At 43.7% G+C, this 64053-nt stretch overlaps 1 protein-coding gene across 1 annotated transcript; it reads right to left on the bottom strand.

Annotated features, from left to right (window-relative positions):
- Positions 1 to 24394: 24394 nt before the first annotated feature.
- On the bottom strand, positions 24395 to 47333 carry MFSD4B (major facilitator superfamily domain containing 4B). The gene is made up of 4 exons (XM_044289444.1): positions 46898 to 47333; positions 29865 to 30033; positions 29516 to 29632; positions 24395 to 27482 (listed from the first exon to the last, which is right to left on the bottom strand). Exons 1-4 carry the CDS (start codon positions 47168 to 47170, stop codon positions 26278 to 26280), a joined length of 1764 nt encoding a protein of 587 aa, XP_044145379.1. The 5' UTR covers positions 47171 to 47333; the 3' UTR covers positions 24395 to 26277.
- Between the last annotated feature and the right edge of the window lie 16720 nt (positions 47334 to 64053).

Here is a 64053-nt window from a genome sequence, read left to right as displayed (position 1 = left end):
TGCCGGCTGAAAAGCCAGATCGCACAAGTGAGATAGACGCTCTACATATGGTTAAAATTGAAACAGGGGGATATGTTTATATCAATGATACTTATGCCTGCTTCGGACTCCATCCAGTACAGATAATGTTATCCACATCCTATATGGGGCAGGAAACCATTATAAACCACGGTCAATTTCAGTGTTTGAACATCTAGATGTATATGAAATCACTGGTAAGTGCAGACTTACGATTCAGTAGATAGGGTGGACCAGTTAGTTAATTCTCTGTTATTCCCCTGCCATGATTACTTGACAGAACCCACACTGAAAATAAGGTACATCATCAGCTTTGAGCATTGATACTAGCACTCAGTAGACACAGAAAGATCAAAGACCTCTGGTTGAAAAGATGCCATACTCACATGGTGGAGTCTCTCCTATGCTCTATATCCCCCTGGTAGGCGATTTACTCACTGGTGCGCAGGCTGTATTTAAAAGAACCGCCGCATCACGTCACTGGTAATTAATTCAATTCCACCTTAGCCCCATTTCCTGCTGTTGGAACGCATATGCGTTCCAACCACCGGAAATACTAGTTCCGAAGGGCAGGGCTATGCGATCGCTGCCCTTCTGAGTGCTGGAACGCATGTGCGTTCCAAAGAGCGACTTCCGGTCTTCCGGCCTCCCTCCAGTTCCTGTGTGTGCATTCATGTGAGGTGCGGTGCGGTGATCTCCTCCCTGACAACTATATCGATACCAGGCAGAGCCCAAATCCTGTCCAAACATAGAAACCTTTAGTTTAATCAGGGTTAGGGTCCATTCACACGTCCTGTTTTTTTTTTCATCCTGAAAAACGGTCCGTTTTTTGCGGATCCGTTGTTCCTGAAAATGTTTCCGTATGTCATCCGTATGTCATCCGTTTTTTGCGGATCCGCAAAAAACGGGAACATGTATACATTTCAATAATCAAATAAAGTTGTTTGGATTTCTTTGAAAAAAAATAGAAAAAAAAAATAAATATATATAATTTGTTATGTGTTTCCAGGAACGGAATCCGCAAAAAACGGATGACATACGGAATGACATCCGAATGTCATCCGTTTTTTGCGGATCCATTGACTTTGTATTGTACCAGGATCCGATTTTTCAGGACAAGAATAGGACATGTTTTATATTTAAACGGACATGCGGAACGGAACAACGGAAACGGACAGCACACATTGTGCTGTCCGATTTTTTCCAGGACCCATTGAAAATGAATGGGTCCAGATCTGGTCCTGATCTGTTCCTGAAAAAACGGAACAGATCAGGAAAGAAAAAACGGACGTGTGAATGGACCCTTATGATGTAGTTTGGCAAGCCTGGGATCCTCTATTATGCTGTAATGAATTAATGTATAGTTGTGGCTATAATGCATTTTAGCAAGTTTATGATCTTATGATGTACCATAATACTTGTCATACTGACTCCTCCATATTTATGGAGGTATGTCTTATATGCATATATATTTATATATTGCCCACATCATTACCAGCATATATAAGAGGGCAGAGTGGAGCATACACTGGGCACCAGGCTCATACAATGCCTTACATTTACTACAGCGGAATACATATGTATATGAATATGATGTTCTCATGATGCGAAGGCTTAAAAATACACATACCGGCATGCTTCACAATTAATTTTGATGTATACATCCTTAGGGAGGATAACCAAGGTGCATGGTTACCTCAGGACAGTAATCCGATAATGAATCACTAGTGTCCAATCCGATACAACATTATATTTCATGCTTTACGCATGTGGTCTAATCTTCAGTACATTTCTTAAGTCACATGATGCTCGGCTTATAAAAACGGAATAGGGATATCACGGACAGAGTCGCCTCTCATAAAAAACTGGTGAATGTCAGCCTTTCATTGATACCTGTGGGTGCCTGAGATCGAAATCTGTGTATCCACACACATTCCTTCTGCAGGATTTTATTGTCCCAGTTCCCACCTCTGGGTGAGGGTGGTATGAGCTCCAAAACTGAGAATTTTAGACAAAGAGGATCCCGTCCATGTACATCATTGATATGAGAAGCTACTGGAGTGACTTTTTTTATTGATGACATCATTGACATGTTCGCAAATTCTTCTACGTAGCTCCCTTATCGTCTTCCCTATATAATCTTTGGGGCAGGGACATTGGCAGATATAGATAGCCCCTTTACTGCGACAACTGCAGAAGTCCCTGATATCAAATACCTGTCCGGTGGCTGTGCATGTTATGGTTTTGGCCGTAGAGATATATTTGCATGCTTTACAGGTCCCGCATTTGAACATCCCTAGGGGTTTGCGGTCCAACCATGTGCCCTCCCTGGTAGGGGGAGCGTAGTGGCTATGGACCAAACGGTCTTTGAGGCTTTTGCCCCGTCTGTAACAGACACATGGTTTTTCCGTTAAAATATCTGATAGATCGTGGTCCATCCGCAATATGGGCCAGTATCTATTGAGCACCTTCATCACCTCTTGATTGGCCGAATCATAGGTAGAAACAATACTAGGTAGTTGCATTATATCTGCATCTCTCAGTTTCGGGACCAATAGTTTAGTGTGATCCTGTGCCACTGCATGTTTAAATGCTAGGTTCAGGGGTTTCTGTGGGTAACCTCTTTCTTTGAACCTTGATTGTAATTTCCTTGCTTCGCTAAAAAAAGCTTGATTGTCCGAGCAGTTCCTCCATGCACGGAGATATTGCCCCCTCGGTATCCCTCGTTTGAGGGGAGCCGGATGGTGACAATCCCAGTGCAGGAGGGAGTTGGTAGCGGTCGTCTTTCTAAACATGTTGGCAGTTAGCCTGTCACCATCAATCGTAATACGCACATCCAGGAAGGCAATTGTTTTCGGGTCAATCTCTGATGTAAACCGAAGGCCCACGTTGTTCACATTAATTTCAGTGATGAACCTACTGAACTCATCTGACCCGCCCTTCCAGACCAGAAACACGTTGTCGATGTACCGTGTCCAGACCAGTACTTTGTCTGTCCACCACATGTTCTGGTCTGGAAAGATATGGGTGTCCTCCTACCAGCCCAGGAAGAGATTGGCATAAGAGGGGGCACAGGGGCTCCCCATTGCCGTCCCCCTGAGCTGGTGGAAGAACCGCCCATTAAATAAAAAATAATTATGGGTCAAAACGAATTCAAGAAGCCTGAGTACAAAGGCACTATGTTCCCTGCAGAATATCCCCCTGGTTGCCAGGAAGTATTCAACAGCATGGAGCCCTTTGTCAAGAGGTATAGAGCTGTAAAGGGACTCCACGTCAATGCTAGCAAGGAGGCATCCCGGGTCCAAGTTGATGGTGTCAATTTTATTGAGAAAGTCCATCGTGTCCCTAGTATATGCAGGTAGGGACACGACGAACTGACTCAGGACACGGTCTATATAGATACCACTATTTTGAATGAGCGAGTCGACCCCTGAAATAATTGGTCTACCCTTTAGTGGATTAGTGCCCTTGTGGACTTTGGGGAGCCCATAGAAGGTAGCTGTACACGGAAACATCAGGAGGAGGAAGTCATATTCCGCAGGTGATATTACTTTTTTGCGGATACCCTCATCTAGTATATTTTTTAGTTCAGCCTTAAAGTGGATGATAGGGTTAGATGGTAAAGTTCCATACCCCCCCCCCCCCCCCCCCCCCCCGTCTTTGAGCAGATCCATACACATCTGCACATACAGGGGCTGGTCCAGGATCACCAAGTTTCCCCCTTTATCGGAGGGCTTTATAATGATGGACTTGTCCCGTTCCAGTGACTGCAGTGCAGACATTTCCACCCGTGATAGATTATATTTTGTGGGCCGCATGTTCTCGAGTTTCTCTAGATCCGATATTACCATCTGCAGGAAAATCTCTATACATTCATAATTAGGCGGGGGCGGCATCCTTTTGCTTTTTTGCTTGAGGTCCGTATATGGACCATGTCCCGGGTTCCTTCTACTGTCCTCCTCAAGGTCCATCAATATCTGAAAGTCAGCATAGTCGGATACATCAAGTCCTAGACTGTCACAGGTTTGTTTATTAGATTGTTTGAAAAACTTCTGCCACTTCAGACGCCTACTGAATAGATGTAGGTCCTTGGTCCAACTGTAGAGGCAGAAGTTCATGGTCGGTACAAATGACAAACCTTTTCTCAATACCTCAGTTTCGACATTAGTTAATTCACGGGGGGTAAGATTGATAATTTGTAGACCGTCCGCTATGTTTTGTCTGTACGGGTCCGCTCCCGTAGTTGATAGGGAGCCTGGGCCTTCTCTAAAAAAGAGGGTACAGATTGAGAAAGAGATGGCAAACTGGAAGAGGGAGATAAGGGTAGAGGCGGAGGCACGGCTGGGTATTGAGACCCTCGCGGTGCCCCTCGTCTCCCACCCCCTCCACGTGGCCATCTCTTACCGCGTCTCTTTTATTACCAAAGAATTTTCCTCTACCGTAGTTACGGTATTGAGGTTCAGTGTCTGATGACTCAATGTCAGAGGAAGAAATATCGGAGACTGTAGGGAGATTATTGGAAGTGGGTTGTTTATATGCCCTATTCTCCCTAAACTCTGTGAGGTCACGGACAAATTGTCTATGTTTCCTGTCCTTCAGTAGATGTTGGAATCTCTCCACCAGGGTCTGTAGAGATGACTCGCGTCTACCAAAGTCAGGGTCCCCTTTTAATTTGAGGGCGAGTTCAATTTGTTCCTGTAATTTAACGGAGGTACGCTCAAATAATAGCTTCTTTTCCTCTAAGAGGATATTCATCAAGCTAAGCGAACTCCGAGTTAGTTCTTCCTCCCATTTGACTAACAGATCCGCTGATGTGATACGGTCAGCTGGTTTAACCTGGTGACGAAGGCCCCGAGGAACTATTTTGTGTTCCAAGTAGCTCTCGATAGATTTGATTTCCCACCAGGATTTGATGTTGTTCTTGTATCTAGTGTAAAGTTCATGGAACACCTGTTTACATGATGTAGATGCAGCCAGGCCCGGGACGTCCCTATCCGAGAAAATTTATTTCGCCTCACTGATAAGAGCTTCAGTAAGCTTCAGCATATGCGTTCCAACAGCAGGAAATGGGGCTAAGGTGGAATCAAATTAATTACCAGTGGCGTGATGCGACGGTTCTTTTAAATACAGCCTGCGCACCAGTGAGTAAATCGCCTACCAGGGGGATATAGAGCATAGAAGAGACTCCACCATGTGAGTATGGCATCTTTTCAACCAGAGGTCTTTGATTTTTCTGTGTCTACTGAGCGCTAGTATCAATGCTCAAAGCTGATGATGTACCTTATTTTCAGTGTGGGTTCTGTCAAGTAATCATGGCAGGGGAATAACAGAGAATTAACTAACTTTGGTCCACCCTATCTACTGAATCGTAAGTCTGCACTTACCAGTGATTTCATATACATCTAGATGTTCAAACACTGAAATTGACCGTGGTTTATAATTGTTTCCTGCCCCATATAGGATGTGGATAACATTATCTGTACTGGATGGAGTCCGAAGCAGGCATAAGTATCATTGATATAAACATATCCCCCCGTTTCAATTTTAACCATATGTAGAGCGTCTATCTCACTTGTGCGATCTGGCTTTTCAGCCGGCACATATCTTGGAGCACCTTTCCTATGTGACCCGGTCTTGCACCGGCACCTATTTAGTCACATATAAAATATTGTATAGATTAACTGTCTAACTACACCTCCTGATGATCCCACAGTATTTACGTGGGTGAAACGCGTTGAGGTAACTGAGGCGTATGACTATAAATGTCAACCCTGACTAAGTGTATTTTTGTGTTTGTCTGTACCATGTTCTGTGTTTCTTTTCCTTTTCTTTTCCCATCCAGTTTACTCATATAGTTGGTAATTTATTATCCACATCTCACACCTGGGATAACTGTCTACCATTTCTGCGACACCCCCATAGGGAACAGGAAGGGTTAGCAGTATAGGTACGCGGACAGGGGGCCTCCACCATTAGGAGCCCTCCCTGGGCTGAGGTTTTAGGATAGGGGTAGATTTAGGGACAAACTCTCCCATACCCCAGGCTAATTTTCATTCTGGATGTGGTTATCGGTCACTTAATTAATTTTTGTTTGTACACCAAATAGTTTGGATCTAGCGGACCCTTTTGGGATCTTTTTAACGCATACCAATAAAGTAACTTTTAGGGGTTTAATTGTTCAATGCTGGAAATTATGTGATATATTTACCCCCACTATATCAATGTTTATTGATTCTGCTGGAAATAGATTCTCAGATATCACATGCAAATGAAGCAATCCATGCGTATACCTAATGGCAACTGATACCATTGGCAAGGTACAATAGTTCTGCTATAAGAACAGCAACGGTGGTGGCTAGTGTTGAGAGAACTTCTGTTTTCAATTTCAATTTACAAGGTTCAGTTACGGGATAGCTAAGAATTCTGTTAGGGATTCCGCTACCATGGACTGTAAGTTATGGTCCGTGGTAGCGGAATTCTTAGATAACCCAAAACTTGTACGCCGAACTTGAAGACAGAAGTTTGCTCATCTCTAGGGATGGATGCATTCTTGTTCCACTGAAAATATACTCCGATCAGCCATAATATTAAAAGCACCTGCCTAAGGGTACTTTCACACTTGCGTTAAACTTTTACGGTATTGAGTTTTATCCTAATGCATTCTGAATGGAGAGCAATCCGTTCAGTAGGCATCAGGATGTCTTCAGTTCAGTCACTGTACGTTTTTTTGACAGAGTAATACAGCAGAATGCTGCAGTATTTTCTCAGTCCAAAATTCCAGAACACTTGCTGGCATTATTTTCCATTGAAATGCATTAATGCCGGATACTGCCCCAAGTGTTCTGGCAAAACTGATCCGGTTTTGCGTTCTGCGCACGTGCAGACCTTTACAAATGTGAAAAAGATAAATACCGGATCTGTTTTTCTGGATGACAACCGGAGAGACGGATCCGGTATTGCAATGCATTTGTGAGACGGATCCACATCCGGATCAGTCTACAAATGGTATCTGTTTGCATACAGACGGAACTGCCTGCCGGAATCCAACAACACAAGTGTGAAAGTACTCTAATATTGTGTAGGTCCTCCTCTTACCACCAAAATGGCTCCTACCTGTTGAGGCATTGCTCCCAACAAGAACTCTGAAGACGTACTGTGGTACCAAAACGAGACGTGGCAAATGAGAGACACTGGGGGCTGATGGAGAGGCTGCTGGGGGCTGATGAGAGGCAATTGGGGATTGATTGAGAGGCAATGGGGGCAGATGAGAGGCTGCTGGGGGAATAAGAGGCATGGGGCTCTTATCTGAGGTCTGATTGGGGGTAATTTATATTGGGGTCTGAGCTGAGGTCTTATTAACATTGGGGATCTTATTTGGGCTGTTAGCTGAGGTCTGATTAACATTGGGGGTCTGACCCGAGGTATAATGAAATTTTTTTATTTTTTATTATTGTCCCCCTCTAAAACCTAGGTACGTCTTATAGGGCGAAAAATACGTTACTTGCTCCTCCTTCCGATCTCCCCTGCCCCTTGTGTACGCCACGCTCCGTGACGTCACACGGAGGCACTGAAACGCTAGGGTGAGCCCCGGTCTCCTTCCTGAACTGCAGAATGGTGCCCACTTCCAGCCCAACCACTTCACATCCAGGCCATTTGCACCCTTCCTGACCAGTCACTTTATGTGGTAATAGCTTTGGAACGCTTTTACTTATCCAAGCCATTCAGAGATTGTTTTCTTGTGACACATTGTACTTCAATATAGTCAATATATTTCACCTTTATTTATGAAAAAAATTCAAAATTAACCTAAAATTTTGAACAATTTGCAATTTTCTAAATTTCTCTGCTTTTAAAACAGAAAGTGATACCTCAAAGTATTTATTACTTAACATTCCCCATATGTCTACTTTATGTTGGCATAATCTTGCAAATGTCATTTTATTTTTTTAGGACTTTAGAAGGCTTAGAATTTTAGAAGCAATTCTTAAAAGTTTTAAGAAAATTGCCAAAACTCACTTTTTAAGGACCAGCTCAGATCTGAAGTCACTTTGTGGGACTTACATAGTGAATACCCCCATAAATGACGCCATTATAGAAACTACACCCCTCAAGTAACTTAAAACTGATTTTACAAACTCTGGAGATCAAAGTTAAAAATTTCACTTTTTTGGCAGATTTTCCATTTTAATCCATTTTTTCTTTAACAAATCGAGGGTTAACAGCCAAACAAAACTCAATATGTATTACCCTGATTCTGCAGTTTACAGAAACACCCCATATGTGGTCATAAAATGTAGGGCACACGGCAGGGCGCAGAAAAAAAGGAGCGCCACGGTTTTTCGAGGGCAGTTTTTGCTGAACTGGTTTTTAGATGCCATGTCCCATTTGAAGCCCCCCCGATGCACCCTTACAGTAGAAATTCCCCCATTTTGGAAACTAGGGGATAAGGTGCCAGTTTTATTGGTAATATTTTTGGGTACATATGATTTTTTGATTATTCATTATAACACTTTACGGGGCAAGGTGAACAAAAAATTGGTTGTTTCAGCGCAGTTTTTATTTATTTATTTTTACAGCTTTCACCTGAGGGGTTAGGTCATGTTATATTTTTATAGAGCAGATAGTTACGGATGTGGCGATACCTAATGTATACTTTTTCTTATTTAATCACCTCAGCTCCCCTAGCTTAAACATCCTTAATGACCAGACCACTTTTTACAATTCTGCACTACACTACTTTCACTGTTTATTGCTCGGTCATGCAACTTACCACCCAAATGAATTTTACTTCCTTTTCTTCTCACTAATAGAGCTTTCATTTGGTGGTATTTCATTGCTGGTGACATTTTTACTTTTTTAGTTATTAATTGAAATTTAACGTTTTTTTTTTTTTTTAAATGACATTTTTCACTTTCAGTTGTAATATTTTGCAAACAAAACGACATCCATATATAAAATTTTTGCTAAATTTATTGTTCTACATGTCTTTGATAAAAAAAATGTTTGGGTAAAAAAAAATGGTTTGGGTAAAAGTTAGAGCGTTTACAAACTATGGTACAAAAATGTGAATTTCCACTTTTTGAAGCAGCTCTGACTTTCTGAGCAGCTGCCATGTTTCCTGAGGTTCTACAATGCCCAGACAGTAGAAAAACACCATAAATGACCCCATTTCGGAAAGTAGACACTCTAAGGTATTCACTGATGGGCATAGTGAGTTCATAGAACTTTTTTTTTTTGTCACAAGTTAGCGGAAAATGATGATTTTTTTTTTTTTTTTCTTACAAAGTCTCATATTTCACTAACTTGTGACAAAAAATAAAAACTTCCATGAACTCACTATGCCCATCACGAAATACCTTGGGGTGTCTTCTTTCCAAAATGGGGTCACTTGTGGGGTAGTTATACTGCCCTGGCATTTTAGGGGCCCAGATGCGTAAGAAGTAGTTTGAAATCAAAATCTGTAAAAAATGACCGGTAATATCCGAAAGGTGCTCTTTGGAATATGTGCCCCTTTGCCCACCTTGGCTGCAAAAAAGTGTCACACATCTGGTATCACCGTACTCAGGAGAAGTTGGGGAATGTGTTTTGGGGTGTCATTTTACATATACCCATGCTGGGTGAGAGAAATATCTTGGCAAAAGACAACTTTTCCCATTTTTTTATACAAAGTTGGCATTTGACCAAGATATTTATTTCACCCAGCATGGGTATATGTAAAATGACACCCCAAAACACATTCCCCAACTTCTCCTGAGTACAGCAATACCAGATGTGTGACACTTTTTTGTCGCCTAGGTGGGCAAAGGGGCCCACATTCCAAAGAGCACCTTTAGGATTTCACCGGCCATTTTTTACAGATTTTGATTTCAATCTACTTCGCACACATTAGGGCCCCTAAATTGCCAGGGCAGTATAACTACCCCACAAGTGACCCCATTTTGGAAAGAAGACACCCCAAGGTATTCTGTGAGGGGCATGGCGAGTTCCTGGAATTTTTTATTTTTTGTCACAAGTTAGTGGAATATGAGACTTTGTAAGAAAAAAATAAATAAATAAAATCATCATTTTCCGCTAACTTGTGACAAAAAATAAAAAATTCTAAGAACTCGCCATCCCCCTCACGGAATACCTTGGGGTGTCTTCTTTCAAAAATGGGGTCACTTGTGGGGTAGTTATACTGCCCTGGCATTCTAGGGGCCCAAATGTGTGGTAAGTAGTTTGAAATCAAAATGTGTAAAAAAATGACCTGTGAAATCCGAAAGGTGCTCTTTGGAATGTGTGCCCCTTTGCCCACCTAGGCGGCAAAAAAGTGTCACACATCTGGTATCGCCGTACTCAGGAGAAGTTGGGGAATGTGTTTTGGGGTGTCATTTTACATATACCCATGCTGGGTGAGATAAATATCTTGGCAAAAGACAACTTTTCCCATTTTTTTATACAAAGTTGGCATTTGACCAAGATATTTATCTCACCCAGCATGGGTATATGTAAAATGACACCCCAAAACACATTCCCCAACTTCTCCTGAGTACGGCCATACCAGATGTGTGACACTTTTTTGCAGCCTAGATGCGCAAAGCGGCCCAAATTCCTTTTAGGAGGGCATTTTTAGACATTTGGATCCCAGACTTCTTCTCACGCTTTCGGGCCCCTAAAATGCCAGGGCAGTATAAATACCCCACATGTGACCCCATTTTGGAAAGAAGACACCCCAAGGTATTCAATGAGGGGCATGGCGAGTTCATAGAAACTTTTTTTTTTTTTGCACCAGTTAGCGGAAATTGATTTTTTTTTTTGTATTTTCTCACAAAGTCTCCCTTTCCGCTAACTTGGGACAAAAATTTAAATCTTTCATGGACTCAATATGCCCCTCACGGAATACCTTGGGGTGTCTTCTTTCCGAAATGGGGTCACATGTGGGGTATTTATACTGCCCTGGCATTTTAGGGGCCCGAAAGCGTGAGAAGAAGTCTGGGATCCAAATGTCTAAAAATGCCCTCCTAAAAGGAATTTGGGCCGCTTTGCGCATCTAGGCGGCAAAAAAGTGTCACACATCTGGTATGGCCGTACTCAGGAGAAGTTGGGGAATGTGTTTTGGGGTGTCATTTTACATATACCCATGCTGGGTGAGATAAACATCTTGGTCAAATGCCAACTTTGTATAAAAAAATGGGAAAAGTTGTCTTTTGCCAAGATATTTATCTCACCCAGCATGGGTATATGTAAAATGACACCCCAAAACACATTCCCCAACTTCTCCTGAGTACGGCGATACCAGATGTGTGACACTTTTTTGCCGCCTAGGTGGGCAAAGGGGCACACATTCCAAAGAGTATATAAATGTCTAAAAAATTTTACGCATTTGGATTCCGTCAGTGGTATGGTGAGTTCATGTGAGATTTTATTTTTTGACACAAGTTAGTGGAATATAAGACTTTGTAAGAAAAAAAAAAAAATTCCGCTAACTTGGGCCAAAAAATGTCTGAATGGAGCCTTACAGGGGGGTGATCAATGACAGGGGGGTGATCACCCACATAGACTCCCTGATCACCCCCCTGTCATTGATCACCCCCCCTGTAAGGCTCCATTCAGACGTCCGTATGATTTTTACGGATCCACGGATACATGGATCGGATCCGCAAAACACATACGGACGTCTGAATGGAGCCTTACAGGGGGGTGATCAATGACAGGGGGTGATCAGGGAGTGTATATGAGGTGATCACCCCCCTGTCATTGATCACCCCCCTGTAAGGCTCCATTCAGACGTCCGTATGTGTTTTGCGGATCCGATCCATGTATCCGTGGATCCGTAAAAATCATACGGACGTCTGTATGGAGCCTTACAGGGGGGTGATCAATGACAGGGGGTGATCAGGGAGTGTATATGAGGTGATCACCCCCCTGTCATTGATCACCCCCCTGTAAGGCTCCATTCAGACGTCTGTATGTGTTTTGCGGATCCGATCCATATATCCGTGGATCCGTAAAAATCATACGGACGTCTGAATGGAGCCTTACAGGGGGGTGATCAGGGAGTGTATATGAGGTGATCACCCCCCTGTAAGGCTCCATTCAGACGTCCGTATGTGTTTTGCGGATCCGATCCATGTATCCGTGGATCCGTAAAAATCATACGGACGTCTGAATGGAGCCTTACAGGGGGGTGATCAATGACAGGGGGGTGATCAGGGAGTCTATATGGGGTGATCAGGGGTTAATAAGTGACGGGGGGGGGGGTGTAGTGTAGTGTAGTGGTGTTTGGTGCTACTTTACTGAGCTACCTGTGTCCTCTGGTGGTCGATCCAAACAAAAGGGACCACCAGAGGACCAGGTAGCAGGTATATTAGACGCTGTTATCAAAACAGCGTCTAATATACCTGTTAGGGGTTAAAAAAAATCGTATCTCCAGCCTGCCAGCGAACGATCGCCACTGGCAGGCTGGAGATCCACTCGCTTACTTGCAGTTCCTGTGAACGCGCGCGCCTGTGTGTGCGTGTTCACAGGAAGTCTCACGTCTCGCGATATGACGTGTAGATGCGTGAATCTGCCTGCGACAACCGCGATCCTGCGTTAGGCGGTCCGGAGGCGGTTAAGTTTTACACAATAATAGCATTTTTTAAACAAAAAATTATGTTTTAATGTGTCCATGTTCTGAGAGCTATATTTTTTTTTATTTAAGCGATTTTCTTATGTAGATGCTCATTTTTTTGCGGGATGAGGTGATGATTTTATTGGTACTATTTTGTGGGACATACGCCTTTTTGATCACTTGGTATTGCACTTTTTGTGATGTAAGGTGACAAAAATTGCTTTTTTGACACAGGTTTTTTTTTTTGTTTTTTTATGGTGTTTATCGGACTGGGTGGATCATGTGATATATTTATAGAGCCAACCATCATGGACGTGGCAATACCAAATATGTCTATTTTATTTTTTTATATTTTTTACTTTTTTTTATTCCTTACTTACGTGAAACTTTTTAACTTTTTTTTTTACACTTTATGGGGGACGCAATATCATACAAGATCTCTGGGCGACATTTAACTTCACTTTTTATTTTTTTCACTATTGATTTTTCTTGTAAACGGGGATGACATTGTAGCCCCAGTTACAGGGAAATAAACTCCCCAGAGAGGCTGGCTACAGCACTACACTGTACAGCCTCAGTACAGGGATGATCGATGTCTGTGAAAGACCCAACAGCTCCTGCACTCACCCGGCTTTGGCGGTCACATGACCGCCGGGCTGGAACAGGAAGCGCATAGCTTTGCTTTTATCCTTGCAGTTTCTTTGAATTTACATTATGTTGGACAGACATGTGACAGGCCCTTTGAGGGAAATGGGCAGTGGCCAAAATGTTTCTGGAGCAGGCCGAGATGGCAGCAGCAATCGCAGCGACAGGCCTGAGCTCCCAGTGTCATCTAGCGGTCGTGTCTTGACCAGCAACCCAGCGGTCTTTGAATGTTTGACGCTGTCTTCTACTTTGTCTCAAGTGACATCAGGAGGGGAGAACATTATGTTGGCGCTGCGTCAAGGAGGGCTGAGCTATGCGCCCTGCATGGTGCACAAGATTAATATGGTTGTAAAGTGGTTCCTGTAGTATTACACCCATCTGCAAGACATTCTTAAAATGTCCAGGACACTTCAGCCACTCTTACACTGCAAAACACACCCTTCTTGAGCTGCAAAGGCAGAATGGCACTCCACAACATCGCCCCATATGCGACGTTTCCATCCTCCACATTTGGACCGATTATATGAGCAGAGGAAGGCCCTAAACAATTTCTTGATGCAGGCGGACAGGAGCACTCCCCTGTGTAAATTTTACGTTAGCCAGTGGCAGCTCATGCATGACACCTGACGTTTGCTCAGGCCCTTTGAGGAGGCCACTTTGTCAGTCGCAAGGACTATGGGATGAACCATGTCACTCCAGTTTCATGTCCTGGAACAGATGCTGCTCAATCTGTCTGGCCAGGGGACAGGAGACATGGCACCTACATCTCACGGCCACCTGCGCCCTGTGGGGGCTGAACCGGAGGCGGACATTCACGCACAAGCAATGCATACAGAAATGGGTGTTTTTTCTACACAAGTGACAGATGGAGCAGGAGGAGGTAGAGGGCAATGAGGAAAACCAGGCAGATGACCCCGAAACAAATTGGCAGTATGCAATGGAGATAGGGAGTCCCTCGCGCAGTGATAGCTGAATTGTCACAGTTCGGCAGAGGGATGACTACTGGCTCTCCACCATGTTAGACCATTGCTACCGGTCCAAAATAGGAGCCTTTTTTCCACCCGCTGAGGGAGGATAAATGGAACTATTATTGAGACATCCTATGTAGTCAGTTGGCCGTTGCCTGTGTCATCGCTGATCCCCATGAAGGTCTGACTGGGGGGCCCTCTGCGCTCACATTCCACTGCCATGGCTGCTGGAGGGGGCGGGGGGAGCCGCAGCAGTACCAGCTCCATCAGCAGCAACTTAAGTCTAGAGTCTCTGATTAGCAGTTTTCTTCACCCGCCTAGTGAAGAAACCACCCACCAGCAGCAAAACATGGAGTAGAAACTGAACCAGCAGGTGGTGGCATACTTGGACTGCTACCTGCCATCCCACATGGAAGATCCCCTGGACTACTGGGAAGCCAAACTTGATTTGTGGCCGCAACTGGCCGAGTTTGCCCTGGACAAGATTTCCTGCCCAGCCAGTAGTGTGGCATCAGAGCAGGTGTTTAGTGCAGATGGGGGCATAGTTACCCAAGGAGAATTCACCTTTCCACCCAAAATGTGGAGAGACCGACCTTTGTGAAGATGAAGCAGACGTGGATCAGCCAGGATTTACACACGCCAGTGCCTGATGCATCAGACTAGATCTTTCTGGGTGCCACACCCAAACTTTGTGAAGAGACCCGTTTCTTCTGGCCAGCTGCTTCAGCCGCTTTTTGGATGTTGCCACCCGCCTGATGCCACATGCTCCTACTGCCACCCACCATCCTGTGCTGTTACTGCCACTGCTTTTGCCCCCCACCTCACCACTCTGTTGACACTTCACCAATTTGTGACTGGACCACTGTGTTTACTCCTCATGCTGTTGCCACCTCACCACAATGTCACTGGGCCATTGTGTTGACTGCTCATGCTGTTGCAACTTCACCACTCTGTTGACTCCTCCTGCTGTTGCCACCTCACCACTCTGTGACTGGACCACTGTATTGACTCTTCATGCTGTTGCCACCTCACCACTCTGTGACTGGGTCGCTATTGTGCCTGTCTGGCCTTGTCGACATCACCATTTATTTTACCTTTCTTATGATCTGTCAGAAGGACGTAAAAATGAGACACACAACAGAGCCTGTCTTTGGAGCAGCCATAAGGCCTGTATCACACATTCCATATTTTGCATCAGTATTGGATAATGATTTAGAAGCCAAAAGCAGGAGTGGGTACAAAACACAGAAGACATGCAAATATTCTATTCATGTGTCATCTCTGTTTTGGATCCACTCCTGTTTTTTTTGGCCTTAGTAATACTGATGGATTACTGAGCAAATGGTGACCGTGTGAAGGGGGATGCTCAAAAGACAGAATCAGTTTTTTTGGGGTAGTTCTGATGACGATTGAGAAAGGCTAAATAAATAGTCACGTCAACACAAACTTACTCCTGGCACCCTCTCCACTCTGTCAGGGGGACACTACTTGTATCCGTGTGTAACAGAACAGGTTCTGTAGAAATGTATGTGGAATCAGCTGAAGACTATGGGCCACTGACCAGTTCTTTATACCTGACGCTAACATTGACCTGTAAGGCTGAGTTGACACTTAAGTTATTTGGTCAGTTTTGGCCCCGTAACTGACCAAATAAGTGAAGTGTGAACTGATTCTAAGAGTGACGCATGTTATCTGCGTGTCATACTGACTCACAGTACTGTTTCACTATCATAGCGGACTCCCTATGCATGTTTATGCAATGCACAGTTTTCTACACCAAAATGCAGGTCTCACCAGCTAGGATATAGCTGTATTTAACGCGATTTGTCACTAATAAATTCGGATTTTTGAGAAATTCGCTCATCTCTAGTGACAATGCCCAAACAACTCGACAACTACTGGAGCCAGATGCTGCTCAATCTGTCTGGCCAGGGGACAGGAGACATGGCACCTACATCTCACGGCCACCTGCGCCCTGTGGGGGCTGAACCGGAGGAGGACATTCACGCACAAGCAATGCATACAGAAATGGGTGTTTTTTCTACACAAGTGACAGATGGAGCAGGAGGAGGTAGAGGGCAATGAGGAAAACCAGGCAGATGACCCCGAAACAAATTGGCAGTATGCAATGGAGATAGGGAGTCCCTCTGAGTCCCTTGCGCAGTGATAGCTGAATTGTCACAGTTCGGCAGAGGGATGACTACTGGCTCTCCACCATGTTAGACCATTGCTACCGGTCCAAAATAGGAGCCTTTTTTTTCCACCCGCTGAGGGAGGATAAATGGAACTATTATTGAGACATCCTATGTAGTCAGTTGGCCGTTGCCTGTGTCATCGCTGATCCCCACGAAGGTCTGACTGGGGGGCCCTCTGCGCTTACATTCCACTGCCATGGCTTCTGGAGGGGGTGGGGGGAGCCGCAGCAGTACTTTATACCTGACGCCAACATTGACCTGTAAGGCTGAGTTCACACTTAAGTTATTTGGTCAGTTTTGGCCCCGTAACTGACCAAATAAGTGAAGTGTGAACTGATTCTAAGAGTGACGCATGTTATCTGCGTGTCATACTGACTCACAGTACTGTTTCACTATCATAGCGGACTCCCTATGTATGTTTATGCAATGCACAGTGTTCTACACCAAAATGCAGGTCTCACCAGCTAGGATATAGCTGTATTTAACGCGATTTGTCACTAATAAATTCGGATTTCTGAGAAATTCGCTCATCTCTAGTGACAATGCCCAAACAACTCGACAACTACTGGAGCCACATAAATTTTATCATATTAAGCCCTCATTATGTTTCTCAGTATTAGAAGCTGGCTACATCACGTCAGACCTTTCAAACTATAGTGCGTCTGTGTTCTTGTCTCTGTTAGCTGATGTAATTTAGTGCAATAATCAGAATCTTTGGAGTGAATGGAGTTGAAGCGGATTTCCTGCTCAGTCTAAATTCTCCACTCTTAGGCCTCTTGCACACGAACGTTGTGCATCTGTCCTGTGCATGGGGGACCACATTATGGCGACAGGGACGGATCGAAATCCATTCAACTTGAATGGGTCAGTGATCCGTCCGCACCACTCCGTAGTGCTTCTGTGCGGTTCCGATCCATGCTTCCGTTCTACATCTCCGTGATTGCAGACCCATTCAAGTGAATGGGTCCGCATCCTTTATTTCTTTATGCGGCGTGCACACGGGCCGGTGCCAATGTAATGCGGACCCCCCCCCCCCCCATATGTGGGCCGCATAAATTAAACAATTCCTCCGGCAGCACAGCGGCTGTCAAAGACCAACGTAAGGGTACCTGGAAACCATATGGTTTACATGTGGATTTTCATTCGGAAAAAAACACAGTGTAATACAGTACAAGGAAAGTGTAAGTGATTACACAAATCTCATGTACACTTATTTTCCATGCAGAAACTGACCTGACATGCAAATTTAGAAATCGGCAGGATGTCAATTATGTTTGTGATTTTTGTTGTGGATCCACGGTAAATCCACAAATTATATATGCAGTTTCGGTGGGGAAACGCACAGAAATCCACATTGAAATCTGTGCAGAAAGCAGGTCTTTGATAAATTACTTTATAATTCATTTTAACCCTTTACAGAGCAGGCAAATTTTCATTTTTTTCCTCCCCAACCTGGCTTATTTTTTGGCTGGAAAAGCTGTATTTTTATTGGCACCATTTCTTAACAAAACTTATTTTTCATAACAAAAATTATTAGTAAAAAAAAATAATGCAATTCCACCATTCATTTTGAGTACTCCTCAGGAATTTTATCATTTGATCACTTATACTATAGAATGTAGAATGCAGTAGTTTGTTATTGCAGTCTATGGTATATCTGCTGGCTTCCTATTATACCCTCAAGCCCTGCTGCAGAGACAGAGACAACTCCAATCACAGACATTTAAATCTTCGGATGCCACAGTCAATAGTGAAGTGGGTGCCATGTTTAAAGCCCTGACTTCTCCTTTACATGTATAGTGGAAGTGGCTAACAGATTAACTGTTGGGCTACAGAAGTAGTTCAAAGCAGTGAATTGACTGGTATGCAACTGTGTGCACTAAAGCTGTTTTTCTAGCAGCCATCTCATTTGGGTGATGTGCTTATGAAATTCAAGTTTGGACAATTAAACTTGCAAATATGGTTCCTTACAGCAGTGGTGGTACATGAAGCCCAAATGGTACAAGCCACATGATGAGGGGGAACACAAAACAATGTCTACCGCCTTGCTGTTCATTGTCATAGGCACACGCAGCTCCAGGCACTGGCCAGAAGAAACCTGTGTCCTGCACCACATCAGAGAGCATATGGTATGGAACAGGAGTGAAATATTTAATTTTGCTAATTCTTTTTGCCACTTTTGGGAAGCATACTACTAAGGGGGGGGGGGGGGGTGGGCGACTATTGGGGGCATTAGTACTACTGGGGCAATATAAGGGGCTTTATTACTATGGGTGCTACAGGGGGTCATTAGTACTACTTTGTTTATTACAAATACTCAGGGGAAGCATTATTAATATTGGAGGCATCATAGAAGGCCCTACTACTAGTGAGGGCACTTTGGGAGAGAATTATTACTGTAGGTGGGTCTTTTGGGAGCACTCGAACCCTATCAGCTTGGTACAATTAGGGCCTTACTAGTGAGGGCACTTTGTGAAAGAATTATTACTATAGGTGGGCTTTTTGGGAGCACTATTACTCGCCTATGTCCTCCAAATCTCCTCCTTTTGCCTTAATCCCACGATGCGCGAGCTCGCGCATGCACAGTTCCTTCCCCGAGGCTGATGCCAGCACATGGAAGGAACACTATACCGGCACTGCGCATGTGCGAAGCTCACGCATCGCGAGATTACGGCAATCTAACTGTGGTGAAAGGCGATTCGGAGGACATAGGCGGTGCTGGGCTCCTTCACAGGGGGTCGTGGCTGAGCACCTTACAAGACTCATTTACATATCTCTAAAATCATTTTTTAAACAAAATAAAAGCACACAGCCCTATGGGACAGGTATATTGCGGACATACTAGCGGCGATCGAGCTGGCTTGCATTATACCCGGCTTTTGGCATATAGCCTGTGTGTTTATTTGTTCTGTGAGTTAAAAATAATGTTTTAAAATAAATAAAACTTTTTTAACGTATATAATAAAAAATTATATATAACTATTAAAAAATCTTTAAGATATAATTTAATGTGTTAAAACAAAGTAGATGTAATTTAGTTAAAACAATTACTGTGGTTTTAATTAAGACTGGTTAATGCTGCCATCTACTGGCTTTGTTATGAATTGCAGGCTAGTATCGTGATTGGTTTTTTTCGTTATGCGAAAAAAGGGATCGCTTACGTTGCTACATCTGTATAACCTAAAATGAGGCGACAGAATCCCTTTAAGTTGAAGTGTGGCTCAACTGAATGCATTGCTAGGAGAGTTAATTTATGTAAATCAATCTCAGCTTTTTATTGAGAGATTCTGGGTAACCAGGACTCCCTGAGGCATTGGTTTGATAGAGGGCGTGAGGATGTCCCAGAGTTGGAGCTTCTCATTTGAGTCTTCTGTGGTGAGTGTTCATGGCCAGCTGATTCACATCAAATGGTTGTATAAAGTTTATTTGATGCCTATGCGGCTATTTCTTATGCATAGACTCCCAGACCCTTCATGTACTAGATGTGGAGAGCTGAGGGGATTGTTTCACAGGATATGGTTTTGCCCTGTTAGAAATCAGTTTTCAAAGCACGTCTCTACCTGTTTTAACTCTAATCTAGGACACCCTGGTGATTGTTCCCCTGCAGTTTGTTTACTGGGCTTAGTAACAGATTTGATTCCTGTTAAATTTGGTAGACGATTATATCATCTCTTTATGCTTTACACAAGGAAAATGATTCTCAATTGGAAACCACCCAAGAGTCCTACTTTGAATCAGTGGATTCAATTAACACAGAATTACGTCTGTAAATATTGACATATGCGGTGAAAGGGGTATTCAATTGTTTTGTGCAGATTTGGGATTTATGGATTCAGGCCCAAACTCCGTCCACACTAGAATGAGTGTACCACGGAGTGTGTGTTGAGTGTGACTGGTTGTTTAGCTTTTGTAGTGTGCATGTATAGTTTGAGGGTATTCTATTAATCTCTGAGTGGTTAACTCTTACGGCTTGGTATTTTGGGGGTCCTTTGTTCTCTTGATTATTGCTCTTATTCATGGATTGAAAGCTTGATGTTTGTTTGTTAAAAATAAACCGTAATAAAAGAGCCCGTCTACATCAGAGAATACCTTATTGAATGTAATCTACCTAAAATCTGTCTAAAAAGTATCGCAAATTGCCACAAATAGGGCTTATCTAAATTTTTCCCCAACTCACTTGAAAAGGTGTGGGCCCTAATCGGAAAGCAGGGCATGGACTAAGATACATTGATACAATGGTATAACATTCTGTCTCTAAGTTAGTTGGTATAGAGCTAGACAAAGCATCTAGCCCTGCACCAAATGTATCATTCAGCTGATGTAACTGTGATAAATCCAGTGAATGTCTACGTCATCTATAGGATTAATAAATCTGCCCAAATATGCATTTGTGTGGTCCCTCTGGTCATTGATACCATAGGGAGGTGCTGTTAAATCAATTACTGCTAATGAATTATTCATTTCTCCAGATGGCTGGTGAATTAACTTATTTCTGTGTGATGTGTACGGACTCCAGGAAAAGAAGATTTCTGGTAAGTAAATTATATATATATATTTTTTTTAGCTTTTTAGCTACTGCCAGAACTAAGAACTAAAGGAATTATTATTTACAGTGAGTAACAAAATCAAATAACTTCTACCTAAAATGTCACATGGGTAAGAATACAATTATCCTAGAAAGTTAAGTGTATAAAAAAAAATTGAATTCGGCATTATTATCGCACAAGATGGACTCTTTCTCGAGGTTTACATCCTATAGCAACTGAGGGCAAAACATGGTCTCGATCTTAACTGTAAAGTTGTTTAAAACATTAATTTAAAAGATGACAGGAGACAAATTTGGGTCCACAAATATTGGCTCTTAAGAATGAAAACAGATTTCAAAGTTTATAAAATGTAAGAAATATACACAGAAATATCACAGCTAATAGAAAATTAATTACAATATATTCAAATTTATTATCGTCAACAAATTTTAGAACACAAACAAAACACAAAAATTAAACCACGAATAACAATACTACCTGTGCAGGATAAATATAAGTCATGTTTTGCCCAGATAAGGAATCAGTAAGGTGACTTTCTCTAGATTGCGGACTCAGGTGGTTAATAGGATTGGAAGAAGACCACCAACAAATCCTTACATATTAGATAAATGAGTTTATTTCCAGTGCAAAAACAACTGCAATAGAACATACAACAAACCAAATAGTCAACCCAAAATAAAGTCTTCTGCAATATAGTCATCCAGACATGAATGTTGCTTGACAATTGTACCAAGAAGCATCATGCAGATTTATTTTTTCTTTAACCATTCACAATACTTCCGCTTTTCTTTTTAAGAAACCATTTTCAAAGACAAATACTAACTCTTTTTTTACTTGATAAATTGAGCTGAATATGGCATCCTAAGAGTGTGGCCACATCTGCAGGTTTAAGGTGCTTTTTGAAGCCAAAATCAGGAGTGAATCATACAAGATGATATAGTATTAAGGACAGATATGACTTCTTACTTTTTTTAATCCTGGTTTTGGCTTTAAAAACTACGTCAGAATACCTGCATGACCCGGAGCACCCCCAGTGTGGGTTTAGACATGGTAGATATTTTCTATCACAGATTGCCACAAGTCCAAGGAAAGATCAGCATGTGCTACAAGTAGGCTTAGCTAAAAATCGGCAACGTACTGAGAATGCTGCAGATTTTGTGTGGCTAGAGTTCTTAAAACACATGTATTTTTACTACAGACTGCTACAGATTACAGAATATGCACAGAAAATCTGCAAAACAGACCCTACCTACAAAGCTATGTCGGTATATCTGACAAACCCTGTTTACCATTTATCTTTTTCATAACTAGTGCCCTTACAAAAGGTTCTCTTTCTTACTATCATAGAAATAATATATTTTTACAAAAATATGAAGGTGGAGAACCTCTTTCCTGTGGATGTGTCTGCTCGACAGTTGGGGCCCCACTGGCCATGAGAATGGGGGGCTTGTTGTCCCCTCTTTGAATGGAGCGGCGGTCAAGCATGTGCACCGCCACTCTATTCAGCTCTATGGGGCTGTGTGAGATAGCAAAGTGCTTGTGCTCAGCTATCTCCGGCAGTTCTATAGAGTTAAAAAGAATGGCAGAAACACATACGTGTCTACCAATGCATTCAAACAGTGGGCACAGGCACCTGTGGTTGGACCCCCACCGATTAGACACTTAGCCCCTATCTATATCTAAGTTGTCTTCAAGAGACAACCCCTTTAAGGACAGGTTCACACAAGGCAGTCTGCTACAGTTTTTGATGTATAAGTAATAAGAAGCAGCAGCACTTGCATAACCTAGAAAATTGACTGTGGGTGGTTGGATATCTTTCACATGAAATAGGTACAATATTTTAATCAAGTCTTCATCCTGTAATTTACTGCCATGTGTAAATAAACAAGATCAATACATAATTAAACCTTTATAATAAAACCTACTATTTATGGATTGTTAAATTAGAAATCAACTTTATATCTTGTAAAAGAAAGTATTTACACTAGAAGTGGTCTGCAATCTGCCAACACTACTAGGGGGAGTGTAGGAGATACTGAATATGTTATTACAACTCTACACAATATGCATTAAAGGGAACCTGTCACCGGGATTTTGTGTATAGAGCCGAGGACATGGGCTGCTAGATGGCCGCTAGCACATCCGCAATACCCAGTCCCCATAGCTCTGTGTGCTTTTATTGTGTAAATAAAATGATTTGATACATATGCAAATTAACCTAAGATGACTTCTGTCCCTGACTCATCTCACGTACAGGAGTCATATATCAGGTTAATTTGCATATGTATCAAATCGTTTTTTTTACACAATAAAAGCACACAGAGCTATGGGGACTGGGTATTGCAGATGTGCTAGCAGCCATCTAGCAACCCATGTCCTCAGCTCTATACACAAAATCCAGGCGACAGGTTCCCTTTAAGCTCCATTTAGCAAAAGCTGCCAGCAGCCAGAATACAATGTTTTAATCTAGGTATAAGTAGCAGGGCTTCAAGTGAAACAAAGAAACTAAATTAACTTTTCACCATTGGCTTTGCCAAGTTTACAATATATATATTTTTACAACCTTGGGTTGGGCTTACAACCTTGGGTGACTGTTTCAGTTGCCGCCTGGAGTCCTGTTTAGAACTTTTAATATTTAAAAAGGAAAGTTCCAAAATAATTCGTATTTGAGGTTGAACTAATTGCTAGGCCACTAAAAGTAATGCTAATTTCATTTCTAAATGGTGTAATAAGTTATAACACAAGTCAGAGAAAACAAAGCTACTGATATTTCAGAGAATAGAATGGAAGAGGGTAGTAAATACAGAACATTTAATATTTCCTAATGTATTTGCACCAGACCGATACAAGTACTTTAAAGAGGTTTTCCAGGACATACACACAGGTGATCCATCCTTAGGATAGGCTATCAGTTTGAGATCGGCACCTCTGCCAATCAGTTGTCAGATAGTGTTACGGCACTTGGACTAGCGCTGCAGCCTCTTCTTCAGGGCTCTGATCACGTGGCCTTTGACTTGGACTGTGAATTGCCCTGATCTTTAAAGGAAACCTGTCACCAGGATTTTTTGCATAGAGCTGGGGACATGGGTTGCTAGATGGCCACTAGCACATCTGCAATACCCAGTCCCCATAGCTCTCTGTGCTTTTATTGTGCTAAAAAAACGTTTTGATCGATATGCAAATGAACCCGATATGTGTCCTGTATCCGGAGATGAGTCCAGCGGAAAGGAGCCCAGCACCACCCCGCGTCCTCCGAATCTCCTCCTTGCTGGCTGACGTCACAGAGCTGGTCTCCTTTCCGCTGGACTCATCTCCGGATACAGGACACATATCAGGTTCATTTGTATATCGATCAAACGTTTTTGTTTTTTTAGCACAATAAAAGCACACAGAGCTATGGGGACTGGGTATTGCAGATGTGCTAGTGGCCATCTAGCAGCCCGTGTGCTCAGCTCTATGCAAAAAATCCTGGTGACAGGTTCCCTTTAATAAGGTGATGTGCCTGGTATACAATGAAGAGGCCCGGGTACTCACCTTCAAAACGCCGATTGGCAGGGGTGCCAGGTGTCTGCCCCACTGTTCTGATTGATGACTTATCCAAAAGACAGGTCATCAAAATGTATGCTCCAGAAAACCCTGTTAACATTCATTTATCCAAGGATGTGCGATTACTTTCTAATATTCTTCTTAATAATTCAATAAGACTCAGAATACGTTTATGTGGACATTTTAATCAAATACTGGAAAGCGCCTCAAGCTTTTCAAAGTAAAGTAGTAATGCATATACGGTAATAAAAAATAAAAAAACATGAACATTACCCACTGACAGCTAATCTAGTAAAGAAAAAAGAAGTCCAGTTACACATTCTGTACAGATGTACATAGAGGTAAACTTAGGGAAAAAAGACCTATGTAAAGTCATCTGTTCAGCAACCATATTTGAGTTTTAAAGGGGTTGTTCAGCCTAGTAGCCAATAATCTTATTTGTAAAGCACAAAAAAACAAAAAAAAAGTTGAAACAGTTGAATCACAGGCCTCAGCAGTTACATCTTCTTTAATTGGTATTTCGCCGCTGTGATATGCCTTTCAAGCAGATGCAACTGCTGACACCTGTGAGATTTGTCCACAGTGGTCACAGGCCTAAGCCACTTTCTTGTCCTGCAGGGTCCTAATTATATATTTTTTTTTTTCATGGGACACAGGTTAGGACCATTGAAGTTGTTGGCCTCTAGGTCAGGCAACTCATTGGGAAGTTATCCAACTTATATAAAAATTTAAAAAAAGACCAAATGTTTAAATAAAATAAAAAAAACCTCTCCAATCCTCCACTGATGTAGCATATATGTTCTGGCAGTCCCCCCAGTGTTTGTTTATAAGCAGTCAGCATGTGACCATCTCAGTAATCATGTGCCGTACTAATGACATCACCGCTCAGAATTAGGAGCCATGAAGCCAGCAGTACGGTACATGCCCACTGAAATGACACTGGCACGTGTCACATTTCTCCACTGGATTACATGGACTGCTTGTAAATAAAGATACGGCCAAAGCACCTGCCCTGGATCAGCAAGACTTTTGTTTGTTTGTTATTTAACATTTAGGACTGTTTATTATTTTGTGAAGTTGAACAGCCCCATTAAAGCCACATAAAGTTGTTTTGTCACTTTTAAGACCCTGACTTTTCCAACCACACAAGTGCTTGAACTGCTTTCTAAACTCCTCTTAAATCAGAGGTAGCAGAGAAAACAACCTCTGAGTTTGTGGCTCTAGTACTAAAGACACAAATGCAAGACTCAATCTTGCAGATTTCAGAAAAATACAAAAGACACACAATATCTGCAAGTGTATAAAAATGTACGTGCAAGGAAGTTAGTTATACAGCTACCATGTGCCAGAAACTAACTTCTTCTCACAGCCTTATTGTCGGAGCACTCTTGCCTTTAATTCTGGTTCAACACTGGTTGAAATACCTGCTAACAGTTGAGAATATGACCAGCTCTCTGCTTCATAAGTCTAGGTACTGTATGTGCTACCACACATTGAACATTTTCACTTACATTCTTCCTCACTGATATTTACCCAAATTGCAAGAGATATATAGTCTGTAACATACCAATATGCAACTACAATATTGGTAGCGGGACGAGTCAAGGGTTTTAAAGATGAAAAGCCATGAAAGACTGAGATGGGAAAGCCCATTTAAGTACACATCAAATCATCATATGAATATAAATCTTTCCAAACATTAATTGTAAGCAATTTCAGCAGGATCTTCTACCAAACAAGCCAGCTTGCTTTATAAAACTATATTTCTAGTCATTTTTTTCGCTCTCTGCATTCCGTTTTTTGGCAGGAGATATGTTAGCAATCACATTACCTGCTGTCCCATTTTTTGATACCACCCGGCTGTTGACGTCTGAACTTGAAGTAACATCTGATGTGCCCTCTTGTATCACAGTGTTGTAGTTCTTACTTTGCTCATTCATTTCAATTGATTCAAAATCTGCTTCATTCCAGCGCTGAGCATCCTCTTCCTCCTCTTCCACTCCAGAACCTGAAAGCAAAGCCCGGCGGTCCTCACTTTCCATTCCATCCCAACGGGTCTTGTCCCTTGGAGAAGTGGCCAGTTTGTACATAACGGGAAAGAGAATTGCAGTCAACACAGAGGACGCCAAGATTGTATACATAAGTACAGGATGGGCAGGAAACGATCCCTGAAGGTAACCTACAGAGGCAGGAATAGCCATTTCACCCAGTGCTGCCCCGATGACAAATAAAGAAGCAGCCTTTCCTCCTATGGTTGTGTACTGCTGTGCCCAAGAAAAGCCACTTGGAAACGTAGTAGCCATTGAGGCACCATAGAGTGCGCTACCAGCCCAAAGCACAATGGGGTTGGTATGAAAAAGTAGTAAAAACAAAGACGCCACAGCACAGCCAATCACACTAAGCAGCAGCATGGTACCAGGATACAGACATGTAGCAAAACAGATGGCCAGGCCTCGAACTGCAGCAAACACTCCCCAAAATATGGAATTCAGCCCTGCTGCTTTATCATGGTCCATTGCTGCTGTAGTGATAGCATAGGTAAAAATATAGGAACCGTAGGCAACTTCTGCACCAACATAGAAGAAAAAAAACAAGAAAAGGAGAAATATAAGGGCATTGTGGTATCTGGCTGTCCGTGCTTTCTCTTCTGTGCTCTTGGTGACTGATTGGTTTGACTGGGTCTTGATGTACAAGATAAATAAAAATAAAGACACAAGAAAAATATATGTTGCGATCACAATATACGATAACATGGATTTTTTTAATCCCAGAGGCAAATCCGGCATTTCCTTGGATGTCGTGTTGTCTCTCAGACGTTCTGTGAGGTGATTCTTATCAAGTGGCAGAATTTCTGGGATTAGCTTTGCCAATATTGGAGCTAGGACAGCCCCCAAAGCAAAACTGAAGTGGAGTGCTTGCACGTGAGGTCCAGCTTCATCCCCCCAGGTGTTCAGAATGACCACATTTCCACCTGATGTACAGGAAGATACATTGATTAATACAACCTTGAGGCCTATACTTATCCGGTATACACCAGTGAGGCCTAGTTCACACTTCAGTGATTTCCATCAGTTAAGCCTTATTCACACGTCAGTGTTTGATCAGTGTTTTCCATCAGTTATTATGAGCCAAAACCAGGAGTGGAGACTACACAGACATAAGGTATAAGGGAAAGATCTGCACCTCTTCTGTGTTTAGAGCCGCACCTGGTTTTGGCTCAATATCAGTGATGGAAATCACTGACCAAACACTGACTGTGAATAAGGCCTCATTGTGAGCCAAAACCAGGTGAGGGGTCAAAAAAAGAACAGGTGCAAATATTTCCATTATACCTATCTGTATGTAGCCTCCACTCCTGGTTTTGGCTTGTAATCACTGATGCAAATCTTTGACCAAATCACCAAAGTGTGAACCAGGCATGACTCTTGGCTAATAGGATGTCAATGGCAAAAGGGGCCTTTAACTACAAACAATAATGCTGCTACATAGTACACTAACAATGGAACAGTAGAAGATTCATTACAACTGTAGTAAATGCCAAAGTCAAATATGTCAGTTCTTCATTCATTCTGAAACAAAGAAAGGTCAATAAGGTCAGCGTTTCCTGAGCTATGCTGCATGAACGTGAAATCTGCCTGCAACTGCATGTACTGGTTACACTGTACATTATATACATTACAAGGCAAAACTGCTTAAAAAAATACATTTACCTTCTTTTTTTAAATGTATACACATATATATATATATATACACATACACACACACACACGGACTGAAATGATCCAGATCTTCACATATCTTTTAATTTAAAATTCTAGTGCAACATACAACACTGTTCTGGCTATTAAAAATAGAAATTGTTCCTTGGCAAAAGTGTTCATACCTGATTTTAACATCAGTGTATCCCTTAAATACCATTAAAAGGGTATTCTGGTTGTTACAAGTTAGGATACGGGTTAACAATGAGCACTCCCCCACAGATTGGACCCCGTTTGCCCCACTACCCAGACACTATTGCCACATTATGTTTCCCCTTCACCCAAAGGGCCCCGTAGTGTTACTCCTCTGCACTACCCCTGCTGCCTGTGCAACTTTTTGTTCCTCCAGGAAATCTTGCTAAGAAGCGTCTCCCACTTGCCCCCTTCTTTCCACAGAGCTCTGCCATGTAGTGCTGACCACAGCATTTACACTAGACTATGGCCTGACTGACAGCAGAGTTTAGACTAGACTATGCTGACTGACTGCAGCATTTATAGCAGATTATGGACTGACCACAGCATTTACACTAGACTATGGCCTGACTGACAGCAGAGTTTAGACTAGACTATGCTGACTGACTGCAGCATTTATAGCAGATTATGGACTGACCACAGCATTTACACTAGACTATGGCCTGACTGACAGCAGAGTTTAGACTAGACTATGCTGACTGACTGCAGCATTTATAGCAGATTATGGACTGACCACAGCATTTACACTAGACTATGGCCTGACTGACAGCAGAGTTTAGACTAGACTATGCTGACTGACTGCAGCATTTATAGCAGATTATGGACTGACCACAGCATTTACACCAGACTATGGCCTGACTGACAGCAGAGTTTAGACTAGACTATGCTGACTGACTGCAGCATTTATAGCAGATTATGGACTGACTGCCCACAGCATTTACACCAGACTAAGGACTGACTGCAGCAGCATTTCTGCCAGACCTTAGTGTGGCAGCAGCTAAGTAAAAAATGTATATTATGTGGCCCCACCAGATTTGTTTTTGCCAATGGGCCTCCACCAAGCTTAATCTGACCCTGGTATGAAGCCTGTATGAAATGAGATTACAGTAAGGCAGCAAAGACTTCAATGGGTGCTATGTTATGGCTTCAGACCAACCCAGTGGTAATATGACTGTGTGCATAAGACCTTTAGCTTTGTTTGTTTTTTATCTGGACGGCAATTTTTATTTTTATTTTTATTTTTTACGAAACTTGCATGAAGCAGTGCACTTACCGGTGTCTAGGAATCCCATGGAAGTTCCCACAATAGACATAACTCCAGTAAGGAAAATGGCCTTCTTACACCACGGCAAGACAAAAAGTCCTGCACAAGTTGCCAGCATTGATAACCCTTATGAGATAAGAATACACAAGAAATTAAAACAAGCCAACAGCAGTCCAACAACTATAGCTGGTCACAAAACAATGCAGCTCAATAACTTCTACATATAACTGAAAACTGTGTCATCTACCATCAATGCTTAGGGAAAAGAAGCTCAACACAGACCTGTCATCAATGAAAGTGGATACATGAAAACCTCTGCCATGCGGAATAAGACCATTTTATTATTTGTGTCACATACCTAGAAGCAGGTGCTGATTTAAGCGTTCAAAAAGGATACCACTCAAGATAGAGCCACAAAAATATCCTAAGGACCTCCCGACAAAAATATAGGAAATGTTTCCAACAGTACTATTCACATTAGCAGCCAAATCAGGGAACGTTGGGCCTAAGACTGAAATAGCCATTCCCTAAAAAAAAAAAAAAAAAAGACAAAAAACTAATTAGTTTTAGTAGTTGTATAGGAAAGTACATGATACGTGCAGGATAGTATGTGAATAAACAAATTCTACTACACCCGATGCATGTGGTTACAGTAGAGTTCTGCACAGAAGCTGGACGCGGGGATCAGATCTCGCTCTGTGATGAATAAAGTCATTCTCAAAACTGATTTTGTGTGATAATTTCCTGAAATCCCAAGAGTGAAATATGATCTCACCCACGACTCTTAAAGGGGTTGTCTCACTTCAGCAAATGTCAATGCTATCATTCCTATAGTGTGCAAGCACGGCCACCGCTGCTGGATTAAAGGGTGGCCATAACCCCTGGAAACGAGCAGCGTACAATGTGCTGGAAAATGTATCAGCCAGCAAAGGAAGCAATATGGACAATTACAATACATTAGTAAGTGCCTTGTATTAACCACTTCCAGACCAAGCCATCCCCCCCTTCCTGACTAAGCCTAATTTTACGAATCTGACATGTGTCACTTTACCTTGGAATTCTTTTACTTATCCAAGACATTCAGAGATAATTTTTCGCGACACATTGTACACCATGTTAACCACCCCAGGACCGCCTAACGCACGGATGCGTCCTGGAGGCGGTCGATTCATTCCTCCTGGACGCATCCGTGCGTCATCTCGCGAGAGGCGAGATTTCCTGTGAACGCGCGCACACAGGCGCGCGCGTTCACACGATCGGAAGGTAAGAGACTGGATCTACAGCCTGCCAGCGGCGATCGCTGGCAGGCTGTAGATGCGATTTTTTTAACCCCTAACAGGTATATTAGACGCTGTTTTGATAACAGCGTCTAATATACCTGCTACCTGGTCCTCTGGTGGTCCCTTTTGCTTGGATCGACCACCAGAGGACACAGGCAGCTCTGTAATAAGTAGCACCAAGCACCACACTACACTACACCCCCCCCCCTATCACTTATTAACCCCTTATGAACCCCTGATCACCCCATATAGACTCCCTGATCACCCCCCTGTCATTGATCACCCCCTTGTAAGGCTCCATTCAGACGCCCGTATGTGTTTTACGGATCCACGCATCTATGGATCGGATCAGCAAAACACATACGGACGTCTGAATGGAGCCTTACAGGGGGGTGATCAGGGAGTCTATATGGGATGATCACCCCCCTGTAAGGCTCCATTCAGACGTCCGTATGTGTTTTACGGATCCACGCATCTATGGATCGGATCAGCAAAACACATACGGACGTCTGAATGGAGCCTTACAGGGGGGTGATCAGTTTCATGTGTGTGAAAGCTTCTGTTAGGTTAGCTGGCAACATCCGAGTTAGGCTACTTTCACACTGGCATTTTGGCTTTCCGTTTCTGAGATCCGTTTTGGACCGCTTGTGAGATCCCTGAACGGATCAGTTTTGCCATAATGCATTCTGAATGGAAAAGGATCCACTCAGAATGCATCAGTTTGCCTCCGTTCCGACTCCATTCCGCTCTGGAGGCGGACACCGAAACGCTGCTTGTCAGGACGGATCCGTTTCCACTGACACAATCTGGTACAATAGAAAACGGATCCGTCCCCCATTGACTTTTAATTGTGTTCAAGACAGATCTGTTTTGGCAATGTTACAGATAATACAAACGGATCTGTTCTGAACCGATGCAGGCGGTTGTATTATCTGAATGGAAGCGTTTGTGCAGATCCATGACGGATCCGCACCAAACGCGAGTGTGAAAGTAGCCTTAATTAGAGACACACCTGTGGATGTATTTAAATGCACACCTGAACCACGCTGTTTCTTTGTGTAGCATCATGGGAAAGTCTAAAGAAACAGCCAAGATATCAGAAAGAGAACTGTGGACTTGCATAAGTCTGGCTCAACCTTGGGTGCAATTTCAAGATACCTGAAGGTGGCTCGTTCATCTGTACAAACAATTACATGGAAGTACAAACAAGATGGGAATGTCCAGCCATCATACCGCTCTGGAAGGAGACTGGTTCTGTGTCCCAGAGATCAACGCGCTTTGGTCCGACATGTGCATATCAACCAAAGAACAAAAGCAAAAGACCCTGTGAAGATGATAGCTGGTAAGATTGTGTCAATATCCACAGTGAAACGAGTACTGTATCAACATGGGCAGAAAGGCCACTCTGCCAGGAAGAAGCCATTACTCCACAAGAAACATAAAAAAGACAGATTAAGGCTACTTTCACACTCGCGTTTGGTGCGGATCCATCATGGATCTGCACAGACTGATCCATTCAGATAATACAACAGTCTGCATCCGTTCAGAATGGATCAGTTTGTATTATCTTTTTTTTTTTTCTTGAATTGAGATTCCATCGCACATAGAATACATATTACACATGGAACAATATACAATATCAAAGCTTCCAACAATATCAACATACATTAATCCACCTGATCATTGTACATAACTCTCAATTCCAATTTTAAGTTGTATCCATCCCAATCACAATCAGACCCTTCCCACTTCATCATAACAGCGTGAACACCAATCCCCTCCTCGAAAGTGACCTTTTCTCTCCCGTGTAGTACAGTACACCCTTCCTTTACCATAACCCGCACCCCTTACTCTTTCCTCCTGCCAGTTTGTTTGCAATTTGCGCCTCAAGATACCATTTTGTTGCTTTGAAAGGGGCCATAAGTTCCCGGATTTCATCTTTTGATAAAATAGTCTCGATAAATGCCCTCCATTTCTTGATGTATTTCTCTATCAACCTTTCTTTGTCCCGTTCTATTTTCAGTCTTTCTAGGTATAACACATTTTTCATAGTCCCCATAACCTCTTCCCAAGTCGGTGCCTCCGTTTGCAACCAGCGCCGTAGGAGTGACTTTGTGACTGACATAAGTAGGATATGTATCCCCCCCCATCGATACCACCGTCCACAATTCCTCCTCTTGCTTTTTCGGTATGAAATGGAAGATGCACTGCTGTGGTGTTAGTACCAGAGTTTCATCCCATATCTCTTTAACGGTTTCCACCGCCCGTTGCCACAGAGGTTGTACCCTCGGACAATCCCACAAAGCATGTAAGAGTCACATTTAGGACAGTGCCTCAGGTAGGGAGCTGGGGCATCACGGTATGATAAATTAAAGGCGTAAGTCGCCCTATGCATTATCCTTAGCTGTGTCTCTCTCCATTGCTCATTGTACATAGCTCGTCGAACTAAATAGAGACCTTCTCTAATTTTTTTAGCTAGGTTCTGATCGTTAAGTTCCCTTTCCCATGTTTTGAAAGCTCCCTTCACCAGGCCTATTGTCAGTGTATGTATTATCTTTAACCTAGCCAAGACGGATCCGTCTTGAACACCATTGAAAGTCAATGGGGGACGGATCCGTTTTCTACTATGCCAGATTGTGTCAGAGAAAACTGATCCATATATGATGATATAATGACTTACATTTTGTGTCAGGATGGATCCGTTTGCCTCTGCATCGTCAGGGGAACACCAAAATGATGCAAAACGGAGGCAAACTGATGCATTCTGAGTGGATCCTTATCCATTCAGAATGCATTGGGGCTAAACTGATCCGTTTTGGACCGCTTGCGAGAGCCCTGAACGGATTTCAGAAACGGAAAGCCAAAACGCCAGTGTGAAAGTAGCCTAGTGTTTGCAAATGCACACAGGAACAAAGTCCTACATTTTTGGGAGATATGTCCTGTGGTCTGACAAAAATAAAATTTAACTTTTTGGCCATAATGACCATCGTTAGGTTTGGAGGAAAAAGGGAGACTCTTGGAAGCCTAAGGCCCCTTTCACATGAGTGAGTTTTCCGCGCAAGTGCAATGGGTGACGTGAACACATAGCACCCGCACTGAATCCTGACCCATTCATTTCAATGGGTCTGTGTACATGAGCGTTTTTTTTTAACAAATCAGTTCTGCGCTGAGTGAAAAACGCAATATGTTCAATATTCTACGTTTTTCATGCAGCCCTGGCCCCATAGAAGTGAATGGGGCTTCGGTGAAAAACGCATTGCATCCGTAAGCAAGCGCGGATTCAATGCGTTTTTAACTAATGGTTGCTAAGAGATGTTGTTTGTAAACCTTCCGTTTTTTTATCACGCGTGTGAAAAACGCTTTAAACGCATTGCACCCGCGAGGAAAAAACTGAACGCAATCACAGACAAAACTGACTGAACTTGCTTACAAAATGGTGCGAGTTTCACTGAACGCATCCGTCACGCTCATGTGAAAGGGGCCTAAGAACACCATCCCAACTGTGAAACACGGGGTGGCAGGATCATGTTGTCGGGTGGTTTTGCTGCAGGAGGGACTGGTGCACTTCACAAAATAGATGGCATCATGAGGAAAGATTATGTGAAAACACTGAAGCAACATCTCAAGACATCAGCCAGGAAGTGAAAGCTCCGGCAGAAATGGGTCTTCCAAATGGACAACGACCTGAAGCATACTGCCAAACTGGTTACAAAGTGGCTTAACAATACCAAAGTCAATGTTTTGGAGTGGCCATCACAAAGCCCTGGTCTTAATCCTATTGAAAATTTATAGGCAAAGCTGAAAAGGCAGGTGCAAGCAAGGCGAGCAACAAACATTCCAACCAACTATTGTGAGAAGCTTGTGGAAGGATATCCAAAATGTTTGACCCAAGTCATACAGTTTAAGGGCAATGGTACCAAATATTAATGAAATGTATGTAAACTTTTGACTTTGCAGAAAGTAATAAAAATGCCTTAAAACATTCTGTCTCGCGCATTATTCTGGCATTTGGCAAATAATAATAATCCTAATTGACCAAAAACAGGAAAGGTTTACTCTGATTTCATGTCAGATATTAAGAAAAACATGCATATGTGTATCTCCAATATGACACTGGTTCTGCTGCCTGCTCTAGTTTTTGTGCCCTGCATACATGGGTACAGCTTCTATATATGACACTGGTTCTGCTGCCTGCTCTCATGACTGTGCTCTGGGTACATAGGCATGGCTTCTGCACAGTACGCTGCATATGTGCCTCTCACTTGTTAAGGGACCAAAAGTAATGGGGCATTGGCTTCTCAGCTGTTCCATGGCCAGGTGTGTGTTATTCCCTTATTATCCCAATTACAATGAGCAGATAAAAGGTCCAGAGTTCATTTCAAGTGTGCTATTTGCATTTGGAATCTGTTGCTGTCAACTCTCAAGATGAGATCCAAAGAGCTGTCACTATCAGTGAAGCAAGCCATCATTAGGCTGAAAAAACACAACAAACCCATCAGAGAGATAGCAAAAACATTAGGCGTGGCCAAAACAACTGTTTGGAACATTCTTTAAAAAAAAAAAAAAAGGAACGCATCGGTGAGCTCAGTAACACTAATAGACCCAGAAGACCACAGAAAACAACTGTGGTGGATGACCGAAGAATTTTTTCCCTGGTGAAGAAAACACCCTTCACAACAGTTGGCTAGATCAAGAACACTCTCCAGGAGGTAGGTGTATGTGTGTCAAAGTCAACAATCAAGAGAAGACTTCACTATAATGGATACAGAGGGTTCACCACAAGATGTAAACCATTGGTGAGCCTCAAAAACAGGAAGGCCAGATTAGAGTTTGCCAAACAATATCTAAAAAAGCCTTCACAGTTCTGGAACAACATCCTATGGACAGATGAAACCAAGATCAACTTGTACCAGAGTGATAGGAAGAGAAGAGTATGGAGAAGGAAAGTAACTGCTCATGATCCTAAGCATACCACCTCATCAGTGAAGCATGGTGGTGGTAGTGTCATGGCGTGGGCATGTATGGCTGCCAATGGAAATGGTTCTCTTGTATTTATTGATGATGTGACTGCTGACAAAAGCAGCAGGATGAATTCTGAAGTGTTTCGGGCAATATTATCTGCTCATATTCAGCCAAATGCTTCAGAACTCATTGGACGGCGCTTCACAGTGCAGATAGACAATGACCCAAAGCATACTGCAAAAGCAACCAAAGAGTTTTTAAGGGAATAAAAGTGGAATTTTATGCAATGGCCAAGTCAATCATCGGACCTGAATCCCATTGAGCATGCATTTCACTTGCTGAAAACAAAACTGAAGGGAAAATGCCTCAAGAACAAGCAGGAACTGAAGACAGTTGCAGTAGAGGCCTGGCAGAGCATCACCAGGGATGAAACCCAGCGTCTGGTGATATCTATGTGTTCCACACTTCAGGCTGAAATTGACTGCAAAGGATTTGAAACCAAGTATTAAATAGTGAAAGTTTGATTTATGATTATTATTCTGTCCCATTACTTTTGGTCCCTTAACAAGTGGGAGACACATATGCAAGCTGTTGTAATTCCTACACCGTTCACCTGATTTAGATGTAAATACTCTCAAATTAAGGGTCCATTCACACGTCCATAATTTGGGTCCGTATTCATTCCGCAATTTGCGGACCCATTCACTTTCAATGGGGCTGGAACGGATGCAAATCCACATTTTCGGGATCCGTTTTTGGGATCCACAATTTCGTTCCTTACAAAAATAGAACATGTCCTATTCTTGTCCGCAATTGCGGACCAGAAAAGGCATTTTCTATTATAGTGGACTACAGGATAAAAATAACATAGTATTTATAATTAATATTTTCATACTTTTTATATAGTATCTTTGCACTAATAATATTGATTTTGTGTTTTGTCACTTTATTTAACAGCTGGCCAAGGCCTGCAATTGTATTTATATTTTGCACAAAAGCACTTTATTGATCTTTATATTGTTATTTATTAATGTATAATTGATTATCCATGATGTTAATCATGCATATAATGGCACTCCCCTCCCCCCCCTCCCCTCTCCCCTTTTTTATGATGTCAATACTTAATAATCACAGTATTTATATACATTAACTTTGCACCTTAAATATATAAGATAGAATGTTATTACACCACCTGTTATTAGTGCCATAAATATTTCCGCCATACATGAATTCATTGTTAACTAGATATTAAATAATAGTTAAAATCAAATATTAATATTAAAGTAATCTGCAACAGTAATGGTGGCTGCAGAATATTACCCATGATTATTCCAGTTTTTACCATCATGAATTCTATCTCCAGGTTGATATATTGTAGTCTTTAAATATGGATTACGCCATTATAACAAACTTTTAAAATCAATTTGCTTCCCTAATATGTCTCATACCATCGTATTAGTCGCCAATTCAGGCACTCATTGCATCAGACGAGAGCGGCACAGTGCGCATGACGGTCCTGCGGCCAGCAGGCTTCCCTCTGTCTCCAAGGAGATCCGGCGCCGGTGACGTCAGCCCGTGCCGTACACGACACGTGGCTGCCCTTGCTGCCGTCGGACTCAGGAGACGGGCGGAAGCAGTTACAGCAGCGGCCGGAAGTGACGTGTCATGCGCCAGCGCTGCCCATCTCGTCATAGTCCGCACACGTGATTCTAAACGCCCCCATTCATTGGACAACATACATTAATATAAACTGGTCATCTAGCCCCATTAATTTACTCCTCCTGAGGACGCAGAAACGGCGAAACGTACGTCGGGGAGATCCAGAGCCTTTTACTTGACCCCTCTAGACTGGTTCCACATTTCATCACACGGTTAGTAGCTTCAGACTTCAGCTCCACAACTCGGCATAATGCCCACTGCTTAGGTGATAGTCTCTTTAACATAGTTATATGGGTGTTTGCTTCTAGTATAATGTTCCTAGTGCACCCCAGACATATATTTTCACTGAGTCCACCATCGTGCAGTGTCTAGACCTTGATGATCCCCTTCCATGAGAATAGTCATACTTCATAAATAGGCTCTTTAGCTATTAGTTAGCTTCACTTTAATGGCTTGATACTACTTTTACAATAAATTGTTATAAGTGATGTAATCATGTTCATACTTTGATTTTCTAATAAAGATAATATATATTTTAAAACTATATGGGATCTTTTGTACTCATTAATTTAAGGTGTTCATTTTCTATTATAGTGTCTGATGTGCGGTCGGCAAATTGTGGATCACACATTGCAGGTGTCCGTGTTTTGTGGATCCGCAAAACACTTACGGACGTGTGACTGGACCCTAAAGCCGACAGTCTGCAGTTAAAGCACATCTTGTTTGTTTCATTTTAAATCCATTGTGGTGGTGTATAGAGCCAAACATGTTAGAATTGTGTCGATGTCCCAATATTTATGGACCTGACTGTATGTGACAGGCACTGGGAAAAAATTATTTGGTCATCCACCACAGTTGTTTACAGTGGTCTTCCGGGTCTTTTGGTGTTGCTTAGCTCTCCGGTGCGTTCCTTCTTTTTAAGAATGTTCCAAACAGTTGTTTTGGCCATGCCTAATGTTTTTGCTATCTCTCTGATTGGTTTGTTGTGTTTTTTCAGCCTAATGATGGCTTGCTTCACTGATAGTGACAGCTCTTTGGATCTCATCTTGAGAGTTGACAGCAACAGATTCCAAATGCAAATAGCACACTTGAAATGAACTCTGGACCTTTTATCTCCTTATTGTAATTGGGATAATGAGGGAATAACACACACCTGGCCATGGAACAGCCGAGAAGCCAATTGTCCCATTACTTTTGGTCCCTTAACAAGTGTGAGGCACATATGCAAACTGTTGTAATTCCTACGCCATTCACCTGATTTGGATGTAAATGCCCTCAAATTAAAGCTGACAGCCTGCAGTTAAAGCACATCTTGTTCATTTCATTTCAAATCCATTGTGGTGGTGTATAGAGCCAAAATGTTAGAATTATGTCGATGTCCCAATATTTATGGGCCTAACTGTGTACATCCATGACACTCAGTGCCCGTCACGTGTACATCCATGACACTCAGTGCCCGTCACGTGTACATCAATGACACTCAGTGCCCGTCACGTGTACATCCATGACACTCAGTGCCCGTCACGTGTACATCCATGACACTCAGTGCCCGTCACGTGTACATCCATAACAGTCAGTGCCTGCCACATATACATCCATAACAGTCAGTGTCGGTCACTTATACAGGCTCACGGAAATGGTATTACACCAAGGTTTGCGTCGCTATATGAAGTATTGTCACTGAAAATGTTGACGCTAAAATGAAAACCAAAAAGTTTTTATTGAATATAAATGTTGAAAGCAAGCAGGGAAAAGTAGTTCTCAATTGTCAAAAGGAAAAAGAAATCATGGCCCGACCTACCTGACGTCACACTATTGTAAGCCCCCAACAAGAATGCACGTGGGGCAAACTAAGCATCACAGTGGTTCCAAATTAACCACCACTGGGTTAATTACAGAACTGTTGGCCTAGTCTACTTGGCCACCTGTACATGCGGACTCCAATATGTTGGGAAATCGCTGAGGGAGTTCAGGTGAAGAATTGGGGAATATCTGAATGATATCCACAATGGAGCAGACACCTCCATTGCACGTCATGTGGCAGAATGTCATACTGGAGGCCCTGAATTAATTTTCAAGGCATTAGGCCATCACCTAGATGGGGAGATCTAGATATGTGTCTTCTGCAAAAGGAGGCCCAATGGATCTTCCGCTTGGAGACAGTGGGCCAGATTTATCATTAGCTCAAGTCAGAATAATGGAGTGAAAAAGTCGCACATTTTTGCGCAATCACTAAAACTGCGCAAAAATTTGCAACTTTTTTCTGCTCTGCACTATGCTCGACAGTTTTCTGAAAGTGGGCGTGTTTTCTTATGTAAATGAATCTCTAGACAGATTTACTATTGAGACTATTTAAAAAGTCGCAAAAAATTGCGCAATTTCACTCCAGTGAGGACCATGCTTATCTTATGAGACTTTTTAATAGAACATGCGACTTTTTCGTAAAGACGTGCGACTTTTTCGTAAAGACGTGCGACTTTTTCGTAAAGACGTGCGACTTTTTCGTAAAGACGTGCGACTTTTTCAAAGCTGCTTACTGACGGATAAACTGCTACCGTCAAACCACATTTATTACAGTCTTAAAGGGCCGTTCATAAATCTGACTTGGCTAAAACTGACTTTAGACATACAGTGGAGGAAATAATTATTTGACCCCTCACTGATTTTGTAAGTTTGTCCAATGACAAAGAAATGAAAAGTCTCAGAACAGTATCATTTCAATGGTAGGTTTATTGTAACAGTGGCAGATAGCACATCAAAAGGAAAATCGAAAAAATAACTTTAAATAAAAGATAGCAACTGATTTGCATTTCATTGAGTGAAATAAGTATTTGAACCCTCTAACAAAAAAAGACTTAATACTTGGTGGAAAAACCCTTGTTTGCAAGCACAGAGGTCAAACGTTTCTTGTAATTGATGACCAAGTTTGCGCACATTTTAGGAGGAATGTTGGTCCACTCCTCTTTGCAGATCATCTCTAAATCCCTAAGGTTTCGAGGCTGTCTCTGTGCAACTCTGAGCTTGAGCTCCCTCCATAGGTTTTCGATTGGATTAAGGTCCGGAGACTGACTAGGCCACTCCATGACCTTAATGTGCTTCTTCTTGAGCCACTCCTTTGTTGCCTTTGCTGTATGTTTTGGGTCATTGTCGTGCTGGAACACCCATCCACGACCCATTTTCAGTTTCCTGGCAGAGGGAAGGAGGTTGTCGCTCAGGATTTCACGATACATGGCTCCGTCCATTTTCCCGTTTATGCGAATAAGTTGTCCTGTGCCCTTAGCAGAAAAACACCCCCAAAGCAAAATGTTTCCACCCCCATGCTTGACGGTGGGGACGGTGTTTTGGGGGTCATAGGAGCATTTTTCTTCCTCCAAACACAGCGAGTTGAGTTAATGCCAAAGAGCTCTATTTTGGTCTCATCAGACCACAGCACCTTCTCCCAGTCACTCTCTGAATCATTCAGGTGTTCATTGGCAAACTTCAGACGGGCCTGCACATGTGCCTTCCTGAGCAGGGGGACCTTGCGAGCCCTGCAGGATTTTAATCCATTGCGGTGTAATGTGTTTCCAATGGTTTTCTTGGTGACTGTGGTCCCTGCTAATTTGAGGTCATTAACTAACTCCTCCCGTGTAGTTCTAGGATGCTTTTTCACCTTTCTCAGAACCATTGACACCCCACGAGGTGAGATCTTGCGTGGAGCCCCAGAGCGAGGTCGATTGATGGTCATTTTGTGCTCCTTCCATTTTCGAACAATCGCACCAACAGTTGTCAACTTCTCTCCCAGCTTCTTGCTAATGGTTTTGTAGCCCATTCCAGCCTTGTGCAGGTCTACAATTTTGTCTCTGACATCCTTGGACAGCTCTTTGGTCTTTCCCATGTTGGAGAGTTTGGAGTCTGCTTGATTGATTGATTCTGTGGACAGGTGTCTTTTATACAGGTGACTAGTTAAGACAGGTGTCCTTAATGAGGGTGACTAATTGAGTAGAAGTGTCTAACCACTCTGTGGGAGCCAGAACTCTTAATGGTTGGTAGGGGTTCAAATACTTATTTCACTCAATGAAATGCAAATCAGTTGCTATCTTTTATTTAAAGTTATTTTTTCGATTTTCCTTTTGATGTGCTATCTGCCACTGTTACAATAAACCTACCATTGAAATGATACTGTTCTGAGACTTTTCATTTCTTTGTCATTGGACAAACGTACAAAATCAGTGAGGGGTCAAATAATTATTTCCGCCACTGTATGTGAAAGTGGAGTGAGCTGTCAGTCATGATAAATCTGGCCCAGTATGTCTCCTTCAACTGTTTTCTCTGAGGGGTATACACACACCTCTAATAAATGGGGAATTTTTTACTTTATATTGGAAACCAAATCCTGGACATACACAGAGGGACATGTTATTAACTCAGGTTTGATAACAAATCCCCCCCGTCACTCCCAAGAACACACTGGACGCTTTCCACTTATGTGATTGGGCCCTGCATCATATTTTATTGTCTTTAGGATCTATGCGCATTGTAATATGAGATGAGGATAGAGACATTCTCTGTCCTAAATATTGATCATCACAGACTACATTCGCTCCATTCTGTATTAGTCAAATTTCCCTGTTTAATCTTGCCATGTTGTTGGGTTCTGTATGCCGATTTGCCCAAAAGCCTGACAATCTCTGGTATTCGCACAGTGCAGTTTTTTTTATCTGCCATAGGTACCTTCAAAATACATGGGGACTTGTTCCCTTTTGATTGGCACCTATTACATGCGACGGCATCGATGATCACTGTAGGGAGTGCCTAGTTCTGGCACCTCTTCTCACAGGATTCGCTGCCGTATGGGCTAGCCTCTGGATTTAAACTAGGGATGAACAAATCGACTTCGGATGAAACATCCGAAGTCGATTCGCATAATGCTTCGTTTGAATACTGTACGGAGCGAGCATAAGGGTGGCTGCCCGTCACATGTACATCCATAAGGGTGGCTGCCCGTCACATGTACATCCATAAGGGTGGCTGCCCGTCACATATACATCCATAAGGGTGGCTGCCCGTCACATATACATCCATAAGGGTGGCTGCCCGTCACATATACATCCATAACGGTGGCTGCCCGTCACATATACATCCATAACGGTGGCTGCCCGTCACATATACATCCATAACGGTGGCTGCCCGTCACATATACATCCATAACGGTGGCTGCCCGTCACATATACATCCATAACGGTGGCTGCCCGTCACATATACATCCATAACGGTGGCTGCCCGTCACATATACATCCATAACGGTGGCTGCCCGTCACATATACATCCATAACGGTGGCTGCCCGTCACATATACATCCATAACGGTGGCTGCCCGTCACATATACATCCATAACGGTGGCTGCCCGTCACATATACATCCATAACGGTGGCTGCCCGTCACATATATGAATACTCCTCAAAAATGCTAATATGACCTCTGACCGTTACCATGCCAGAGTGGCAGCCTGTATCGCAGCAAGGGGAGATGCTACCCAGTATTAATGTGACCCTGCCTCAACATAAACCCTGCTGCAGAACCCAAAATAAAGGTGCTCCGTCTTGGTTGTATGATTAATGACCAAGCACCACTAGCAGATTATACTGTCAATCTCATCTTAATTGCATTAAACAGGTTGGCCCATCTCAAACATTGGTAAAATGTCAAATATGTGCGAGTCCCACCTATCTTTAGAACGGGACACCCAAAGTGAACGAGCGCACCACAGCCATTCTATTCACTTTTAAAGGAGTTCTGGAAACAGCCAAGAACGTTCGCTCAGCTCTTTTTGGAACTCCTATAGAAGTGAATGGACACGGTGCATTCTCCTTCAGTTTGGGGGCCCAGCACTGGGACCAGCATCTGACATTGATGGCATATCCTAGCAATATGCCACTAATGTGTGAGATGGGCCAACTCCTTTAAGTTTCTCGGTTAGTCTCGGAAATAGATTGGTCTTTTAGAAGTCGGGTGGTTCTATTGTCATCTGCTTCGCCTTCATGTAATCTCATCCTGAGCTGCCGGTAATAGAGTACCATGGTCACCTATCTCCGGGAGTCCCATAGAGTGGCAGCTGGTACATGGTACCTAGTTCTCCTGACTAGTGTTGAGTGAACTTGTGTTTTAAGTTTGGCGTCCAAAGTTCAGGTTATTGAAGAATCCTATTATGGATTCCACTACCACGGACCATAAGTTATGGTCCGTGATAGCGGAATCCATAACGGATATCTTCGATAAGGGTACTTTCACACTTGCGTTTTTCTTTTCCGGCATAGAGTTCCGTCACAGGGGCTCTATACCGGAAAAGAACTGATCAGTTTTATCCCCATGCATTCTGAATGGAGAGTAATCCGTTCAGTTTGCATCAGGATGTCTTCAGTTCAGTCGTTTTGACTGATCAGGCAAAAGAGAAAACCGCAGCATGCTACGGTTTTATCTCCGGCCAAAAAAACTGAACACTTGCCTGAACGCCGGATCCGGCATTTTTTCCCATAGGGATGTATTAGTGCCGGATACGGCATTCAGAATACCGGAATGCCGGATCCGTCGTTCCGTTATGCGCAGACTGAAAAAAAGGTGAAAAAAATAAGTGCCGGATCCGTTTTGCCGGATGACACTGGAAAGACGGATCCGGCATTTCAATGCATTTTTTCGACTGATCAGGAATTTTTAAGACTGATCAGGATCCTGATCAGTCTTACTAATGCCATCAGTTAGCATACACTTTGCCTGATCCGGCAGGCAGTTCCAGCGACGGAACTGCTTGCCGGATCTCTCTGCCGCAAGTGTGAAAGTAGCCTTACACGAACTTTGGACGCCGAACTTAAAACACAAGTTCGATTAACACTACGCCTGACCAGTAAGGGTCAGATTAATCAGACCCCTAATGCTCAGCTACATATCCTCCGTACATCAGGGATCAGCAACCTGCGGCACTCTAGGTGTGCTGAAACTACAACTCCCAGAATGCTCCATTCACTTTTATAGGAGTTATTAGAACATCCGAGCATGTTTGAATGCTGGGAGTTGTAGTTTCTAAACAGCTGGAGTGCTGAAGGTTGCTGATCCCTGCTTTAGGTATTTAGTATTTGCTGCTGCTAACAGGTTATAGTTTTCATACGGTATTATATCTGAATATTTTACACAGCTTTATATAACTTGATTTTATTATAACCATTGTTGTATCACCCAACCAGTTATGGTATTACAATTGGGATCCACAGGGCTTGCAACACCTGTGAGGAGCTGGGTAAACATTTGATTTTTCAGGCCCATTGTGGGATAGACAGGAGCCATGGTCTAACACTGCTCAAGTTCATAATCTGTAGTGTAGCTTTCCCCCAGGTGACCTGCACTACAGTAGAGGCTGTATATCCTGACTGCTGACACCACTACTAGACCCAACAGGGAGGAGGCGCTGCTCAGCTACGTAATCTATAGTGTAGCTTTCCCCCAGGTGACCTGCACTACAGTAGAGGCTGTATATCCCGACTGCTGACACCACTACTAGAGCCAACAGGGTGAAGGCACTGCTCAGCTACGTAATGTATAGTGTACCTTTCCCCCAGGTGACTTGCACTGCACTAGACTGTATATCCTGACTGCTGACACCACTACTAGACCGAGCAGGGAGGTGGCGCTGCTCAGCTACGTAATCTATAGTGTAGCTTTCTCCCAGGTGACCTGCACTACATTAGAGACTGTACATCCTGACTGCTGACACAACAGGGTGAAGGCACTGCTCAGCTACGTAATCTTTAGTGTAGCTTTCCCCCAGGTGACCTGCACTACAGTAGAGACTGTATATCCTGACTGCTGACACCACTACTAGACCCAACAGGGAGGAGGCGCTGCTCAGCTACGTAATCTATAGTGTAGCTTTCCCCCAGGTGACCTGCACTACAGTAGAGGCTGTATATCCTGACTGCTGACACCACTACTAGAGCCAACAGGGAGGAGGCGCTGCTCAGCTACGTAATCTATAGTGTAGCTTTCCCCCAGGTGACCTGAACTACAGTAGAGGCTGTATATCCTGACTGCTGACACCACTACTAGAGCCAACAGGGTGAAGGCACTGCTCAGCTACGTAATGTATAGTGTACCTTTCCCCCAGGTGACTTGCACTGCACTAGACTGTATATCCTGACTGCTGACACCACTACTAGACCCAGCAGGGAGGTGGCACTGCTCAGCTACGTAATCTTTAGTGTAGCTTTCCCCCAGGTGACCTGCACTACAGTAGAGACTGTATATCCTGACTGCTGACACCACTACTAGACCCAACAGGGTGAAGGCACTGCTCAGCTACGTAATCTATAGTGTAGCTTTCCCCCAGGTGACCTGCACTACAGCAGAGGTTGTATATCCTGACTGCTAATACCACTACTAGACCCAGCAGGGAGGAGGCGCTGCTCAGCTACATAATCTATAGTGTAGCTTTCCCCCAGGTGACCTGCACTACAGTAGAGACTGTATATCCTGACTGCTGACACCACTACTAGACCCAGCAAGGAGGAGGCGCTGCTCAGCTACATAATGTATAGCGTAGCTTACCCCCAGGTGACCTGCATTACAGTAGAGAATGTATATCCTGACTGCTGACACCACTACTAGACCCAGCAAGGAGGAGGCGCTGCTCAGCTACATAATGTATAGCGTAGCTTACCCCCAGGTGACCTGCATTACAGTAGAGAATGTATATCCTGACTGCTGACACCACTACTAGACCCAGCAAGGAGGAGGCGCTGCTCAGCTACATAATGTATAGCGTAGCTTACCCCCAGGTGACCTGCATTACAGTAGAGAATGTATATCCTGACTGCTGACACCACTACTAGACCCAGCAAGGAGGAGGCGCTGCTCAGCTACATAATGTATAGCGTAGCTTACCCCCAGGTGACCTGCATTACAGTAGAGAATGTATATCCTGACTGCTGACACCACTACTAGACCCAGCAAGGAGGAGGCGCTGCTCAGCTACATAATGTATAGCGTAGCTTACCCCCAGGTGACCTGCATTACAGTAGAGAATGTATATCCTGACTGCTGACACCACTACTAGACCCAGCAAGGAGGAGGCGCTGCTCAGCTACATAATGTATAGCGTAGCTTACCCCCAGGTGACCTGCATTACAGTAGAGAATGTATATCCTGACTGCTGACACCACTACTAGACCCAGCAAGGAGGAGGCGCTGCTCAGCTACATAATGTATAGCGTAGCTTACCCCCAGGTGACCTGCATTACAGTAGAGAATGTATATCCTGACTGCTGACACCACTACTAGACCCAGCAGGGAGGAGGCGCTGCTCAGCTACATAATCTATAGTGTAGCTTTCCCCCAGGTGACTTGCACTACACTAGACTATATATCCTGACTGCTGACACCACTACTAGACCCAGCAGGGAGGAGGCGCTGCTCTGTAGTAAACCTAGGACGGTGCACATGACAGCAGCTGACAAGCTCTTACCAGCCCCAGGAAAGCCGCGCACATGGCGGTGGTCACACAGCACCTCAGCCCGGCGCACTGCTGGCCGCCTCTCCCGCTCAGGCCTCCAGGCACTAACAGCACCACATCCTCCGCTCTCCTCCGACGACTGCCGCCTTCCTCTTCCTCCCGGCCTCTGCTAGCACTTGGCGGCCGTTTATCAAACAAAGTGTCCTCTTCTTCCTCTTCTTCGGCCTCGTCGTCCTCCGCCCGGGCGAACCGTACCTGCTTCTTCCTCTTGCCGTTCCCCGCCATGTCCCCGATATTCAGTTGTCACTTAAAGCCGCGGCCTCATGTCTCCTAAAGGATCCGGCTCCAGCCACCTCTCTCCGGGAACAACCCGGATGTAGCAGCCTGAGCCGCGCGGTGACAGGCCGGGTGTACCTGGGTGGGAGGAGCGGGACAAAACCGCCTTCTCCTCTTGTCACTGGCGCTGTGTACACGATGCGCTTCCCAGCAGTGCGGTCCTGTAGCAGGAATGACTGGTGTAAAACACACATTTGCGGCATTGGGGACTTGCTGAAACTAAATATACTAGTTTCATTATAGCTCATGTTGTAACTCTGAGCCCTTACCAAGCCAATGAGGGTAAATTTGTGGGGCCACAGCCTCCACACTCATATATGTCAAACACAAATGCAAGAAGATACTGTCGCACAGGCATTCAAAAAGGTGGGTTGTGTGACAATTTTACCAAAAACTGGCAGAAAAATGTTTGTAAATGACTACCAATATCTGATAAGGGTGAATACCTTGAAAAGGGTGTCCTATATGGCCAAACATTCACTTTATTACACTGTATCTGAATTCGGCCGGGTTCATGTCGGCCGGTCCCCTTTATAGGGGCATTCATGTAGCTTTACCACAACGCTAGATCCAGAGAGAGTCGGCGCGCTCTGCTATTTTCAGCACTCCCATAGAAATGAATAGAGGGTGGCCGTGCGTGCGCGGTGTGCCCTCCTTCACTTTGCGGGCTCCTTTCTAAAGGAAGGTACAGGTCCCAGAGGTAGGACCTGCACCTATCAGACATTGGGGGCATATCCTAGCGAGGTGAGACGACCCCTTTACAGTTCTCTCTTGGTTTTCCTCCTATTTCGCTAGACGCTCTTTTAGTAGTGTTTCATTCACTTCTCCTCCTTTTTGCTTTTGTGGTTCCTCAGGGTTCAGTCCTAGGCCCTTCTCTATTTACAGCCCCTATTCAGTTAAGATGGCCGCCACTGCCCTCACCCTGAGGCTAATCCCGCCTGCCCTCACTAGCCAGTAACAATAGCCCCCCAAAAGTGTCAGTGACCAGAGCCCTCTCCCCTAAAGGGTTAATCTGCAGCACAAAGGGGTCCTCTTACCACATGTTGCTTTCATTTATACACTGAGCAGACGGCAGATCTCCCTTCCCTGGTCTGCGCTGCACCAACCCTGCATTCTTCAGCTCTGCTGAGTGAGGGAGCGCCTGCCAAGCGCAGGGACAGGAAGAAGTGCACACAGCCCAGGCATTGTTACCTGGGGAGGACCTGGCTTTGATCATTTACTTACAGTCCCTGGCTGTCTGTAATCTGACCTTGCACGCAGCGTGCTTCTGCGTCCTCCGTCCTTCAACACATAGACGGACCATGGCTAGCAACCCTATTTTAAGCACAGGTAAAAGTAGGCAGTACAGGGAACTAAACTGTGGAATTAAGGGGTAATTGAATACACAGTGAAAAGTTGAAATAGGGCCACCAAGGAGATATTAATCACCACAATCCAATACTCCCCCCCAAAAAATACGACAGTTATCCAGAGATCTCCCCATTCATTGCTCTGCTAGATTTATATCAAGCTGGCAGCTCACGGGGAGTGTCCTATCTCAGGGGGCGTGTCTTTCTGCTGTCTTCCTATCACAGCTTAGGAGGCAGTTGAAGAATAAAACTGAGCACGTGTGTCTGTCTGTAACAGCGGCTGCTGTGTGCCGCTGTTCCCCTGCTTAACGCCGCGGTCCCGGGCGCCATGTTCAGCGGTGATCTGTGGCCAGTGCTTCCCATTCACCGCTGCAGTCCTGGGCTCTGTCTGTGTAGGTACTGTTGTTCTGGGATCCTCTCCACAGTTTCCTCTCAGCCCTTGCCTCAGCATGCTTGCTGCTTGTTTCCTGCTGCACTTCCTTAAGGGACGGCGCGTGTCAGTTCCTGGGCTTTATGGGTTAGGTCATGTGACCTCGCTGACCAATCCGAGCTCTACTGCACATATATAAGTGGCTTAGCCCCCTTCCCGGATACCTCAGTGTCAAGGTCCTTGTGTCCTGCTAAGGTTTCTGATAATCGGTTGTGTTCCTGTGTTTCCTGACTCGTACTTGTGTTCCTGGATTCTGCTATCCGTTTAATCCCTGCCTGCTTGCCTTGACTCTCCTGTTGCCGATCCGGATTACCTGTACCTGTGCCGCATGCCCTGACCTTTTGCCTGTCTGACTTCGCCTCTGCCTCATCCTTCGGTCCTGCACTGTTGCTCCTGGTAACGACTCAGCCTGCTGACAACGCCTGTACCTCTGGTACCTTTCTCAGCTATCTCCTGGTCTGCCTGGACCAGCTGCCTCGTGTGCCAATCATCCTCAAGAGGTAGCAAACTGGTGTTTCCCACGGGAAAGTCTATCCCCACCATCAGGGGTACTGTGAAGATCGAGGGGTTCACTTAGACAACGCCCTTAAAGGAGGTAGGACACGTGGCACAGTGGGTTCACAACCGCTGGTTCGTGACACCGTCTCAGTAAATGGAACAAAGAAATAAAATTTTTTAAAAAACAGCAGGTGGCCCTATACAAATACATTTTATTGAACAACTCAGTGGCTATACAAAATTTTAAATTACATGCAATTACAACAGTATTCAGATCCAGGTGCTGGTTTGAAAACTATAGAAAATTTTTCATGGGACAACCCCTTTAATACTTACCTGTCCCTTGCTCTGCCAACACCATGGTCCCCACTGCACTCACACAGGCGGTAGGTTCCTTTAGTTGGATACTAATCATCCTATTCAGCTGCATTTACTATTATGCACCTGAACAGGAGGAGAAGTGCACACAAGTGCAGTGGGGACCATGGTATTAGCAGTGAGGGACGCGTAAGTTTTTAACTAAACAATCTTTCTGACAAAGGAGAGAAGAAAGGACTCCTTGGTTGAACTTGATGGTCTTTTTTCAACCGTATTAACTATGTAACTATGTGAATTCACCTTTTAAAGGGAGTCTATCATCAAAATGTCACCTTCTGCACTGCTTACATAACGCTATAGCACAAATAAACATGAATCAATTGGTACCTTTGTTCTTTTCCTCTGATGTTCATAAACAGGGAAAATGCGGTCTTAATGATATGCACATGAGGTCTCGCAAGTGCCCAGGGGCGTAATTCGGGTAGTAAGTGCCTAGGCCTCTCTGCCTTCTGTGTGTATAACTCCTCCCTAGCCGCTCATCTGGTGCGCTCTGTAATCCCTGCGTAATGCTGTTGATTGGCCGAGACCCCGTGCTTGTGCAGTTCAGCGCCGGGCCGAGGCATTGCACATGCCCCAGCTAACGGCATTCTAGCTGGCACCGGCTCTGGTGGTGAATAGGGTTGCCACCCGGCCGGTGTTTTTACCTCTCCCCCCCCCCCCCCCATATGTGTTAATAAAAAAATAAAAATGCATTTGCCTCCTCCAGTTACTCATGCCGCGGTAATACCTCACTGCTGTCTGGAATCTTAGGACAGGACCTGCGAGACGTCATCACGCTGGAGCGCAGGTCCTGTCCTGAGCTTCCAGTCAGCAGTGAGCTTTCACGCGGCGCGATCAAATAGAGGAGATGAATGCTTTTTTGGGGGGCAAAAGCAGAGAAAGGGGCTCTAATGGGGGGCATTATTCTTACGGGGGGAACTAATGGATGGCATTATTCTTCCTGGGGGGCACTAATGGGGGCATTATTCTTCCTGGGGGGCACAAATTGGGCATAATTCTTCCTAGGGGGCACTAATGGGGGCATTATTCTTCCTGGGAGGCACTAATGTGGGCATTATTCTTCCTGGGGGCCATTGATGGGGGCATTATTCTTCATAGGGGGCACTAATGGGGACATTATTCTTCCTGAGGGGCACAAATGGGGCATTATTCTTCCTAGGGGGCACTGATGGGGGCATTATTCTTTCTGGGGCGCACTAATGGGGGCATTATTCCTCCTGGGGGGTACTAATGAGGGCATTATTCTAACTGATGGGTACTAATGGGGGCATTATTCTTACTGGGGGACACTAATGGGACCATTACTCTTACTGGGGGGCACTAATGGGGAGCATTACTATTACTGGGGGCCCTAATGGGGGCATTAATATTACTGGGGCCACTAATCGGGACAGTATTAATTCTGGGGGGGCGCTAATGGGGGCATTACTATTACTGGGGGCACTAATGGGGCATTATTAATGCTGGGGTGCACTAATGGGGACGTTATTGCTGGGGGCCACGTATGGGGGCATTATTAATTCTGGGCTGCACTAATGGGGGTATTAATATTACTGGGGGCCATTAATATTATTGGGAGCCACAGTATGACAGTGACTTAACACCCTGTGTTAAGCCACACCCCCTTTGGCCGAGTCCCCGCACTCCTGTGGGAACAGATGCGTGACAAGGCAGCCCGATGACGTGCAGAGGCTGCCCAATGCCTTGCACGGCACTGGGATCTGCCTTCTATGGGTGCCCATGAGATCCAGCCCCAGGCTGGGTCTCCTAGGCAACCTGTTAGTGTATGATGTATTGTAAAGCATTGCAGAGGGGATCAGACCCCCAAAAGTTGAAGTCCTAGAGTGGGACAGAAATAAAGTGTAAAAGAAAGTGTTTTTAATAAAAAAATTTAAGTTTGAAGTAAAAAAAGAAAAAAAAGGCCCCTTTCCCCAGATTTCATAAAAAAAATGGAAGAAAAATGGAAAAACACACATATTAGATATTGCCGCGTCCGTAACGACAGGCTCTATAAATATATCACATGATCTACCCCGTCTGATAAACACCATAAAAATGTTAAAAAAATGCTATTTTTGTCACCTTTCATCACAAAAAGTGCAACACCAAGCGATCAAAAAGGCGTATGTCGAACAAAATGGTACCAATAAAACCGTCACCTCACCCCGCAAAAAATTATACCCTACATGAGACAATTAGTAAAAATTGCCGTTTCTGTAACAACCTGCTCTATAAAAATATCACATGAACTAACCCCTCAGATTAAAAAAACAGTGCCAAAAAAGCCATTTTTTGTCAGCTTACATCACAAAAATTGCAACACCAAGCGATCAAAAAGGCATATGCCCCCCAAAATAGTACCAATCAAACCGTCCCCTCATCCCTCAAAAAATGAGACCCTACCTAAGACAATCGGTCAAATAATAAAAAAAAAAGCTATGGCTCTCAGACTATGGAGACACTAAAACATAATTTTTTGGTTGAAAAAATGCTATTATTGTGTAAAACTTAAATAAATAAGAAAAAGTATATATATTAGGTATTGCCACGTCTGTAATGATCTGCTCTATAAAAATATCACATGACCTAACCCCTCAGATGAACGCTGTAAAAATAAATAAATAAAAACTGTGCCAAAATGAACAATTTTTTGGTCACCTTGCCCCATTAAAGGGGTTGTCCGAGTTATGAAAAAAAATATATATATAGCACTGAAAATCTTATGGGCATCAATTTATAACTAAGCTAAGCAAGTTTCAGGCCAAAATATATATATATATATATATATTTTCTCATTTCCCTGGTTCTTTTCTGGCCCTTGTTTACATGCAAAAAACAATCTCTCCCCCTGCACTGCTAAGGGAGTGGATACAAGAGCTGCCCTAAGTGCTGGGAGAATCAGCAGCATCTTGTATGTGTAGAACTGCAAGTCCCAGCTGTATAATGACACTGCTAAGAGAGTGGATACAAGAGCTGCCTGAGTGCTGGGAGAATCAGCAGCAACTTGTATGTGTAGAACTACAAGTCCCAGCTGTATAATGACACTGCTAATACACACACAGGATCTTCCCCCTACCTTCTTGTGCAATGCTCTTTCTAGTCTGTCAGCTCCAGTGCCCAGCATTATCTCCTCACTGCCTGCAGCTACCCAGTCTGTGCAGTTGAAGGAGTTAAGAATCCTAGGAGAGAGCAGACAGCCCGGCAGTGAAGGGGGGGGGGGGGGGGGGGCGTAGCTAGCACCTTGACGTCTCGTTTACAGGCTTGAGCAGAGCAGGGAGAGAAGCTGACATCACAGGTCATGTGACCCTCAGTCAAATCTGATAAACCAGGCACTGCAGATAAAGTGAGTTCATTGTAAAGTTGTTAAATTTGCCTAGTTACATTGAAAGAACAAAAAGATAACTTGGACAACCCCTTTAAGTGTAATATGAATGATCAAAAAATGATATGTACACAAAAATATTACCAATAAAACTGGTACCTTATCCCCTAGTTTCCAAAATGGGGTAACTTTTTGGGAGTTTCTACTGTAAGGGTGCATCAGGGGGGCTTCAAATGAGACATGGCATCTAAAAACCAGTCCAGCAAAATCTGCCTTCCAAAAACCATATGGCGTTCCTTTTCTGCTGCACCCTGCCGTGTGCCCTTACATCAGCTTACGACCACATGTGAGGTGTTTATGTAAACCGCAGAATCAGGGTAATAAATATTGAGTTTTTTTATGCTGTTAACCCTTGGTGTGTTAAAGAAAAAAATGGATTAAAATGGAAAATCTACTAAAAAAGTGAAATTTAGAAAATTCATCTCCATTTTCCCTTAATACTTGTGGAACACCTAAAGGGTTAACCGCTTTACGTCCGCCCATAGGATATAAACGTCCTATGGGTGGACCTCTATTTCTGAACGGACGTTTCTGAACGTCCTTTCAGAAACAGCAGCTGCACGCTAATCGTGCAGCTGCTGATCGGGTTGCCTGCTGTCAGTGACAGCAGGGCAACCCAGAGAGAAGGCAGGGACAGTGCCCAGGTGTCTCTGCCTTCCGGATCGCTGCAGACACAGCGCTCACCGAGCGCTGTGTCTGCAGAGCAGGAAGCGCTGTGCGCTTCCTGTTCCGGCCCGGCGGTCATGTGACCGCCGGGACCGGAGCTGCAGGAGCTGTGTGAGGTCTCTCACAGACCTCGATCAGCCCTGCTCTGAGGCTGTACAGCGCAGAATCACGCTGTACAGCCTCTCTGGGGGGTGCATTTCTTCTGTAACTGGGGCTACTATGTCAGCCCCAGTTACAGGAGAAATCAATAGTGGAAAAAAAAAGAAAAAGTGAAGCAAATGTCCCCCAGAGGTCTTGTATGACATTATGGGGGACGAAAAGTGTAAAAAAAAATAAAGGGTTGAAAAAAAGAAAATAAAAAAAAGTTTCACATGTAAAAATAAAAAGGTCCCCAATTAAGGAATAAAAAAAAAAAATTAAAAATAGAAAAAATAAAATAAAATAAACATATTTGGTATTGCCACGTCCGTAAAAACCAGCTCTATAAAAATATCACATGCGCTAACCCCTCGGGTGAACACTGTAAAAAACAAAACAAAAAAACTGTGTCAAAACAAGCAATTTTTGTCACCTTGCATCACAAAATATGCAACACCAAGTGATCAAAAATGCGTATGTCCCACAAAATGGTACCAATAAAACCGTCACCTCATCCCGCAAAAAATGAGCCCCTACATAAGAAAATCTCTCAAAAAATAAAAAAACTATAGCTCTTAGAACATGGAGACACTAAAACATCATTTTTTGGTTTCAAAAATGCTATTATTGTGTTAATGTGAAACAAATAAAAAAAAGTATACATATTAGGTATTGCCGCGTCCGTAAAAACCAGCTCTATAAAAATATCACATGAGCTAACCCCTCAGATGAACACCGTAATAAAAAAAAAAAAAAAAAACGGTGTCAAAACAAGCAATTTTTGTCACCTTGCATCACAAAAGCTGCAACACCAAGTGATCAAAAACGCGTATGTCCCACAAAATGGTACCAATAAGACAGTCACCTCATCCCGCAAAAAATGAGCCCCTACATAAGAAAATCTCTCAAAAAATAAAAAAAACTATAGCTATCAGAACATGGACACATTAAAACATAATTTTTTTGTTTCAAAAATGCTATTATTGTGTAAAACTTTAATAAATGAGAAAAAGTATACATATTAGGTATCGCCACGTCCGTAATAATCTGCTCTATAAAAATGTCACTTGACTGAACCCCTCAGGTGAACGCTGTAAAAATAAATAAATAGAAACTGTGCTAAAACAACCAATTTTTTGGTCACCTTGCCCCATAAAGTGTTATAATGAATGATCAAAAAATCATATGTACCCAAAAATAGTACTAATAAAACTGGCACCTTATCCCCTAATTTCCAAAATGGGGTCACTTCTTGGGAGTTTCTACTGTAAGGGTGCATCAGGGGGCTTCAAATGGGACATGGCATCTAAAAACCATGTGGAGTTCCTTTCCCTCTGCGCCCTGCCGTGTGCCCGTACAGCAGTTTATGACCACATGTGGGGTGTTTCTGTAAACCGCAGAATCTGGGTAATAAATATTCAGTTTTGTTTGGCTGTTAACCATCGATGTGTTTAAGAAAAAATTGGATTAAAATGGAAAATCTGCCCAAAAAGTGAAATTTAAAAATTTGATCTCCATTTTCCTTTAATTCTTGTGGAACGCATAAAGGGTTAACAAAGTTTGTAAAATCAGTTTTGAGTAACTTGAGGGGTGTAGTTTCTACAATGGGGTCATTTATGGGGGTATCCACTATGTAGGCCCCACAAAGTGACTTCAGACCTGAACTGGTCCTTATAAAGTGGGTTTTGGCAATTTTCTTAAAAATTTGAAGAATTTCTTCTAAACTTCTAAGCCTTCTAACGTCCTAAAAAAATAAAATGACATTTCCAAAATGATGCCAACATAAAGTAGACATATGGGGAATGTTAAGTAATAAATATTTTATGAGGTATCACTTTCTGTTTTAAAAGCAGAGAAATTGAAATTTAGAAAATTGCGAATTTTTCAAATTTTTGGGTAAATTTGGGATGTTTTCATAAATAAAGGTGAAATATTTTGACTCAAATTTATGACTATCATGAAGTACAATGTGTCACGAGAAAACAATCTCTGAATGACTTGGATAAATAAAGGCGTTCCAAAGTTATTACCACATGAAGTGAGATATGTCAGTTTTGCAAAATTAGGCCTGGTCAGGAAGGGGGCAAATGGCCCAGATGGGAAGTGGTTAACAAAGTTTGAAAAATCAATTTTGAGTAACTTGAGGGGTTTGGTTTCTACAATGGGGGCTTTCTACTATGTAAGCCCCACAAAGTGACTTCAGACCTGAACTGGTCCTTAAAAAGTGTGTTTTGAAAATTTTCTTAAAAATTTCAAGATTTGCTTCTAAACTTCTAAGGGCTCTTTCACACCTGCGTTATAGTCTTCCGGCATAGAGTTCCGTCGTCGGGGCTCTATGCCGGAAGAATACTGATCAGGATTTTCCTAATGCATTCTGAATGGACAGTCCGTCCTTCAGGATGCATCAGGATGTCTTCCGTTCCGGAACGGAACGTTTTTTGGCCGCAGCAAATAGCGCAGCATGCTGCGCTTTTTGCTCCGGCCAAAAATCCGGAACACTTGCCGCAAGGCCGGATCCGGAATGAATGCCCATTGAAAGGCATTGATCCGGATCCGGCCTTAAGCTAAACGTCGTTTCGGCGCATTGCCAGATGCGACGTTTAGCTTTTTCTCAATGGTTACCATGGCTGCCGGGACGCTAAAGTCCTGGCAGCCATGGTAAAGTGTAGTGGGGAGCGGGGAGCAGCATACTTACCATCCGTGCGGCTCCCGGGGCGCTCCAGAGTGACGTCAGGGCGCCCCAAGCGCATGGATCACGTGATCGCATGGACACGTCATCCATGTGCAACGGGCGCTCTGACGTCATTCTGGAGCGCCCCGGGAGCCGCACGGACTGTAAGTATACTGCTCCCCCGCTCCCCACTACTACTATGGCAACCAGGACTTTAATAGCGTCCTGGCTGCCATAGTAACACTGAAAGCATTTTGAAGACGGATCCGTCTTCAAATGCTTTCAGTACACTTGCGTTTTTCCGGATCCGGCTTGTAATTCCGGCAAGTGGAGTACACGCCGGATCCGGACAACGCAAGTGTGAAAGAGGCCTTAGCCTTCTAACGTCCTAAAAAAATAAAACAACATTTACAAAATGATGCCAACATAAAGTAGACATATGGGGAATATTAAGTAATAAATATTTTATGAGGTATCACTTTCTGTTTTAAAAGCAGAGAAATAAAAATTTTGAAAATTGCAAATTCTTCAAAATTTTTGGTAAATTTAATTAAGGCCCTCTGGCCAAAGCAGGAAATAAATGGAACATCCCAAGAGTATATCAGTTTTTTTTATAGACAGTGGTAATGCTTGAAAATTATTTCTGAAGAGCAGTCCAAGTTGGGAGGTAACAATAATGCCCAGAAACTTGATGGAGTTATTAGACCAGACGAATGGAGTGGATCTTTCTAGTTTTCATTGGACCTTCATGGTTAGGGTAACATTTAGTACCTGTGATTTAGCCAAATTAATCTTAAAGTTATACAAAGGGCTAAATTGGTCAAGGATAGCCGTGACAGCTGGGAATGCAACTTCCGCGTTGGAGATAATTAGTAAGAAGTCATCTGCAAAGGCTACTAGTTATAACCTGTATGTTGTCATCTAATCTAAGCGCCTACAATAACAGCTCTACTGTCAGGACAAAAATCAGGGGGAAAAGGGGACATCCCTGCCTGGTGCATCAGTGCCGAGAAGAGCGAGTGGAGAAGATGATTGGTGCGCATGGTGGATGATATGTATCAACCGGGCTATGTTCATACGACCCTCTATTCCAGATACAAAGCCAACTTGGTCTCTGTGGATCAACGACGTAAAGAGAGGTTGTAAGCGTAACGCCAACATTTTGGCAATCAGTTTTAAATCACAGTTCAGTAGCGAAATGGGTCTATTGCTCGTGCACAAGCTTGGGTCCTTCCTTCTGGATAATAGTGATCTAATCTGCTAACATATGTGGGGGAAGGGATTCTCCTTTCAGTATGGTGTTGCATACTACCTACAGTCGTGGTAACAAGATCTCTTTACAGGTCTTATAATAGCAGATGGGTAACTCATCTGGGCCAGGGCTCTTGGGCAGTTGTGTGCTAAAAAGGGCCTGGCTAACGTGCAGGTCTGGGTAGGGGTAAGTTCTGGTAACTGCAAGGAGCGAAGCCAGTCATCTATTCTCCCTCTCTTCCAGTTCGTGGGGGGTGTCAGGCAATCTAAGGTTGTACAATTGTTGGTAGTAGTCCGTAAATTCCTCAGCAATTTATTTTGTTTTAATGCCTTCCAGATAACTCCTAAAGGTAGTTGAGGAGAATCATTTAGCTTAAAGTACTCCTCCAGGAGGTTTCCAATACCGGCTACATACTCCAGCTTATCCAGTAAAGTATAATTTAAGCGCCAGTTGAATTTGGTCTTTGTGAGTTGCGGAATAAGGAATAAGATCGGGGCCTGGTCTGACAATAGAATGGAGCCTATTGAGGTAGAAACACATTGGGGCAAGAGAGGGGCGGCGACAAATAAGTAATCTTATCTCTGCTATGAGTTATACGCTGTAGAGTAGAATGTGTAATCCCTATCCGCAGGGTGCATCACCCTCCAAATTTCTGTCAAGCTCATCTGGAGTAGGGATGCCCTCACCCTCCTTAGGGTTACCTGGGAAACCACTGAAGTCCCTTTAGATGTGTCTGTTCGAGGTTCCAGGGCTAAGTTAATGTCAACTCCAAAGAGGACAACACCCTCTGCGAAGTCCTGAAACAATGAGATAGTAGACGACACCCAGGCGGATTGACTATCGTTAGGAACATACCAGTTACCAAAAGTATACATTTGAGAGCCGATCACCCCTTTAATAAAGATGTAACGACCTAAAGGGTCTGGGAGGATCGAACGCACCACAAAGGGATGTTTATTATGTATCGCTATACTAGTATGCCCAGCCTTGAAATGAGTTTCTTGTAACATCACTACGTCAACATGCTGTTTACATAGCATATGACATATTTGGCTTCTCTTGGATGGCGTATTCAACCCCCTCTCATTAAAGGAACAAAGTTTTATAGATGCCATAATGAACAGTTGGAAGAGCGATATACAGGAAAGGAATTATACAGGTCCTCTATCTTTTTCTTTGAATAGATAGTTGTAGCTATAGCCAAATCATTGTCTTGCATATAGTGGTGAGTTGGAGGGAATAGACAGGGAAAGGGAGAAGGCAGAAAGGTGGGGGGGGGGGGTACCAAATATATAAAATAACAAAGAATAAAAAGAACAGCATTTTAAGTAACCTACCGACAGTTGGAGGAGGGTGGACGTAAGCTGTCGAAAGGTGGATCTTAGGACATGCGGGCCTTCTAGATAGGCGAGGCCCGGGAGATGGCAAAACTTTCACCAAGGGGAGGGTTGGAGCAGAGAAAGTGCAAATCCCTTCATTAAAAGAAAGAACACTAAAGATGGAAATAAAAATGTAGCAAAAGGATCAGCTTTGCTGATCAAGAGAAAAAAAAAATATAGAAAAACAATGTTAAGTGCAACGTAAAACGAAGGGTTAGTCCCTGGTGAAAACCCTTAGGGAGCCTCCCTTAGCCAATTTACTGGGGGTGAGGCCCTTAGTGAGGTAGCGACTCCAGCAATAGCTACTCTCTTGGTCTTGTATAGATAGCAAAGAACCTACTAGTACAGTGATGGGTAACCTTGGCACTCCAGCTGTGGTAAAACTACAACTCCCAAGATGCCCCCCTTGCTTGGCTGCTCTCAGAACTCTGTAGAAATAAATGGAGCATGCTGGGAGTCGTAGTTTCACCACAGCTGGAGTGCCAAGGTTAGCCATCACTGTACTAGTACCTCAGTCTGGGTTAGCTTGAAGATGATTCAGGGACAGCTTTCTGTGCTTCCTCTCTGTGTCTCGGCGTGCGTCCAGGTGACCACAGCTCTATGATTGGGAGCTCCAGTAAGGATGCCAATTCTCTTCCAGGGTTCCAATCTTCAATCTGTAAGAACTCGATATCCAGGGCAGTAGACACTCTGTGGAGGTCTCCATGGGCCCTGACAACCAGTTTCTTATCCGGGATGTTTATAAGTAGACCGAAGGGATGTAACCAACTGTATGTCAGCTTCCTCTCCTTGAGAACCTCTAGCAGCGGTCTTAAAGGAAATCTGTCACCAGGATAATCGCTATTGATGTAAAGCCATGGCCTAATAGCACTTAGTACCTTATTTCAAGATATGCCTTTGTTTCAGCAATAGATGTTTTCGATCTTCTTAAAATCCAGTTTATTTAGTATGCAAATGAGCCAGTAAGGTGCCCAAAGGGGCGTCACTCTTGCAGGAAGGAGCCCAGGCACACCTCCTGCTAGTGCCCAAGCCTGCCCTCATGCTCGGAGCAGGGAAAAGGGGGGCAGAGTTATGGCTTGAATGTAATGTAGGAGGGGTGGGTGGACACATTGTGGCAGGAGGCGTGCCTGGGCTCCTTCCTGCAAGATTGACGCTCCTCTGGGCACCTTACTGGCTCATTTGCATACCAAATAAACTGGATTTTCAGAAGATAGAAAACACTTATTGCTGAAACAAAGGCACATCTTGAAATAAGGTACAAAGTGCTATTAGGCCATGGCTTTACTTCAATAGTGATTATCCTAGGGACAGATTTCCTTTAACAAACGCCGCTTCTGCAGAGTTAGGGAGGACAAGTCCTGATAGATGGACACAGGAGAGTCAGCAAATGTTTTCCAACCGAGCTGTCTTCAGAATCCTCTCTTTCACCTGAAAGTTTACCAGTCGGCACAGAATGTCTGCGCAGGCTGTGACGCTCTCCGCTGTGATTGGATCGCGGCACAGCCAGGGAAAAGGAGACGTCCATTGAGAAACCCTGGTGTCTCCTCCTCCCTGTACCCTTGCTCAGTATTAACATACTGAGCGTGAAAAATACAGGGGGCCACAGAGGGGCATAGGAGCGATATTTTAAAAACACAGGCAGGGTGGCAGCATCAGCGGGGGGGGGGGGGGGGGGGGTATCCCATAAGTAAAGGTATTTATCTAGAATAAACAAAAACCATGAAAGGTCCTCTTTAAGCTTAGGTGGGGGCGCAGTGCCCTATGTGCTCTGTCCATGGTAATGTCGACTGTGTCATCAGCCCCGAGCAATGAGGTAAAAAAAAGTCCGTCAGGGCAGACATGATGGAATCCGCCGGAATGGATTCGGGAAATCCTTTTAGCCAGAGATTATTTTGCCGCCCTTTGTTGTCTTGATCCTCTATCATATTGTAAAGAGTGATAATATGAGCTTGAGCAGTGTCCAAGTTCTGGGTCACCGCTGTATGGAACTCAATCAGCGCCGTCTGGTTAGACTGCATGGCCTTAACTTGTTCCCCCAGCTGGAGCAGGTCTTTCCGCATGTCTAAGCTCTTGAACCAAGGGGTCCATAGCTTCTGCTAGCAGCTCTTTCATAAAGGATCTGGAGACGGGTCTCTCGTCAGGGTCTCTGATATCTGCCAAGTCGCTCTCCCTTTTTTCCTCAGACTCATCTGCTTGTCCTCTTGCGTGGCGTGATGTCTTACCCAGCACCATCTTGTTTTCTTGGCACGTCGGCATTGGCTCCGCTTTCCTCATAAATTTCTTGAGGCCCCTGAGGCTGGAGCTCGTTTTTTGAGAACCAGGGGTGTCCTTCGTCTTATTTCTCACGGTCTTCCCCATTTCCAAGCTTAAAATGCCCGCTTGTCAGCGATCCACAGCGGAGCTCACTCACATGCGTGCATCTAGCTCTGGTGGTAGACTCTGCTCCCCGGGAACATTATTAATGCTAGGGGCCACTATGGGGGACATTGTTATTGCTGGAGGCCAGTATGGGGAACATTATTAATACTGAGAGCCACTATGGGGGGTAGTGCCCATAGGGTCCAGGTAGGTTTAGCGTTAGGTCCCAAGCTACTTGAGAATCCTTGGCGTAGTGCTCGGGCTCAGACATGTCCTTCAAGTAGGATATGTTGGCAAATCTCAAAATTTTACACCAGTATGAGGATTAGTAAGACCGCAGAGTACACCTGCACCTTGTTTTTGTTATATTATTTTCACTGTTTATCACATCCATACATTTGCTATACTTGTGATCTGCTGCAGGCATTCTCCATTGTATGCATTTTTGTTGGGGATTGCCATTAGCAGCAGACCGCAAGTGCAGGATCTGCCCCCCTGTATAGATGCACCGCTGCAGATGGGGTAGAAACTTCTAGTCTGAATGTGCCTTTATTTCCATCCACAGGCAGCATTCTGGTGCACATGTGAGGCCCGGGCTATATCAGCCAGTCTTGGGTGGGGCTCAGAGCTCCCTCCCTCCTCCCACTGTATGCATGGTTACATGCTGGAGGTTACTGGGAGATTGCTGTGAGTCGGACCTAGTCCTGTAATTCGCCCACTGGCTCCTGGTATTGCCCATACGGCCAAGGTAGGTTTAGCGTTAGGTCCCGAGCTACTTGAGAAACCTTGGCGCGGTGTTCAGGCTCAGACATGTCCTCCAAGTGGCATATGTTGGCTAATCTCTCAATTTTACACCAGTATGAGGATTAGTGCACCTGTCCTTGTTTTTTTATATTATTTTTGCTGTTTATCACACCTACACATTTGCTATCCTATGTAGGATGTCCAGAAGTGCAGGATCTGCCCCTCCGATATAGATGCACCACTGCATATGGGGTTGAGCACTTCCTGCTCTTTAATACCATGTCAATCTGTAGTTTGTGCGGTGTATCACCCCCAAAGTCACAGATGTCTTCAATCTTGTTCCCCAGCTCTCCTATTGTATCTTAGTGACATACTGGTTGTTACCTACTGCCTTTTGCTTATTCAGCATCTCATTAACACAGTGCAAGCATGCAATGAAGTCTATGGGTACATGAAAATTGACAGAACATGTAGGCCATGCATTTTCACTAAGCATTGCCCCTTTGCAGCCCAATCAGAGCACATGAGAAAAATATGACACAAACAGGGCAAAAAAAAAACTGACATAGGGACCAAACATGGACCCTTCACACTGTCACAGATAACACACTGACTATATCTTGTCACAGACAGAGATGTGTGAATGAGGCCTTAAACACATTTTACAGCTTGAAAAGAAGGCAACGTTATCAGTTGGTAGTACAGTTATTGTGGTGCCCACCACATCCAAGACATGTCCAAGAAATGTCCTGATAGGGCGTACAGTCACACCACTATGGGGCGACAGATGGATCCCTGTAAAATTGATTAATACGACCAACAGGCAAATCACAATTAGAAGAAATGCAAAGATAGCCGATGTACACCCTTGTATAGCTTTAGAAGATCTTGATCTTGGTGGCAAGGAAGAAGTACTGCTATCACAGCAATGCTTAGCACAAGAAGATACTCTTGACAGCACAAAAAGGAAAAATAAGCATTCTACTTTAGATGGTTCTGAATGTAAAAATATAAGAACAATGCTAAAAAATCTTGGATTAGAGGAAGTAAATATAGACTCCTGTGAAGTGTCAGAATACTGGAAGCAAAAGTTAGGTGAGAAACTGATTGTTTCTAATGAACAGATCTTTTCTAGAGGAAGGCTGGATTGTGGAGAAGCCGAGGGCTTTTGTCATCGAATACGTCTAACTGACGACAGACCCTTTCGTCTTCCTTATAGAAGAGTCCCTCCGGCACACTTTCAGAAAATGCGTGAAGTTTTGAATGAAATGGAAGAAAAGCAAATTATTCGTAAGTCTAGCAGTGAATGGGCATCACCACTTGTGTTGGCATGGAAACCATCAGGAGAACCCAAAATCTGTACAGATTTCCGATGGCTGAATGCAAGAACAATTAAGGATGCCTACCCTTTACCAAATCAGGCTGATGCTCTGGCATCCCTTAGTGGAAACTGTTGGATTTAACATCGGGTTTTTACAACATTCCAATCCATGAGGATGATAAAAAGTACACAGCTTGTATCACACCTGTTGGGTTATTTGAGTACAACCGTATGGCACAAGGGTTATGCAACAGTCTTGCAACTTT

The sequence above is a fragment of the Bufo gargarizans genome, chromosome 4 (assembly GCF_014858855.1).
Source record: "Bufo gargarizans isolate SCDJY-AF-19 chromosome 4, ASM1485885v1, whole genome shotgun sequence".
NCBI classification, from domain to species: Eukaryota; Metazoa; Chordata; class Amphibia; order Anura; family Bufonidae; genus Bufo; species Bufo gargarizans.
The sequence above is the reverse complement of the archived record's forward strand: the minus strand, read 5'-3'. Positions and strand labels throughout refer to the sequence as shown.

Bases quoted from the DNA above. Each gene is read 5' to 3' on its own strand.
- MFSD4B (XM_044289444.1), bottom strand. From the start codon at position 47,170: ATGGCGGGGAACGGCAAGAGGAAGAAGCAGGTACGGTTCGCCCGGGCG. The intron at 29,633-29,864 runs GTATGTGACACA...TTATCTCATAAG, and splicing joins AAATCAGCACCTGCTTCTAG to GGTTATCAATGCTGGCAACT. The intron at 27,483-29,515 runs GTAAGTGCACTG...CCTGTACATCAG, and splicing joins CATGGGATTCCTAGACACCG to GTGGAAATGTGGTCATTCTG.